The sequence below is a fragment of the Rhododendron vialii genome, chromosome 9a, assembly GCF_030253575.1.
Source record: "Rhododendron vialii isolate Sample 1 chromosome 9a, ASM3025357v1".
Classification (NCBI taxonomy): domain Eukaryota; kingdom Viridiplantae; phylum Streptophyta; class Magnoliopsida; order Ericales; family Ericaceae; genus Rhododendron; species Rhododendron vialii.
Window position 1 is genome coordinate 30,463,469 of NC_080565.1, and position 71,685 is coordinate 30,535,153.

General features: G+C 37.3%; 5 protein-coding genes and 2 non-coding genes across 10 annotated transcripts; 3 read left to right on the plus strand and 4 right to left on the minus strand.

The window, feature by feature from the left end:
* Positions 1-5,433: 5,433 nt before the first annotated feature.
* Positions 5,434-5,540, minus strand: LOC131302165 (small nucleolar RNA snoR100). Its single transcript, XR_009191637.1, has one exon. It is a non-coding gene; the product is annotated as a small nucleolar RNA snoR100 (small nucleolar RNA).
* A 2,069-nt stretch (positions 5,541-7,609) lies between these two features.
* On the minus strand, positions 7,610-8,515 carry LOC131301026 (uncharacterized). The gene has a single exon (XM_058327118.1). The coding sequence runs from the start codon at positions 8,347-8,349 to the stop codon at positions 7,912-7,914; it is 438 nt and encodes a 145-aa protein (XP_058183101.1). The 5' UTR covers positions 8,350-8,515; the 3' UTR covers positions 7,610-7,911.
* Positions 8,516-21,639: 13,124 nt separating this feature from the next.
* Positions 21,640-22,633, minus strand: LOC131301027 (uncharacterized). Its single transcript, XM_058327119.1, has 2 exons — positions 22,229-22,633; positions 21,640-22,189 (listed from the first exon to the last, which is right to left on the minus strand). The coding sequence occupies exons 1-2, from the start codon at positions 22,448-22,450 to the stop codon at positions 21,965-21,967; spliced, it is 447 nt and encodes a 148-aa protein (XP_058183102.1). The 5' UTR covers positions 22,451-22,633; the 3' UTR covers positions 21,640-21,964.
* A 13,010-nt stretch (positions 22,634-35,643) lies between these two features.
* Positions 35,644-37,591, minus strand: LOC131301028 (universal stress protein PHOS32). Of its 2 annotated transcripts, none has more exons than XM_058327120.1 (3): positions 37,131-37,591; positions 36,950-37,047; positions 35,644-36,476 (listed from the first exon to the last, which is right to left on the minus strand). In XM_058327120.1, exons 1-3 carry the CDS (start codon positions 37,417-37,419, stop codon positions 36,189-36,191), a joined length of 675 nt encoding a protein of 224 aa, XP_058183103.1. In that variant the 5' UTR covers positions 37,420-37,591; the 3' UTR covers positions 35,644-36,188. The 2 variants fall into 2 exon arrangements, with proteins under 2 accessions (XP_058183103.1, XP_058183104.1); XM_058327121.1 differs by having other exon boundaries at positions 36,950-37,035; positions 37,131-37,585.
* A 16,069-nt stretch (positions 37,592-53,660) lies between these two features.
* On the plus strand, positions 53,661-57,240 carry LOC131301029 (probable E3 ubiquitin-protein ligase ATL44). The gene is made up of 4 exons (XM_058327122.1): positions 53,661-53,799; positions 55,467-55,692; positions 55,841-55,950; positions 56,784-57,240. The coding sequence occupies exons 1-4, from the start codon at positions 53,689-53,691 to the stop codon at positions 56,808-56,810; spliced, it is 474 nt and encodes a 157-aa protein (XP_058183105.1). The 5' UTR covers positions 53,661-53,688; the 3' UTR covers positions 56,811-57,240.
* A 1,244-nt stretch (positions 57,241-58,484) lies between these two features.
* Positions 58,485-58,558, plus strand: TRNAI-AAU (transfer RNA isoleucine (anticodon AAU)). Its single transcript has one exon. It is a non-coding gene; the product is annotated as a tRNA-Ile (tRNA).
* A 2,574-nt stretch (positions 58,559-61,132) lies between these two features.
* Positions 61,133-66,356, plus strand: LOC131301031 (uncharacterized). Of its 3 annotated transcripts, none has more exons than XM_058327125.1 (5): positions 61,133-61,311; positions 62,153-62,320; positions 63,955-64,234; positions 64,385-64,494; positions 65,933-66,355. In XM_058327125.1, the coding sequence occupies exons 1-5, from the start codon at positions 61,303-61,305 to the stop codon at positions 65,948-65,950; spliced, it is 585 nt and encodes a 194-aa protein (XP_058183108.1). In that variant the 5' UTR covers positions 61,133-61,302; the 3' UTR covers positions 65,951-66,355. The 3 variants fall into 3 exon arrangements, with proteins under 3 accessions (XP_058183108.1, XP_058183106.1, XP_058183107.1); XM_058327124.1 differs by having other exon boundaries at positions 61,147-61,311; positions 62,150-62,320; positions 65,933-66,356; XM_058327123.1 differs by lacking the exon at positions 65,933-66,355 and having other exon boundaries at positions 61,144-61,311; positions 64,385-64,785.
* Positions 66,357-71,685: the final 5,329 nt, after the last annotated feature.

Here is a 71,685-nt window from a genome sequence, read left to right on the forward strand (position 1 = left end):
ATCCTCTGTAGTCTTTTCCCAAAATTAGGTGTAGCATATACCCATGTATGTCGTTTCAGCCGCAAGAATATTGATCCTACACCCAAAACTCACTAGGTACATGGGTACATCAAATTTTGGGTACAGGGTACTTCTAGTGGTATTTAGTGCTCTTGATTTGGACATGCAAAACCTGAGAAAATCTTCAACAACTTTATCATGTGGCTATGCGAACTACATGATAATTTTTTCAAAGATTCGTCATGCACGAGTTCATGGCATTTCTTTTACTGTTGTAGGAATGACGAAAAGATTTCAATATATGCCAATCAAAAAAGAGAAGAAAAGAACCCAATGCTAATAAAAAAGAATCAACAATATAAGTGACACAAAATTGCATGTGAACCCCAACTATACGTGATTGTGTGTGAGTTTATCTGTCTTTACCACTTTTGCTCTATTAATTACTAGCATGATTTGCTACTAGGCGGGAATAACTAGTCACCTTTTAGCACTACTTTTCAATTGCATATATTTATAAATGAATCTCTCAATCTATCCATCTACATAAGCTTGTCAATGAGCCGGATCCGACAGATCTGGATCCGATAAGACCCAAATCCGATAAGACTAGAATCCAATAATGATAATTCGGATCCGAAAACTTTTTTACTTCACAAATTTTAGCAAAAAAAATTATATTTTTCAAAAAAATACAATTTTTTTTTCAAAAAAAATATTTTCAGAAAAAAATTTAAAAAATTTAAAATAAAAAGTAAAAAATAAAAATACAGCTTAAACATTTTTTTTTCAAAATAAAAAATTTACTGTTTTTTTTTTAAAAAATTAAAAAATTTATAAAAAATAAAGTTCGGATTCGGATCCATAACGGATTTAATCCGAATTCGATCCGATCCGTATTTGGATTATCGGATCGACATTATCATATTCGGATCTGGATCCGGATCGAATTTTTCGGATCGAATTTGAATTAGATCTGATCCATTGACAGGCCTACATCCACGGTATCCCCATACAAGAGAAGAGTCAATCGACTTGGAAATTGCTATATCCCTGCTCAACTACGACTAGCAAAGTTTGCAGTGAAATTAATATACTGGAAAAAGCTAGCTTGCATGTGGTGGAAGGATTTCCAAAAGCAAAAGAACTCCTCAAACAAATTAGGATTTCTCGATTAGGAATTGCTGACTTTGGTTTAGCTTAGCCTTTAAGGCTCCTTCATGACATCGATTAGATGTGAGGTCATCTCATCCGTTACGAAGGTTGATTTTAGCACTCCATTTTGTGACTTCGTTTAAGTGCACTCCATTTTTCGTATTTATCCATGTAAAAGCTTACTACGAAGTTATTCTTTATAGATTCATTCTTCACAAATAAAATGGTTATCTTATAACTTGTGTGGATACAAACAAAACAAAAGAAATGCACTTGGATAAAATGAGAGCGAAAAAATCATTTCCCCTAAAGTTTTTTTTTTTCTCATGAGTGCTACTTTTGAATAGCGTCGCCTTGAAGTTCTCATAGTTGGTGCTGCTGCTTTTGCTTTTGCTTTCATGCATCAAGTTTTATCATCAACTAAAGATTTGTTCTTTTTTCACTTATTTTTGCCGTTCATATCTTTTCTGAAATTATAGAACAAAAGAACATTTTTTTGTCTTTATTTAAATATTTTTCGTCTTTGCTAATTTTGCATTAATTCTTTGTAAATTACAGACCCACAATAACCAAAAAAAAACTTTAAAACTATGGACAATGACGATAAATGATTCAAAGAACTGGTATGCATTTTGTCGTCAATAAGTTTTTAAAATTTAGATCATGACTATTTACTCTTTAGATTTCTTTTGCCAAGCCGAATTAATAATCCCTAAAGAACTAACGCAAAAGTAGCAAAGACAAAAGTAATTCTTTTAGGTTAATTATTAAGCCAAAAACACCATTGCGCTGTTAAACTCCCTAAACGGAGTCTAACTCAGTAACTCAATTTCTCAAACTTTTCTGTATAAAAAAACTCCTCCCTTCTCAGTTCTAATATTTCTCAAACAGAGTCTAATATTTTGAAAGATCCCAAAAAGAAAATATACACAATAATTTAGGACGGAAAGAGTAGTACTGTAAAAGCAAGTGGCCCCACAATAATTTGGTGCTACTGCTTTTGCTTTTGCTTTCATGCATCAGGTTTTATCATCAACAAAGATTTGTTCTTGTTTCATTTATTTCTGCCTTTCATATCTTTTCTAAAATTATGGAACAAAGGAGCACTAAGAGATTTTTTTTTCTTCGTTTAAATTTTTTTCGACTTTGTTAGTTTTGCGTTAATTCTTTGTAAATTACTGACCTACTATAACAAAACAAAAAAACATGGCCACTAAATCGTACGTACGAAACAGGGATTTCATTCAAATTTGGGGGCCAGAGAACTTAAAAGATGTGTAAGAAACAGAAGTCAAAATGCACAAATGAAATATGGTTTCCCTGTTGGATCCATTTTCCAGTCATAGACCTAGGCTTATAGATTCATGTACTGTTCATGTAGTTGGGGTAGAAAAAGTTACAGAGTGTGGTGAGCTGAGAGAGAGAACCAGAGAGACTGCGAGTTCATGATCAGTTTTCAGTTTGGACGTGCGAGCTCCTCCCCCAGTGAGAGTTTTTGTAATCGATCACTGCATGCGATTCAAATAATAAATGAAATTGCACCCGATCGTGAGTATGTGTGTGTGTTTGTTTCGATCCTGGAAGCATAACAATGCCCAAGCCCAAGGCATGAAAACGGCCCTTCTCCAATATTCTCCATTTCAAGGAGACATGAGACAAGTTTTGAAGTGAACCTCCCAACAACAAAGAGAAAAAAAACCCCATCAACCACCTGGCATTGTCACTAGACAACCATATACAGATCAATAATTGTGAATTCTTCATCGTCGAATAATAGAGGTACCCAAGATTCAACTTTGATCGAACACCAGAGTATTCAATTTAAGCGACAAATTTGTTAGAACCCCACTGAAGTTGAAAGCACAAGTACTCCATCACTACTAATAGAAAGGATATCTCAAACCAGAAACATACACCAGTGCTTTTGCACATAAACCCACAAGAGGCGCATATGCACAGAATTCCTTCAAACACAAAACAGCTACGGAGCAAAAGTTTAATTTGCTCCAATGTATAGTATTCTGTTTGGTTTGAAAGCAAGACATGCATAGACAAAAACTAGCTTAATAATCAGACAAACATAATAGTAAACAGTAGTAATGAATTTCATACCGAATATAGATCTTGTTTGATAGATCTCGATTAGCTCTTTAGTACAGTATTTTCGAAATCACATAAAATATTATAAATTACAAGATATAATCAATTAAAAAATGACACAAACTCCCAAAAAAAGACTATTAAGTTGGGACGGAGGAAGTATTTTTCATAATTTTAAGAATTTTGTATTATTGCACAAATTGAAACTATCAAACAAGATCCATGTCGCATTTTTTTGAGATTCTTATTAGAAGATATAAGCGATTGAAAACTGAAACGAATATCAAAAATGAAGAAAGAAAATGGGACAAAAGGAGTATTGCGGTAACAAAATGAAGTAATACTATTTATATGCAATATGGATCTTATTTGATAAAAGAATTTGATTTTCGTGCTCTACTTTTTACCGATGGCGCTCTACTTTGTTCATGAAGTTACTAGAGTGAAGCACCATCAGTAAAAAGTTGAGCGCGAAAATCAATTTCCTTTGATAAATCTCAACGAGCTCTTTTAAATTATTTTTTTAAAATTACCTAAAAAATTATAAATTGCAAGATATAATCAATTTAAAAGTGACGGATTCTCAAAAGGGACTAAAGACTGGAGACGGAGGGAGTAAGAGAGATGCCGTGAATAATTTCTTTATGGAGGAAATGAATCGCGATAGTCCAAATGTGTTTTGGATGGTCCGGATTTTAATGAAACTTTAAACTCTTCTCCGAACAAGTTTCATTAAAATTTGGACTGTCGCGATACACCTTCGTAAAACCTTATTCATGGAGTTCCGTGAATATGATTTTCTCATGTAAGTATGAGAAGAGTATTGTTATGAAAAGGTAGTAACTTTAAAAAAAGAAAAAACTTTTTACCAAGGGTTTTCGTAAATATGCTAGCTTTTACAAAGCTGAATAGCGCGCATCCAAAAATATTTTGGATGATTCGGATTTTTTTTAAAATCCGGACCATTAATTGTCAAAATGGAAGGGTGAGATTTGCCACCTCCGTGAATAACTTATTCACGACTCCTCCTTGAATAAGTTATTCTCTTTCAAACAAAATCCATAATGTGGATAAAAAAATATCCATAATTATTTCTCTTTGACCAAAAAAAAAAGATTCATATTGTATACTATTTTTTTATTTCGATAAGGTCATTATTTTTAAATTTGAAAATATGTATTTATTTCTTAAGTACTTGTTTTTGAAAAACTGGAACAGAGCCTAATAATCTACTCCCTCCGTCCCTAAATAAGTGTCCGGCGCGCAAAACTAGGCCTTCAAAAAGATGCATTTGTTTCGTTAAAAAAATTAATTTTTTTTCACAAATTAATAGATAACAATGAGTTCTATTAGATTGTGAAAAAATATGAAATTTTTTAATAGAAAATATGCATATTTTGTAAAACCTAGTTTTGCGCGCCGGACACTTATTTAGGGACGGAGGGAGTAACATATTAATTAGTAACACAAATGACACAATTAAAATTCTAGAACGGAGAGAGTACTTGCATGGTTGGTAGTATTAGATCAGTAAAGATATAGGTATCGAAAGGGGGAGGGAAATTGTACCGACCGGCCGCGTCGGGCCGTCTCCGGCCACCGGACGGCCGATTCGAGCCGTCCAAAAATTCTAAAAAAAAAAAAACCGATGGAGCCCACGCAGAAATCAACGGCATCCGATGTGTGTATGTTACTTGATCTAAACACATTTTTTTCGTGTATATATCTCCCCCTTTCGGTACACATAGCATGGCTCGTATTAGATTACTAGTCACCTGTGAGTACTAGTACTTTTCAATTTCATATCTACAGAAGTAACACATGAATCTCTCTTCGATCCATCCATACGTATGGACGAAATCAGGATTTTATCCTAACAGCGGCGAAATGTATACTAAAAAAGATGCATTAATAGTCATCGGTTCCAGAAAAAATTAAAATGACATAATAAAAACTATATTAAATGATATTTTTCATTTGCACATGGAGTACGAAAAAATACTAATTTTAATTTTGGGTATCGATAATGTCACTCCAACAACAACATTATCAGAACCCATGTAGTCCCCAATCATTGGGAGTATGAGCATGGGAGGATTGGAGACAGACCTAACTTTTGGTAATATGTACAAAGTGGTTGATCTCAGAATACCATTTAAACAATAGCCCTCCTATACGTGATTTGCTACGGAACTATGCCCCCAAATCAAAGCTAATTGGTATTAGAGATGACAGGCCTAGAGACCAATTCAATTTATGTGCACATTACTATACTTCCTTCATTGATATTTCAGAGAATCGGTATGCATAAAGATAATGCCACTCTCCAAATTTATAATGTCACTCCTCAGATTTCTATATGAATTTTCCAAATTGATAACCGCATCCCCTTTTGGAAGTGACATTATAAATTTGGGGGTGGCATTATAATTAAATTTCCTTAATTTTTTAGGTTAAGTTATTTTAGGATTAGAATTAATATGGAGTTTTTTTTTCTTAATTACACATCATCATTTATATTATTTCAATTTGGCCTTTTGAATTTAGTTTTAGAATACTTTTTCGGGTCTCTTTTCTTGAAAAAAAAGAAGAAGATTTATGACTAATATATAATAAAAAATAAGGAAAAAAATCTAACAATGGTGAGACTATATAAATTGGGGATAATTTTTTTTTACATATGATAATTACTCCCTCCGTCCCTAAATAAGTGTCCGACGCGCAAAACTAAGCATTACAAAACATGCATATTTTTTATTAAAAAATTTAATTTTTTTTCACAATCTAATAGAACTCATTGCTATCTATTGATTTGTGAAAAAAAATTAATTTTTTTAATGAAACAAATGCATCTTTTTGAAGGCCTAGTTTTGAGCGCCGGACACTTATTTAGGGACAAAATGAGTACATTTTTTAAAATTCTTTTCGTGGCGACCGCCGCCACTAAACCCTTGTGGTCCCATCCTTGCATCCATAGTTTCAACTTTCACAAGAAAGGAATCGTGTGGAAATTAATAGCCTGGGCCTGGCCGCCGCCACTAAACCCCTGTGGTCACAAACACACACCTACACTCACATGAGGTGTGGACCCCATACACATACTAGAGTGCGTAATGTGTGTGGGACCCACTACTCATGTGAGTGGTGAGTGCATGTTTGAGCGTGAAAATGGACGTGACACTAGCACCATTGACTAAAGAAAGTTAAAGTTTGCAGAGAATACTGCAAAAAGCTTGCACGTGGAGTACGATGCCATGGGAGGCTTTACCCTTCTTTCTCTGAACAAATACAAATCACAAACATGCATTATGGTACATGAAACATTTTCGTGGAAGCGTCCGAAGTTCAAAGTTGTACCAGCAGCAATTTGACCACGAATCGAAATTTTTGGGTGCTTAGCCTAAGCTAAGAACCACATCTGATTCATCTTGTAAAGCATTAGGCAAATCTTCTTCTTCACCAGTTTAAACACCAAACGAGTTCACATAACAGTTGGCGTTATATCTTTACTGTTTCAGTTGCAGTTGCTTCTTGAGAAAAAAAAAAAGCTTTTCAAAATTAAAGTTGATCAAATCTTTTGCTCGACCATGTCACAAGAACAATGGAATTGATTAACCATGTTATCAATTGAAACATAAATAGCAGATAAAATTGGTTATTTGCTACTAAAAATATTGATAAGGGTGATCTTTAAGTGGTTTCCAAACTTTTGTAATGATGCATAGTTTTGAAATTGTTGCAAATTCTTGTCATGGAGTTTGGTGTTGGAATTTTATCTACTACTAGTAATCATTATTTTTGAAGTCGATTTATCCTTTTATCGTTTTACTAGTGAAATGCATTAAAGGTCCCAAGTAAGGCCTTGGAATCTTGTAACCCCTTCTAGGAGCTGTTGCCATTTTGACCACCATCTCTCCGTTATCTGCGTACAAGTTAATCCGAATACATGAATTAATAAAAAAGAAAAACAAATAAAATGTAACCGGCCAACACCTTGTGTTGAACAGAATGTGTTCTTTTTCAGCGTAGAGGATTACTACTAATTTGATAAAAACTCTTTCACTGGCTGTCCCGATCCTTACGGCCCCTCCTACTTGTGCGTGAGGTAACGTTGCATCAAGAATTGCTAACAAGGACAATGGAATCTGAGACTTTATGAGGGAACACACCCTTAAATTCCAAGCCAAGACCGTTAACTCAACCTCTTGGGATTAAATTTCAGTGGGCTTTATTTAATTAGTGTGAACTGATAAACATAGTACTCCATCTGATTTCATATCTTGTGAAGGAGAATTAGGTATATATTCTTGTTCCCCAAATCCAACGAGGACTAATGTTTTGAAACTATCAAGAGTATTAAAGGTTAGGAACGTATACTTAAAAACCCTTCACAAACATGCATCACCTGATCATCTTCTACATATTGCGGCGAATCACCATCACCGATCATGGTCCCTCTCTCTTTATACACAAAATACTCAAGACAAACACACAGAATTCTTTTAGTAAGTTCAAACACCTGAACGACTCAGCAAACAGTAATTGGCATGAAAGCAATTAAAAGAAACACACATAACAATTGACACAGAAATACATATATAGAGATAGGCTACCAAACAGAGAGATCGAGAGACTCAAATGGTGAAGCAGATACGATCACGCTCTTCGGAGACCGCGGAAATACGCTGCGGGGTTTGCTTCAAAGGGAGCCCTAAGAATCCTGACAGTCCCGCGAGTTCCAGGAGCTATCATCGTCTTGGCCACCGATCCTCCTCCTCTGACAACGCGGCAGCAGCAGCAGCGGAAGTAGCGAAGGAGGATCCATAAAGCCGCTGCGGCGACGATGTAGGGAGCGCCAACTCGGGCCCAGTGTATCAGTTGCTCCATAAAGATCTTGCCGAAGTGCTCGAGCACTGCCAGGAATTCCATCAACTTCTCCCGCACAAAGTTGATCCATTCCTGTGGGCTCATCGCTCTCCCTATTTCCTTCAATTTTTCAAGCACATAGTTTGTCCAGTTCCCGAATTCTCCTTCTGCTGCACTTATGTCCAGCCCATAGTTCATCGAGCCCTCTACTCTCATCCCTCTCCCCATCTCTCCCTCTCTCTCTCTCTCTCTCTCAAAGCAACAATGCCAAACCTTGGAACAATTAGTACAATTTAAAGGGAGAGCTGAAGCTTAAAAGCATACTATGGTTTGTCTTTTTCTTTTTAGTAGAGGTCTGCGTTCTTCCTAATTAAACTTAAATACTACTCCACTACTTCTCAGTGGGCATGTTAAAGATGAGAGAATCTTATTGTTCTTTACAGCACTGATCAGTCGCGATCGTTAAAGATATCATCATATCCCTTCGTTATTTGGTTTACTAGTGATACTAATCTACCTATTATTGATGCGACCCAGTTTTCCATCCAATAATCATGTTTTTCCCTCCTCGGCTAAAGAATAATCACTCATCGTTAGGTGGTCTACTTTTTACAGTACTGTTTTTACAGGGACAGGAGCCTTTATTTAACTCCAGGAAGGACTCGCCAGCCCTTAACTGTTCAGTCTTTTTCTAATTTCCCAAAACCATGTTACTTGATGACTTTTCGTACATGATAAATTGAACCCTTCACTTTCAATCCTGAGAAAAGGTCATTAGAGGGTGGAGGCTCCCGTCCAATGTAGCAATTGTCTAGTCCCATCAAGTCTCGGCCAATTGTGGGCCTTTTTTGGGTCCAAAATAATAATTATAATCGTTTACTCTAGATCTCATTGAGGGTTCACTTGGCTGCATGCCCCTTGTGTGCCCTTCATGTGAAAACTCCTCAACACTTGCTATTACATTGTCGATTTTCGTGGATGGTATGGTCTGAAATTCTGAATTGGTGGCATATCCAGTGGGTTTGTCCAGCCTCATTGGAAGAGTTAGCAAGTTGGTGGTTTGGGAATAGATTCCGAAATTTGAAGAAAAATATTTGAGAAGTGTGTTTTTTTGCAACGTTATGGTCAATTTGGTTAACGAGGAATGGGTATATCTTTAACGGGATAACAACTGAGGCTCTGGAGGTGACGGACCTAATTAAAACTAAGGTAGCCATGTGGATGAAGGCCAAATTTGACATCAAGCTCTACACGGTAGAGGACTTCAAAGGATATTTGGATGGGATCCGAAAAGTGAATTGTAGGGTGAGGTAGACAAGGAGGGTAGTCAGTGAGGTGTTCCTATCCAATCTTGGTTGGATATAGCTCTGTAGTTTCATGTAATAGTTACTGTTTTTGATCAATGTACCCCGTCGAATTTAATAAAAAGTTCTGTTTGCCGAGCAAAAAAAAAAAAACATTGGCCACGTTGATCGGATTTCGTTTGATTCCATTTCAAAATGCATTAAGTCTCATAAAAATGTGATAAGGGTGATCTTTAAGTGGTTTCCAAATTTTTGTAAAGACGCATAATTTTGAAATTTGTGGGGCTCCGATAAATCTGGTTCGCTCCTTCCTTGATCATGGTTCAAGAGTACTCGTGACTTCCACCTAGCCTGCACAAGGAAGCACGACTAAAAGACCACATCGGAGGATCTCCAGAATGGCCCTCCGGTGCAAGGATGAATACAGTTGCTCAAAAATGAAAACCAAGAACTAGAGTTTTAGAGTATACGAGCATATACCTCTCTAGGGTTGGCATAATGGGGTATTTATAGGGCACTCCTTAGCTTGGCCTCAAAGACTGCACATGTGCTTGTCACGCGTCAGTTGATGTCACCGAAGCCAAAAACTAGCTAGGGTTTTAGAGTATACAAGCATGTATACTCTAATTTTTCAAAGATTCATCATTCATGAGTTCGTGGCGTTTCTTTTACTGTTGTAAGAATCATGAAAAGAACCCAATATATGTCAGTCAAAAAAGAGAAGAAAAGAACCCAATGCCAATAAAAAAAGAATCAACAATATAAGTGACACAAAATTGCATGTGAATCCCAAATATACCGTGATTGTGTGTGAGTTTATGTGTCTTTACCACTTTTGCTCTATTAATTACTAACATGATTTGCTACTGGGCGGGATTAAGTAGTCACCTTTTAGTACTACTTTTCAATTGCATATATCTATAAATGAATTATTTTTCGCTTAACCAAAAAAAAAAATTCTATAAATGAATCTCTCCATCCATCCATCCATCCACAGTATCCCCACAATAGAGAAGAGTCAATCGACTTAGAAATTGTTATATCCCTGCTCAACTATGACTAGCAAAGTTTGCAGTGAAATTAGCCCGTTTCAGAACGATAAATAAGTACTTATTTTTTTTAAAATGCAATTTTAAGCTCAAAAATCATGTGCTTACGCAAATAATTTTTCTATCAATATGAATCTTATTTGATAGATTTCATTGAGATCTTTAATACGGTACAAAAAAATTAAAAAATTATTTTTCATTTACATTATTTTTGAGTTTGAAAATATGAAATAAGTACTTATTTTTTGAATACTGGAAAAAGCTTGCATGTGGTGGAAGGATTTCCAAAAGCAAAAGAAGTACTGTAACGCCCCGATTTTCTGTAAGCAATATAAAATAAAATCTTAAGAAAATTTGCTAAATAAATATAATTTTTCAAAATAAAGTTTAGCTATTACAGTTACAGGATAAATTTACTGATTCAAAATACATTAATTTCAGAGCTGACTCTAGGCTTGATACAAATTCGAAACATACTCGATCTTCGTTCCTGATATTCTTTTCGTGTTGAACTGCAACATCTTTGAATTCTCTCCATTGAATCCTGCGCCCACTGGCAAATTGATTGCCGAAGCAAACGATTTGCCAGGATACAGACGTATCCGTGAGTGATAAATCACCCAGTAGAATAATCCAACCCAACCACCCCTCTTACTTTACAATTAGCAGGTAACAAGATAATATTGAATCGAAGAAGCCAAACAAATATTCTCCACATAAGCTAGTTCATTACTATCCATAATCTAATGTGAAATCTAAGATCTCTCCACGAGATCTTTCCTCCCCAACCGCTAGCCATGCCCTGTCCCATGAGATCACTTTCTTTTGTTGTCGCGGATTGCACCTCAGTTATGTACCTAGCATGTATCCCTCTCATTACAACAAAAGGAAGCTTATTATTCCCGAATCATAACTAGGGTTCGCCTATTTTATGCACCACTTCACAATCACCACAATCATCACTGGGCTTACTTTGCCAGTATCAATTCATCACTGGACACCCGCCAGTTTCAATTCATCAATCAACACTGGGTTTACTTTGCCGGTTCCAAACCATCACTGGACACCCGCCAGTTTCAATCTCATCACATCTCAAAATCACTCCTGCAGGCAATCTAAAAATAAAACTTTTCAATTCATCCATTATTTAGCATCGTCTAGGTGAATTCTACTCGTATACCACCCCATGTCTCTAGGGTCCCATCTAGCATTCCAATTAAGTAATAGTGCAATATACAATTAAAACGAATAATAATTAAAACAAACTACAAGCAAAACAATCACACAACCTTTTATGAATGGGCCGTTGCCCTTAATCTCGTATGGCCAAGATGATAATAAGTAAGAGCTTTTTAAAAGGATTTAAAAAAAATATTTTTCTAGGCTCTCATTAATTATTTTTAAGTAATTAGATTAATTAAAAACTAATTTAATGCATTAATTAGGTAAAAATATTAAAATAATTAACGTGACCTGATTAAGAGTCCGAGAGGTCCTATGCAACTAGTTGAGTATCAAAAGTTGGGTTCGGAGGGTCGCGGGATTATTTTAAATGAAGACGTTAAATAAAGTGGCCGAAAGTGAAGTAAATAGATAATAAATAATTTACTAATTAAAATATGTTGAGGTTAACAAAGTTTCATCTTCGGAATGTAGGGAGTCTAAATAAAATTACTCGGGCATTAATAATAAGGTTTATATGGTCGTAAGGTAATTTTAATTGGAAACACTATAAAAATATCAATAAATAGTAATTTAAATAAAAAAAATATTATTCTTAACAAGTTATGATCTTTGAGATGCAAAAAGTCTGGAAAAAATTTGTTTGGGTGTTAAAACGTTGTTTGGAAGGTCGCAAAGATTTTTCGTTAGTAAACTTGATAGATAACTAATTAATAATTTAATAAATAGATAATTAAATAAAAAAAATATGATCTTAACAAGTTATGATCTTTGAGGTGTTAAAAGTCTAAGAAAAATAGTCCGGGCATCAAAAATGAGGTTTGGAAGGTCGCAAAGTTGTTTCGAAACATTTAAAACCAACTCAATCTACCAGATAAATTAAACTGATATAATTAATACGTTTTATACTAATTTGATATTACATTATAAGAAAATAATATCAAGTCAGTAGTTTTTCATAATATTAATATCAGAAAGATTGTAAAATAAATATCATAAGGGTCAACTTCTTCGTAAATAATTACAAATAAAGCATCGAGCTCAAAAATACTATTAAATTGGTGAATACGGCAGAAAACGCGCGATGAACTATATTATTTTCGTTCGGGACATAGGGTTAAACATATAAACACTTATTATACTTAGAGAAGAGGTTGGATAGGATTATAGTACCTTTAATCGGATCGAAATGATTTAAAAATGAATATTAAATTTTAAGGAAGAAAACTTCGGGTTCTTTGATCGGGAGACTTTGGGACCAAATTGGACGATACTTGGTGATGCTAAGAGTTGTGGGAAGAGTTTGGAACGATCGAATTGGATTTCGGTCGGGTCTTTGTGCGAAACCCACTTTTTCTCTCTCTCTCTCTTTCTCTCTCTAAAACTCCATGGATTGAAGCTTTGGTTATCTCTGATTTTTCTCTCTCTTTTTGGATTGGTGGGGCGTGGGAAATATTGTTGTGTAAATTTCGTGGGTCAATGGAGAGGGGTTATATAGGTGAATTTGGAAGAGGTTGGATAAGAATGAATTTAATGGAGTTGGGTTCATGGAATTTGGAATGAACGAATTTGGCTTGGTTTTAGGGTTAGGGAGGAAGTAGAGACTTAGTAGGAGAGGGAGAGATGGAAGAGGTGTGCATGTATGCAAATTGAAAAAAAAAATAAAAATAAAAATAGGATAAGATAATTATATTTGCATATATCTTTTTAAAAAAAAGAATTAGTTTTATTATTAATAATACTTTTTAAATAATTAGTCGATTACTATAGACTATTTGATTAAAAATAATTTCTCTAAAAAAAATTAGGGCAAAAATCCGGATCGTTACAAGTACTCCTCAAACTAATTAGGATTTCTCAATTAGGAATTGCTGACTTTGGTTTAGCTTAGCCTTTAAGGCTCCTTCATGACATTAGATATGTGAGGTCATTCATTACGAAGGTTGATTTTAGCATTTTATTTTGTGACTTCGTCTAAGTGCACTACATTTTTTGTCTTTATCCATGTAAAAGATTACTACGAAGTTATCCTTTATAGATTCTTTCTTCACAATAAAATGGTTATCTTATAACTTGTATGGATACAAACAAAACAAAAGAAATGCACTTGGATAAAATGAGAGTGAAAAAATCAAATCCCTTAAAGTATTTTTTTTTTCTCATGGGGTGCTACTTTTGAATAGCATCGCCTTGAAGTTCTCATAGTTGGTGTTGCTGCTGCTTTTGCTTTTATGCATCAGGTTTTATCATCAACTAAAGATTTGTTCTTGTTTCACTTATTTTTGCCTTTCATATCTTTTTTGAAATTATGGAACAAAGGAACACTTTTTTGTCTTTATTTAAATATTTTCATCTTTGCTAGTTTTGCATTAATTCTTTGTAATATTACAGACCTACTATAACCAAAAAAAACAAATTAAACTATGGACAATAACAACAAATAATTCAAAGAACTGGTATGCGTTTTGTCGTCAATAAGTTTTTAAAATTTAGATCATGACTATTTACTCTTTAGATTTCTTTTGCCGAGCTGAATTAATAATTCCTAAAGAACTAAGGAGTTTTTAAATATCCATCCTTTTTTGAAGGGCACCGTAACTATTCATCCTCGTCATTTTGAACGGTTATGTTTTCATCCCCAAATATAAATAAATCCAAAAATGCCCTTTTTGCACTATTTACTTGTTTACTTTATACTATATATATGCATAGAAATTTGGGACTAAATTATAAATTGAAGGTCCTCCATCATTATTTTCGGATACAACATGTAACAAAATCCCTTAGATTAAGCTTACCATTATCATCCCAAATCGTTTGAAATCCCTGAGATTAAGCTTACCATTATCGGATTAAAAAAAATAAAAAGCTTTAACATTATCATCCTCTCGACCATCCCAATTGCCCATCCTATTGGCCAGGGAAACCCACTCTCGGTGGCCTCCGTCCCCATCCTCTTGGCATAAATCACTCCCACTGCCGGCCTCCATTGCCCATCCTCTCGGCATAAACCACTCCCCCCATCGGTCTCCATCGCCCATCCTCGTCGGCCTGCATCACCATTTCCCCGTCGGCCTTCGTTGCCCATCCTCTCAGCATAAACCACTCCCGCCGCCGCCGACAGGCCGAGGACACCATTATTGATGTAGTTTCTTAATTGAACGTAAAGAGAGCCAAGTATTAGGCGAACCGGCCTCCCATTTCCTCAAAAATCAAGGCGAAGAAGTGAGATTTTTCATTCTTTTTGATCTGGAACAATCGTGTGGCTCATGCATAATTATTAACATTCATTTAGATTGTGACCTCTACTGCAACAGAGGTATCCTAAGAAATAGTAGGAAAAGGGGTTGGATTTGGGCTTCTATTTCATTTTTTAATCTTCTCTCTCTGACAGTTTGAATTCATGGTGTATTTTTTTTTATTTGGTACACATTCATGGTGTCCGTATTTTGAATAGTGTAATTTTTGTATTCATGTATTCATGTTGTATTTTATGATCATGGTGCATTTTTCAACTCAAATTATTTTTTTCATGAATCATGATTGTTTTGGTTCAATTCAATATTTCATGAGTACTCATTTAATTTTTGGGAAAATTTGTCATAAAAACAGATGGTGTGATTGAATGGATGCGTAGAATGTTTGTGATAGTGAAATTATGAAAAACTTGCCATGATTACTCATGGTGAATTCACAGATATGTGATCATGTTATAAAATTTGATTTTCATGGAATTTGGTTTCAAATTTTGGAATCCTCTTTTGCAGAATTAACCATGAAAAACATGGTCAGTTTGAATATTGTCTACATTTTGAAATATTTTTATAATAATTTTGCAAAAATAATTCATGAAAAACACGGTCGATTCCACCATGTTTCAAAAGGCTTCATGATATTACATGGTCAATATGAAAAAAATAAATATGATTTTCGAATTTAAATCGGTGAGATTTAGTTATTACGAATTTTTTAAATATTGAAATCTTCTTTTGTAATTATCTTCCGTAATTATTGTGGTCGAATCCCAATAAATTAGGAAATGGTTGAATCCCATTAAATGAATAAATGGTTAAATTCCACTAATTTAGGAAGGACATATACACACACATATGGATATCTTATTAAAAGGGTAAGATAGGTAATTCACTATCTAAAAGGTTGAAAACATAACTGTTCAAAATGACCAGGATGAATACTTACGTGGGATGAGATCTGAGGATGAATATTTAAGCCTCCCAAGAACTAATGCAAAAGTAGCAAAGACAAAAGTAATTCTTTTAGGTTAATCATTAAGCCAAAAACACCACTGCGCAGTTAAACTGCCTAAACGGAGTCTAACTCAGTGACTCAATTTCTCAAACTTTTCTGTATAAAAAAACTCCTCCCTTCCCAGTTCTAATATTTCTCAAACGGAGTCTAATATTTTGAAAGATCCCAATACGAAAACACATACACAATAATTTAGGACGGAGAGAGTAGTACTGTAGAAGCAAGTGACCCCACAATAATTTGGTGCTGCTGCTTTTGCTTTTATGCATCAGGTTTTATCATCAACAAAGATTTGTTCTTGTTGCACTTATTTCTGCCTTTCATATATTTTCTGAAATTATGGAACAAAGGAACACTGAGAGACTTTTTTTTTCTTTGTTTAAATTTTTTTCGACTTTACTATAGTTTTGCGTTAATTCTTTTATAAATTACTGACCTACTATAACCAAAAAAAAACATGGCTACTAAGATTAGTAGGTTCGGTAGAATGGAATCTTCATTTGATTATTGATGTATTTGGTATTTTGAGGTAGTAACGATGTGGTTCTTTATGGCGAGTGACGACTATGGTTTATCTATGTTTTTGTGCACTTGCACTAGACTGTTATTAGATAAAAGGTGGCTATGCTAGTGAAATTTCATTTTTCTTTGTCTTTTAATCGCTATACAAAAAGGAAACGTAAACCGTACGAAACAGGGATGTCAATCAAATTTGGGGGCCGGAGAACTTAAAAGATGTGTAAGAAATAGAAGTCAAAATGCACAAATGAAATATGGTTTTCCTGTTGGATCCATTTTCCAGTCCTAGACCTAGGCTTATGGATTCATGTACTGTTCATGTAGTTGGGGTAGAGAAGTTACAGAGTGTGGTGAGCTGAGAGAGAGAACCAGAGAGACTGCGAGTTGAGTTTTCAGAGTGAGTTTTCAGTTTGGACGTGTGAGCTCCTCCTCCAGTGAGAGTTTTTGTAATCGATCATTGCGTGTGATCCAAATAATAAATGAAATTGCACCCGATCGTGAATATGTGTGTGTGTTTGTTTCGATCCTCGGAGCATAACAAAGCCCAAGCCCAAGGCATGAGAACGGCCCTTCTCCAATATTCTCCATTTCAAGTAGACATGAGACAAGTTTTGAAGTGAACCTCCCAACAACAAGAGAAAAAAAAACCCCATCAACCACCTGGCATTGTCACTAGACAACCATATATACAGATGAATATTGTGAATCCTTCATCGTCGAATAATAGAGGTACCCAGAGAAAATCAATATACCCAAGATTCAACTTCGATCGAACAACAGAGTATTCAATTTAAGCTACAAATTTGTTAGAACCCCACTGAAGTTGAAAGCACAAAGTCCATCTCTACTAATAGAAAGGATATCTCAAACCAGTAACACACACTATTGCTTTTGCACATAAACCCACGAGAGGCGCATATGCAAAGAATCCTTCAAACACAAAACAGCTACGGAGCAAAAGTTTAATTTGCTCCAATGTGTAGTATTCTGTTTGGTTTGAAAGCAAGACATACATAGACAAAAACTAGCTTAATAATCAGACAAACATAATAGTAAGCGATAGTAATGAATTTCATATCGAATATGGATCTTGTTTGATAGATCTCGATTAGCTCTTTAATACAGTATTTTCGAAATCACATAAAACATTATAAATTACAAGATATAATCAATTGAAAAATGACACAAACTCCCAAAAAAGACTATTAAATTGGGACGGATGAAGTATTTTTCATAATTTTAAGAATTTTGTATTATTGCACAAATAGAAACTATCAAACAAGATCCATGTTGCATTTTTTTGAGATTCTTATTAGAATATATAAGCGATTGAAAATTGAAACGAATATCAAAAAAGAAGAAAGAAAATGGGACAAAAAGAGTATTGTGGTAACAAAATGAAGTAATACTATTTATATGCAATATGGATCTTATTTGATAAAGGATTTTGATTTTCGCGCTCCACTTTTTACTGATGGTGCTCCTCTTTGTTCTTGAAGTTACTAGAGTGGAGCGCCATTAGTAAAAAGTTGAGCGCAAAAATCAGTTTCCTTTGATAAATCTCAACGAGCTCTTTTAAATTATATTTTCAAAATTACCTAAAAAATTATAGATTGCAAGATATAATTAATTTAAAAGTGACGCGGATTCTCAAAAGAAACTAAAGAATAGGGACGGAGGGAGTAAGAGAGATGCCGTGAATAAGTTCTTTATGGAGGAAATGAATCGCGACAATCCAATTGTGTTTTGGATGGTCCGGATTTTAATGAAACTTTAAATTCTTCTTCGAACAAGTTTCATTAAAATTTGGAAGGTCGCATTATACCTCTGTAAAACCTTATTCATGGAGCTCCATGAATATGATTTTCTCATATAAGTATAAGAAGAGTATTGCTATGAGAAGGCAGTAACTTTAAAAAAAAGAAAAAACTTTTTTACTAGGGGTTTTCGTAAATATGCTAGCTTTTACAAAGCTGAATAGCTCGCATCCAAAAGTATTTTGGACGATTCGAGTTTTTTTAAAAATGCGGACCATTGATTGTCGAAATGGAAGAGTGAGATTTGCCACCACCGTGAATAAGTTATTCTCCTTCAAACAAAATCCATAACGTGGATTAAAAAAATATCCATAATTATTTCTGTTTGACCAAAAAAAAAAAGTCTCATATTGTATACTATTTTTTATTTCGATGAGCTCATTATTTTTAAATTTGAAAATATGTACTTATTTCTTAAGTACTTGTATTTGAAAAACTGGAACAGGGCCTAATAATCTAACATATTAATTAGTAACACAAATGACACAATTAAAATACTAGAACGGAGAGAGTACTTGCATGGTTGGTAGTATTATTAGATTACTAGTCACCGGCCTCGTTTGATTCGCAGATTAACTACTTGGGATAGAACTAAATGTACATAATCGTGAGTTATCTCACATTTGGTTCCCGAAATGACTGTCGGGATTATTAATTCCAAGATTAATTTTATCCCTATATGGGGGTACTAAATAATTCTAGGGGGGAGGTGGGATTACGTAGGCTTAACAAATAATGAATTGTTTTCAAAAATATTTCGATGATATTGAGATTGATTTCAAAAGTATTTTTAGAATTATTTTCTTTAATATTAAATTCAGAAATTGTTTTGAAAAAACTTTTTTTTAAATATATTTTTTCAAAACTTTCTTATTTTTCAAAAATATTTTACAAAAACTTTTAAAAAAAAAAACTATTTTCTAAACTTTCACATTTTTCAAAAATGTTTTCAGAAATTATTTTTGTTAAAAAAATACGAAAAATGTTTTTTAAAACTTTCTTTTCTCAAAAACTGATTTCAAAAACTATTTTGTTTGAAAAATGTTTTCAAAAAACCTTTTCTTCAAAAAAAAGTTTCAAAAACTAGTTTTTTTTTTCTTTTTAGAAAATCAATTTTCAACTTTTTTAAGAAACTTTTTTTTTTTTTCAAAAATTAGATCAAAAAAAGAACTTTTCCCAAATTGTTTTGTAATGAAAATGTTTCACAAAATTATTTGTTTTAAAATGTTTCTTTTTCAGAAAATATTTTTGAATTTTTAAAAAAAAAATATCCTATTCCTTACCCCATAATTAATCCCACACAAATCAAACATGAAATTGGGTGAAATTAGGTATGAAATTAATTCAAGACAAATAATCCAGAAACTATTAATCCTAAAACTGTTAATCCCATCATTTTTAGTTCCCTTTTCAATTTCATATCTACAGAAGTACACATGAATCTCTCCGATCCATATCCCTAGTTTCAACTTTCACGAGAAAGGAATCGACTGGAAATTAATAGCCTGGCCTGCTCTAGTACTACAACTACTACTAAAGAAAGCTAAAGTTTGCAGAGAATACTGCAAAAAGCTTGCACGTGGAGTACGATGCCATGGGTGGCTTTGTTAAGGAATTGAATCCCACATTGTTTGGGAGTGGAATGGGTGATCACTTAATAACATCTGGGACCTCTCCACTCATTGCCAATTGGTTTTGAGATGGATATAAAGTTTCTACATGGTATCAGAGCGGGGCCCGTTCCACCCCACATTTTAAAAATTAACAATCCACACCCCACGATGACACATTTTAAAAATTAACAATCCACACCCCGCGATGACAGACCAGCGAAAAGGCTGCACGATGATAGGACCCAAAAGTGGCCACACGTGACAGACCTCAAATGCGGCTGCACGTGAGGGGGGATGTTAAGGAATTGAATCCCACATTGCTTGGGAGTGGAATGGGTGATCACTTAATAACATCTGGGACCTCTCCACTCATTGCCAATTGGTTTTAAGATGGATATAAAGTTTCTACAGGCTTTAACCCTTCTTTCTCTGAACAAATACAAATTACAAACATGCATTATGGTACATGAAACATTTTCCTGGAAGCGTCCGAAGTTCAAAGTCGTACCAGCAGCAATTTGACCACGATTCGAAATTTATTTTTGGGTGCTTTACCCTAAGCTGAGAAAGACATGCATCTGATTTCATCTTGTAAAGCATTAATTAGGCAAATCATCTTCTTCTTCTTCACTGGCCAGTTTAAACTTTAAAGAGGTAATTTTCGAACTAGCAAGTGAGTACTAAGAGAGGAGAGTACAAATTAAAAAAACCTTTAAAACAGAAGTACATACATTTTCTAAGTCTATTGCAAATCACCAATATCATTGCTGATCATAGTCCCTCGCAAATATGGACTTGCATGGTTTACATATATGGAGGGAGACACCAAATTCTTCACAGTTCAAACACCACCAAACGAGTCCACATAACAGTTGGCGTTATACCTTTACTGTTCCAGTTGCAGTTGCTTCTTGAGGAAAAAGCTTTTCAAAATTGAATTGTTGATCAAATCTTTTGCTCGACCATGTCACAAGAACGGTGGAATTGATTAACTATGTTATCAATCGAAACATAGATAGCAGATAAAATTGGTTATTTGCTGCTAAAAATATCGATAAGGGTGATCTTTAAGTGGTTTCCAAATTTTTGTAATGATACATAATTTTGAAATTGTTGCAAATTCTTGTCATGGAGTTTGGTGTTGGAATTTTATCTACTACTAGTAATCATTATTTTTGAAGTCGATTTATCCTTTTATCGTTTTACTAGTGAAATGCATTAAAGGTCCCAAGTAAGGCCTTGGAATCTTGTAACCCTTCCGGGAGTTGTCGTCATTTTGACCACCATCTCTCCATTATCAATGTGCGTACAAGTTAATCCGAATACATGAGTTAATAAAAAAGAAAAGGGCAAACAAAATGTAACCAGCCAACACCTTGAGTTAAACAGAATGCATGTGTTCTTTTTTACCAAATCAACGTAGAGGATTACTAGTAATTTGATAAAAACTCTTTCACTGGCTGTCCCGATCCTTATAGCCCCTCTCCCACTTGTGCGTGGGGTGACGTTGTGTCAAGAATTGCTAACAAAGACAATGGAATATGAGACTTTAGGAGGGAACACACCCTTAATTAATTCCAATTAAGCCAAGTCTGCTAACTCAACCCATTGGGGTTAAATTTCAGTGTTGGCTTTATTTAGTGTGAGAACTGATAAACATATGTGGTACTCCATCTGATTTCATATCTTGTGAAGGAGAATTAGGTATATATGTATTGTTGTTCCCCAAATCCAACGAGGAGTAATGTTTTGAAACTATCAAGAGTGCTATTAAAGGTAGGAACGTACGTATACTAAAAACCCTTCACAAACAACATGCATCACCGGCCAGATCTTCTACATATTGCGAATCACCATCACCGATCATGGTCCCTCTCTCTTTATACACAAAAAAAATACTTAAGACGTACAAACACAGAGAATTCTTTTAGTAAGTTCAAAGAAACACCAAACGACTCAGCAAACAGAACGTACTTGGCATGAAAGCAAGAAACACACATAACAATTGACACAGAAATACATATATAGAGATATTGGATACCAAACAGAGAGATCGAGACACTCAAATGGTGAAGCAGATACGATCACGCTCAGCGGAGACCGCGGAAATACGCTGCGGGGTTTGCTTCAAAGGGAGCCCTAAGAATCCTGACAGCCCCGGCAGTTCCAGGAGCTATCATCGTCTTGGCCACCGATCCTACTCCTCTGCCAACGAGGCAGCAGCAGCTGAGGAAGAAGCGAAGGAGGATCCATAAGATGCATAAAGCCACTGCGGCGACGATGTAGGGAGCGGCAACCTGGGCCCAGTGTTTCAGCTGCTCCACTCTGGTCTCTGGTGGGAAAACCTCGTCCACCTTTGCCATAAAGATCTTGCCAAGGTGCTGGAGCACTGCCAGGAATTCCTTCAACTTCTCCCGCACAAAGTTGATCCATTCCTCTGGGCTCATCGCTTTCCCTATTTCCCTCAACTTTTCAAGCACATAGTTTATCCAGTTTTCAGCCCCGAATTCTCCTTCTGCTGCACTTATGTCCAGCACATAGTTCATCGAGCCCTCTACTCTCATCCCTCTCCCCATCTCTCTATCCCTCCCTCTCTCTCTCTCTCTCTCTCTCTCTCTCTCAAAGCAACAATGCCAAACCTTGGAACAATTAGTAGAATTCAAAAGGAGAGCTGAAGCTTAAAAGCATACTATGGTTTGTCTTTTTCTTTTTGGTAGAGGTTTGCTTTCTTTCTAATTAAACTTAAATACTACTCCACTACTTCTCAGGTGGCATGCTAAAGATGAGAGAATCTTATTGTTCTTTACTGTAGCAACTAATCGGGACCGTCCAAAAGTCTTCTGGATGATTCGAATTTTAATAAACTCTTCTCCGGATAAATTTATTAACATTCGAACTGTCCAAAATACTTTTGATTTTAACGTACGGTTGCGAATTAGCTCCGTAAACAATTATTCACGACTCCACCGTTGAAAAGATTTTCTCGTTAAAGATATCATCATATCCCTTCATTATTTGGTTTACTAGTGAGTAGTGATACTAATACCTACTACAGTATTATTGAGGCGACCCAGTTTTCCATCCAATAATCATGTTTTTCCTTCCTCGGCTAAAGATTAATCACTCATCGTTAGGTGGTCTACTTTTTACTGTTTTTACATGGACAGGAGCCTTTATTTAACTTTAGAACGGACTCGCCAGCTGTTTGTCTATTGTTTTTACTTGCATTCGACGAATCGACTAAGAATTGTTGCGTGTGTGTGCTGGAATGTGGGTGTTTGGGGCGGTGGAGTTTGGTTCCTTGCCGTATTTTAGGACTTCTCTGGAAGCAAGCTTAATGAAGTGAATGGAGATGAAAGAAGAATAACAAAATGGACTTTATTATTCTTCGAGGTAGAAGTCGATCGACGATGAGAACACAATCGAATAGATAGTTACGTTACAAGCTACTCCTAGAGCAAGAAATGTAAAGTACAGATAAAAGTAGAAGTCTTTGGGCGATTGATTGAGGGTTCTAAATGTCTTCTATTCTTGTATTTATAGGCTGTCTTCAACTTGAAATTCAAACCAGATGAAATTCCCTCCTTCGATTTGAATTGAACAGTTACTTCCATGCTTCTTTGTCTTGCTCCACTATTTGCACGAGGCGGTTACTTCTCCATGATTTTACACGTTCTCAATGTTGTAATTGCTTCAACTGCCTGCATTAACTGTTCTATCCATGATCTATATGTAACTCATGCTCTGGAACGTGTTCTGGAGTTGATTGCTAACCGTCGATTAGTCAATTTGATTTGCCTTAATAGGCTTCATATTGCATTTATATTAACTAGTCTAAAACGTGCTGACACGTGTAACATTTTTGACCCGATCGATCATATTAAACTAGAATACTAAATTATGGTGTAAACAATGCCCCCCTATTTGCCTGAGTTAAAGATTAACCTAGGTAGAGATTAACTTGGATAAATAATCCCCTAGTAAATCACCGCCTATATAAGGCAGAGTACTTTAAATTTTAGGGCACGCATTTGAGTCTCTAAACATTAAAAACTTGTTGGTCCATTTTGACAGGCCTTGATATAATGTTAAGCCTGGTGAAATCTTTGCTCAACTCCTGGAATCCTTCCTTAATGTATGTGAGAAATTGACTCTCAGTTACCCCAACTTGATTAGATCTGACTTCTGAGTCTTCTATCCTTGTTGGCCACAAATGTTCGTTGTAGAGATCTGCTTCGATATTATTGGTCTCTGTTTTGAATGGATGTCGGTCTGCCCAAAAGACCTCCATTCTTTCTGCTTCTTCCTGCTTCAGAAAGATCAATGCCTGATGCAAAGAAGATGGCACACAACTATTTATATGGATCCAATCTCTACCTAGTAAGGCATTGTAATTAGACGAAGAATCAATTACAAAAAATGTTGCATTCATCCTCCTAGTCCCAACTTGCAGTTGCAAAGATATTACCCTTTTAGTAGGAGAACATCCTCCAGCGAAGTTACCAACTGTAACTTCTGTTGGGATCAAATTGTCATTGGTTTTGTTCAGGACTTTCAGCATTCTAAAGGGTGAAATATTGACTACTGCCCCATTGTCGACCAACACTTTCGAGATAGGTTGGCCATTCATATGAAGTTTGATATATAGTGGTTTCAAATGCCTTATTGAGGCATCATCAGGTGTTCTAAGAACTACGCACTTTTTCCATGTTTATCCATCTCGACGTTAATGGGCTGTGACTGAGAATGTTTCTCTTTATCCATTATTTTCACAATTGATTGGGTGGTATCCTCAACATCACCTGCCAAGTTCATAGGCTGATTTGGTTTTGCCTTGAACTGCTTTGGCAGAACTAAGATCATATTACACTGATAGTTTATAGGTACTGACCCGAATTGGATTGCGGCCAGACTTTCACCAAATGTTGCAGATCTCTGTGGAGACGGGGAAGCATCTTTGATCAGATCTTCTTGTTCTGATCCTTTGTCAAAGAGATCATCATCGTCTGCTTTCATGAGTTTTTGGAATTCCTTCATCTTCTTCTTCAAACTCTGCTTCAACTCTTTCCTACCCTTTGGTTGGGCAGTCGACTGGAGCGAAACTTCAGCATTACTTTCTTGCCCTCCATGCTTGAGAATTGGCTATTTCAGACCACTGGTTTCTCCCTGCTCTCGGGTCCATACCATGTTTGAAACCTTTAATGGTTCCAATCTTTCTCTTGGTTCGAAAACATGATCCCATGGGTCACCATAAGCCCTGGCTGCAAATTTCCTTTGAAGTCTTCTCTTTTGTGAACTGGATACTTTGGTATACCAACCCTCTGCTGGGAATTTTGGGTGATTAAGCGTGCTCCAATCCTCATGATCATGATTAGGCGGCATTACCCTCCTAGGTTGGTGCCACCCACGTCCATAAGGTCCTCCACCTCGTGGTCCAATACCTCTTCTGAAACCAACACCCCTTTGATTAGGGTATCTCCCTCGATTGGGAAATTGGTACTCCACTACTTCAAGGTTTTGGCAAGAAGGTACCCCAGGCCTTGCAGGCACCACTGGGTGTCCTCTGAATAAGAATGGTCCATCATCTGGCCCATAACAATGTTCTGACTCTATCCTGTTGAAAAGCCCTAGGTCTATTCCTTCATAAATTAGTTTGGCCCCATCATATATTTGAAGATCGTTTCCCCCCATTGTGTTGAACCTTATTCCGAACTTGGAGAATGCACTTTTCTGCTCCTTTTCTGCTATAATTGCTTCTCCATACTGGATCTCATGTCTGCACCTGATACAAAGATAATCATTTAGGAATCTGGAGGTATGAGACTTTGTTGACTCTTCTTCAATCTGCATCTGATCTTCCTCCTCTTACTTTTGTTTCATAATAGTGGAACTCAGCCTTTTAGCTAAGCTGGCTGTCACCATGTTCACTTCAATCTTTGGAAAAAGGTTTGATTCAATACCCATCGGGTCCTTATCACCTTTAGCATATTGCAGCAGCCCTTTTTGGATCAAATCCTGTACACAATTCCGAAATGTAACACAATTGTTAGTATTATGCCTAAACGAATTGTGCCATTTGCAGTATTCTTTTCCTTTTCTATCTTTATTCTTTTCTATCTTTATTAGAAGGAATAATATGCCCAGGACTTAAAGTGATAAACTTTTGTTTTAACAGTTCATCAAATATTTGGTCAGCTTATGCCAAATCAAACGAATATTGTCTATAATTTGCTTGCCCCCCACGCCTATTGGGTTGGGATGAAGGCATATTCATTGGTTTTTCTGCTTTAACCAAAGTGTCACAAATTATGGGGGACTTTCCAACAACTTGTGCTACGTCGATATCAATATCCCCTTCTACATCTTGGTAATATGTGATTGTGCCCATTCGGTAGTTGTTGAAGTTTACCAAACGGCCGTCAAATTCAATTATTTATTAACCGGACTACAACTAAAAATTTGCATAGTATATTGAGGAAATCCGAGTCGATCCACAGGGAGTTCGAATATAGCTTGTTTGGATTAGATGTAAGAGTTTGCGGCGTTTAGGCGGCCAACTTTTAGTTTTCCTTTGAAAGGTGAGAAATACCCTTATGAAAAAAACTAGAAAATGAGTTCGGACTAAGAACTAAAGGCGGCAAGGCAATGGAGTTTCTAACGCCCGTAACTTAAGCCATCTAACAATTCTCAACGAAAACACGGTTGAATCGCACGGCATAGGCTATCAACTGGAAGATTTAGCTATGAAAATTGTTAGACTTGATATTTGAACAACAAGCTTAACACAAGGCGTGATATAGCTCCCGGAACCATGTGAGCGAGCACAGGATCACCGGAGATTAACAACGCCAAGACTTACATTCAAACTAAATATCAAGGTCAAGAACTAGAAGCATGGTTTGGAAAGCGAGCAAGTTCTTTGGTTCTTCTGGCAAACACGAGTCGAGACATAGCTCACGGAACCATATGAGCGAGCATATGATCACCGGAGGTTAACATCGACAAGTTTTGTTACATAAAAGGCAAACCACACACATTTACAAACCAAACCTCAAGTTCTAAGATTGAGAAAAGCAAGATTAACGTAAGTCATGAAGCATTAATCACCCCGGTGCCAAGCCTAATCAACTACTCACACATAAGGAAAAGACTAGAAAGCATGCTAGAATTGAAAAACATGTTTAACCGATAGAACCGAAAATAAACTTAATTTAAAGAAGAATCTAGTCCGTAGTTACAACATTAATACACGACAAATTAAACGAAACCAAATACTTACTTGAGTTCTAAGGAAAATAAGCTTGAAAACTTGAGCAACAATAATGGAAAAAGACTACCCTAAGCTAACTACTCTTTTCTAGGAGAGAGGAGAGGGATATTTATACAAAAACCAACTTTCTCTCTCAAAATATCTTAAAATGTTACTACAAGTAGCAAGTTTCCAAATATGGAAGGTTGAAAAACTGTGAAAAGCTGTCAGTAAGCAATCTGTATCCATACAACCAAAATGGTGTATGGATACCGAGATGTTAAGCCTGTGTTGGGAATTCTCCGTAGAGGAGCTGTATGGATACAACCAAAACGGTGTATGGATACGCTGGAAGCTGTCCAAAAGATAAGGCCACCGTATCGATACAACAAAAACGGTTGTATGGATAGAGCCTTATTAACTGCAGAAATGGCCTCTAGCTTCAAAATTTGGCACCCGACGCTTCCAAACTACACCTAATGCTTCGTATTTTGCTCATTAGAGGATGGTGGCACTTCGCCACTTGGTCTTGGAAGCTCGGACTCCCTCGAGGCATGTCCATGGTGTTCAAACGCGCCTTATTTATACGAATTACCTGAAATACACAAAAACCTACTTTACGTGCAATATCGCATAAAAACGACAACATATATGTACAAACACAACATATTAGAAGACTTAAGCACCAAGAATATACATTATTGGGTGCTTATCAATATGTTCCCAGAGACGTATTTTTTATTTGCTCTTCTTCCTGGAGAATAGTTTCAAATTGAGATGCTCTCATAGAGAGATCAAACAGATCTTTGAAATTAGATCCATTGAACTGCTTTTTAAAATTAAACTCGAGACCATCCTGAGCTATTCGAACTATCTCGGTCTCTGGCACATTACAGTGACACTGGTTTCTTAATCTCTTAAACTTAGTTAAGAACTGTTCTGCTGTTTCAGTTGGCTTTTGTTTTAACTTAGCCAAATCAGCGATTGAAACCTCTGGTTCGTGCCTAAAGTATTGATCATGAAATTGTTCTTCCATGTCTTGCCATGTATGGATAGAATTTGCAAGTAAACTTATGAACCTCGTGAATGCTGTTTTTGTTAACGAATGCAGAAACAATTTCAATTTAAAAACATCATCAGAACCCAGTTCGCCTAATTGCAGGCAAAATCGGCCTACATGCTCGATTGTTGATTGGTTCTCTGTACCACTAAAAAGTGATAACTCAGGCAATTTGTACCCCCTTGGCAAAGGAACATTGTCAACCCAATGTGGGTAAGGCTTCCTAAACATAGGTTTCTTTACCCTGCGTAGCCCTGGTCCGTGCACATCTTGGATGACTTCCAATATTTGTGCCCTGTTAATATTTATGGGATCCGGGGCTCTAAGAACATTTGGTACATGAGGTTGTGCAAAAGGGACATTCTGACCGTTACCATTGCCAGTATTTGGCAGATTGTGAACGTACTGACCACTATTTTTATTATTTGACACAACTGGCATAGTATGGTACGTGTAATTGCCATGATTTGGCAAAGTTTGTGCAGTGCTATATATGTGCTGACCATTGTTCATAACATGGACTCTTGTGAAATCATTCTGAGGATTCTGACCAGGATTTAGACTATTATTTTGACCATTCCCACTACTGTTTCCAACTTCATATATAGATGGAACGTTCCGATAAAAACTGGTCGGCTTTATTGCGGATCGTAGAGCAATTGGACCTACATATGGTCGACTATGCACATTCATATTTGAATCAAATGTTGGATTTGAATATACCTGTTGAGGGGCCTGTCTAGGCAAATCACCGGATTGCAACTGTTCATGAACTACTCCATTTGCATCAACATCTATGATAGATGGGGGTGTAACTACCCTTTTCATTAGGGTAATCAATTTCTGTGCCGCTTCGTCTTCTGGGTTAGACAAAACCTGTGCCAACTGCCTGGAAAGGCTCTGTATATCCGTTGGTACACTCAAACCATTCCCTTGGCTATTCTCTGGCATCCTTTGTTCAGGATGTATCACATCGTTTTGGGTTTCCAAGCCTTCATTCTGAGGCTCTGTTGGTCAGTCACCTTGCTTTCTTGCTGCTGGTGCTATTACTTCTAACCTAGTAAGTGCCCTCCTTCTAGCGCCAAAATTGTTTGTCTATTTTTTTTACTTGCAGTCGACGAATCGACTAAGAATTGTTGCGTGTGCGTGTGCTGGAATGTGGGTATTTGTGGTGGTGGAGTTTGGTTCCTTGCCGTATTTCAGGACTTCTCTGGAAGCAAGCTTAATGAAGTGAATGGAGATGAAAGAAGAATAACAAAATGGACTTTATTATTTTTTGAGGTAGAAGTCGATCGACGATGAGAACACAATCGAACAGACAGTTACGTTACAAGCTACTCTTAGAGCAAGAAATGTAAAGTACAGATAAAAGTAGAAGCCTTTGGGCGATTGATTGAGGGTTCTAAATGTCTTCTATTCTTGTATTTATAGGCTGTCTTCGACTTGAAATTCAAACCAGATGAAATTCCCTCCTTCAATTTGAATTGAACGGTTACTTCAATGCTTTCTTATCTTGCTCCACTATCTGCACGAGGCGGTTACTTCTCCATGATTTTACACGTTCCCAATGTTGTAATTGCTTCAACTGCCTGCATTAACTGTTCTGTCCATGATTTATATGTAACTCATGCTCTGAAACGTGTTCTGGAGTTGATTGTTAACCGTCGATTAGTCCATTTGATTTGCTTTAATAGGCTTCATATTGCCTTAATAGGCTTCATATTGCATTTATATTAACTAGTCTAAAACGTGCTGACACATGTAACATTTTTGTCAATCAATCATATTAGACTAGAATACTAAATTATGGTGTAAACACCAGCCAACTAACTGTTAATTCCCCAAAACCATGTTACTTGATGACTTTTCGTACATGATAAATTGAACCCTTCACTCTCAATCCTGAGAAATGGTGATTAGAGGAGGGAGGCTCCCGTCCAATGTAGCAATTGTCTAGTCCGATCAAGTTTCAGTCAATTGTGGGTCTTTTTCGGGTTCAAAATAATGATCATAATTGTTTACGTTCTAGATCTCGTCGAGAACATTGATTACGTCAAAAATTACGTTGATCGGATATCGTTTGATTCCATTTCAAAATGCATTAAGTTTCAAAAAAATGTGTTAAAGGGATTGCAATCTAGTATTGCACATAATTTTTTTTATTACAAGATTAATGCATTTTGAAATAATATCAAACGATATCCGATCATTATTTTGGGCTCAAAAAGGGTTGAACGGGACTAGACCATTGCACACTAGATGGGAGCCTCTCCCTTAGAATGGATCGGTAGTCGGATTTATAGTTTCCCATTCCGGTCTCTTTTAAAGGGATTAAAAGTTGTAGTGAAAAATTTGAGTAGGTGACGGGGCCAAAGAATAATTAGTTCCCCATTCAGGGTTATAAGTATAAATTTTGTTGTTATGAGTTATGACAAGAGAACGAATTATTGAGAATCAAAAATAAAATAAAATTGAATTATTGATGAGTGCGGATAGTTAACCAGATTTTTAAAACGAAATAAAGAAATATGATTTATTATTTAGACAAACGTTACGTACATAGTGTAGAAACTTTATATTCATCTCAAAATCAATTGGCAATGAGTGAAAATGTCCCAAATGTTATTAAGTAATTACCCATTTCACTCCCAAGTAATGTGGGATTCTATTTCTTTAACATCCCCGCTCACGTGCAAAAGCGTTTGAGGTCTGTCACGTGGCCACTTTTGGGTCCTATCATCGTGCAACTTTTTTGCTGGTCTGCCATCGTGGGGTGTGGATTGTAAATTTTTAAAATGTAGGGTGGAACGAGTCCTGCTCTAACACCATGTAGAAATTTTATATCCATCTCAAAACTAATTGACAATGAATGAATAGATTCTAAATATTATTAAGTGATCACTCATTCCTCTTCTAAATAATATATGTCAGACTTTATTTCCTTAACACGGAGACACATACAAAGAAAAATATTAAATGATACTATATATACTATATAAAATATATTAAATACTACAATCGAGGGCGCGCATATCGAGTAAAACGGGGCGGGTGAAGGAATATCATTTCCATCTAATTATCTAATCGAAACGAAGAAAACTCATTTGGATGGGACGGGAGTTCGGAGGCAGGGACAACGACGGCAACGGACGGAGAACTGAGATATGCCCCCGTGAATCATCCAGCAGCGGAGGGAGTGTTGAACCAGTGGGTTCCTGGGCCCCACTGGATTTTCTTCTGTTTAGATATGTTTATTTTGTATATTTTTGTCTTATAAATTGTCTTGCAAAAATACATTTTGCGTATCATTTTATTCTTGGATTTTAATCATGTATTGGAACAATTTCCCACACTGGCCAAAATGAAAAGTCTAATGCATAAAAATAGCCACTATTTACTATTTGAAACTCTCTTTTGCGTAATGTCCAAAATTCAAAAATGATCGAGCTATGGACCATTTGTGTTGTACTTTATCAAATGTTCACAATTATGACAACGGTCATGTTTTCCTCTCTATGTCGACAGAATGTACAACGCAATTTGGATTTGGAGACGGAATGAAGTATGAAAAAAAAATACTATTTTCTTTTAGTATGGAGGCAACATTGCTAAATATTGATATCTTAATTATTGTGAATTAAGTAAAGACAGAGTTACAACAAAAGATTTCTCGCTACACACTTTTTCATAGATGCATACATGAACGAGCGATTCTCTTAGACTTATCCCGCAACGATAATCTAAGCAATTGGTTAATTTTTATAACTTATGGAAGCAACTTTTCTTAAAATGTAAGGGTTTTTTTTTCTTATTCTTGACAAAAGTTTTGTTAATTGCCTAGCATTGCTTGTTACGACATACTATATTGGATAAGGTGTGGTAAAAAGGTGCCCCACAAATACTGATTCCTGGCCAGAAAGTCTAAGGATCCCGACCGGGGGATCCGACCAAATTCCCGGCGTCTCGTCGGGCCCACTCCGGCCACCGGACGGATGATCGGAGCTGACCAAAATTCTTAAAAAAAAAACCGAGTGGGTGTACGCGGGAATCAACGGCATCTGATGTGTGTAGGTAGCCGAATGGAGTGTTTGGATCGGCTACCTACACACATCGGATGCCGTTGATTCTCATGTACACCCACTCGGTTTTTTTTTTTAGAATTTTTGGTCGGCTCCAATCATCCGTCTGGTGGCCGGAGTGGGTTCAGTAAGGCGTTCGGAATTCGGTTGGGATCCCCCGGTCGGAACTGTAGCACTGTTCATTCCTGGCTCACTCCAGTGGAATCATCACTCATGTGTCATCATTTAGTGGGCTACTTTATCTGTTCTAGGAATCATAACATGAAAATTAAGGACCAAAACAATACAAGAAGACTTGAGCATCTTTCTGGACGGGTTATAACTTGCAGGTTGGTTCCATTGGTTGAGTGCCTGGCTAAGTTAATTTAGGTGAAGAGTTTAACTCTTACCCACCACCACTTTACTAGCTCCCTAACAGCCCGTTTGGATGTTGGAAAAGAATTGGGGGTATTAGTTAATAAGGGGATGAGATAATAAGGGTATTAGTTAATAAGAGATGACCCACATTGATGTGATGTTTATAGAGGTGGATTCAATAAGAGGTTGTTTGGATGAAGTATTAAAAAAATGGATTAAATAATCCTTTGTTTGGATGAAAGATTAATAAGGGATATAAGGAAGGGTGGATAATGTAAAAAGCTATCAAATGACCATTTTGCCCTTATGCAGTCCCTAAATTAATTATGTATTATGTTTTATATGTAATTGCAAATTTAATTATTCTTTCATAATTTAAGCCGTAATATTTATTTTTATTAACAAATTAACGATTTAGTATTATTATAGATATATTTTTTACAAAAATTCTGTTTTATGGAGGGGGTGTTATACCCTTATTTAATTTACATTTTTAATTGATTATGAGTGGGGGTGCATGATAACACTTGGGGGCACACATGCACCTAATAATTTTCATGTTTTGTCCTTGTTCTTATCGAACCTGTGTCCCATTTCGTTCTTTTAAGAGAGAGAGAGAGAGAGAGAACAGTAGAAGAAGAAAGAAGAAAAACTGCGACACACGTTTCTCCGATCCCTGGTGAACGCCACAGTTTCGTTGGCCTGGTTCGATCCCTCCCTCTCTCCGATCTGTTTTTGTTCATTTTCTTCTTCTTGTTTCATTGTCTCTGTTCATAGTAAAAAAAAACCAAGGTTTTGAATTTGGGCTGGGGTATTGGGGGTTGGGAGAAGGGGGATTAGGAGGGGTGAAATCGTCCATTTTCGAGGGGGATTAGGGGGATAACTTATGGGGACCTCAAACCCCAGCCGAAGATAAGACCGCCGATGCCCCTTTCTCCGGTCTTAGCCAAGAACGGTGTTCTGGAAAACCCCTCCAGTTTATGGCTCCCAAACGGGGGCAAAGTGTGGGGCCAAGGTCTTACAGAGGGATGAAAAATAATCCCCCTTCTATATGATGCATCCAAACGGGGCCTAACATATATATCGTATACGTTCATACCTTTCCTATTTTTGGAGAAGTTTTCGAGTGCCGAGTGAGTACCACACACGTGGTTCCTCGTCAGCAATCCTAGCCGTCTAAATGTATTTTGGACGGTTCGAATTATAGAGAGAGAAAAAGAGAAGAGAGTACTGGACGGGTGAGGGGGGAGAGAGAGAATAAATCTGAGTTGTCTAAAACATGTTTTGACGGTTGGAATCGCCGATGAGAACCACCGTGTGGTACCCGCTCCGGCCAGGGCCGGCCCAAAATATTTGGGTGCCCAAGGCCTGTTTTAAAAATGGTGCCCTAAACGCTTGACAATTTTTATGGGGGAAAAAAAATAGTCAGAGAAAGCCAAAACTATAGTATTAAACCCACTTTGCCAATTGAGCCTTTCCTCTATCGATGTGGGACAAACAAGTTGCAAAATAAAGTCTCCCACCTATAATCTCACATTGCTAGTTGAAGGAAATAATGAAGGCAAAAAATCTTTTATAAGTAGAAAGTGCTACTTCCTCAGTATCAATACTCAAGAGACTAGGCCTTGCTTCAGAAACTTGGACGGAGCATTTCCTAAAAAAAATCCTACCCAACCCAAATACTAAAAAAAATTGAGGTGCCCCAAAAATTGAGTATGTTGGGGATGTCCAAGGCCCAAGCAAGCCTTGTGCCTGGGTCGGCTGTGCGCTCGGCACCCAAAAATTTCTTGAGAAAGGCCGGCAAAAACACACAGCTCAAGCCAAGTTGGGCTTTAGGCAATATCATTTAAGTCCGGACTCGAACTAGAATATAACAGGCCCGATCCAATTACAAGTTGAAGCAAGCTTGAGCAAAGTTTTCAGAACAAATTCTTTATTGATTTCTTTGGACAACCCAAAGGTCGCCTTTAGTTCATTGAAATGAAACTCGTCTGGACTCGACCTGAAATATCTTGAGCCCGATACGACTTGGATGGGTTTTGGGCAAGCTTTGGCCAGCCTTAAGCTAGGCTTTTTTAGACCACAACTTACCCAAACCCACCCGAATCGCGACCGTGACGAAAAGAAGATGCCACTCTGTTTTTGAGAAAATTTGAGAAAATAAAAGAGATGAGAAGGAAAGATAGGAGGCGGAATGAACTTGAGATTTTGAGAAAATTGTATATTTCTTTAATTTTCTAAAATAAGACATGACCCACTTTTATTTTGATGTCGTACTGCTCTTCTCTCCCGTAACAAGTTGGAAAGGGTAGGCACTTCTCAGAGCCAGAGGTACTCGGTGGCCGCGGGTGGAAGGGTAGGCACTTCCTGGAATACAATTCCTAGCTTCGTCCTTGTCGCCAAGGTGTCACATATGTGTAGATAACGAAACTTAAGTTCTCCCATACAAAAGCTTCCCCATACACCAACGGGGAAATATACTCCAATAAATTGGCACCCATTTTTTTTTTTTTTTTTGTACAAATACAACTTATTTCTTATTTTAATATCTGAAATGAAAATTAGTTTTTTGCACCCAAAAAAAAAAAAAAAAGCTTCCCCATACATCATCCGATAATGTCCACTATCGACATAACATGACCATATCTCTCATATTGAAACCCATTCCAGTACCGCTACTTGTAGCGTTGACCGACCTTATCCAATGCATTCGTTTAGCTGAAACAACATAACAATTTCCATGCTCATTTGTCTGGTTAATTGCAGCCATTTTTACATTTTTACCCATGATAAAAACTCTGTCCATATTCGTCTGAGTAAAATTTATAAGGACCCAAAAAAAGATAGAGGATTGTTCCAGGTGGGTCAAACTGGCCCCCATGCAACAAAATAGAACTCAAAGACCATGTGGACTAATTGAGCAAAGTGTACCATCAGAAGAGTCCTTAAAGCTCCAAAGGACGAGGACCCCATCATATTTCTCCCAGCCATTATTGCTTATACTCCCTCAATCATGACACACACTTTCACATTTTCAATCTTCATTTCATACCCAAATTCTCTTCCATTAAACCTTCTTTTTTTTTTTTTTTGGAAAGAGTCACGATACACGAACAAACTGCTTAGGACAAGTCTTTAAGCAAAATAGACTCTAAAGCGGGCGGAATACAACCCGTATGAAATAAGATTTTCCTGCCTATACACTGTGACGCTATCCAACGAGCAGCTTTGTTAAGACCAAGATTACACCAAACGAAAGACCACCGTCTTGTCCCTGCCCATTTCTTGATATCCGCAACAATTGTAGCCATCTCCCATGGACATTGTGCTTTAGAATCAGTAGCATAGGTTATGAGGTTCTTGCAATCGGATTCAAAGATCACCTCTGGGAAGTTCTGTTCTACTGCCAAACAGCAAGCAATCCGTAAGGCCCATGCTCCGATAGCCAAAGCCGACGAGACCATCACTCCCTCATTATCTACAAACACTAGATGAACAAAGACATTACTGTGAAATGAGATTACACGCTTTTGTGATTTCAGAAGTTCAACTACTGCAACAAATACTCGTCAAGCCAAGAGCCAGAAATCTTTGTGGCGTTTCGTGCTGATCAAATACCCTCCGATCTTCTTGCTCTTCCTCCTCACTCCAATCGCCATGCAACTAGAATTCTGGATGCAGTACTCCACCACCCCGCCGCCGCCTGCCCGATTCCCCGCCCACGTCATTAGGAGGCGCCACGTCACCGATTGCTTCCTCTGCCCTAAAACCAGCATCGCCACGCCTTGCTTCTTCGCCTCTTCCACTATGGTTGGGCCTTTCTCTTTCCCCTCTGCCACTGCTACCTCAATATTTACCTGCCAATTACCCAAACACTCAATCTTACCCTCAATTAACTCATAATAATTATTTCACCGGTTAACACGAGTAATAATCTTATAAATCACCCAAAAAAAAGTGTCAAAAATAAATTCCCCTCGTCATCTTAACATAAGTCTTTGCGCTCAATTGTTTGGTTGATTGTTGCAAATTTTACATAATTATCGACTTCCATACGAATCTGAGGTTAAGGTTTCGCAATAACACACAGATGCAGAGATTCCGAACATTTGCATAATTATAAAATATTGGAAAAAATAAAATCAGAAAAAAAAAAATGTACACAAACCACTATATATCTAAAAAGAAAGACAGTACTTTTCATCTTATGCATATAATAAAGCTGTTCAAACATCCTTATGCCAAAGTTACTGTAGGGTCATAAATTCCATAGCACCCTATGTGGAAGATCCACACAGCCCATTAATTCAGAATCCTATATAATACCCACCTCAGGTCTCTTCTGTTGGCACATATTCTTCATTGATTCAAGGAATTCAGAAACCTTTGGAGCTATCTTCTTGCTGGTCACTTCACCTGCAACAAAAACTAAAACATTTTTGCTATTTTTTTATTCACTCTGAATTGAAATACTGATCAGAGGAAAACAAATGTCAGAAGGTCCAGATAACCTGCAGGGTTAGAAGGCTTGGTGACATGAAGAAGAATCACCATGTCATGGCTCTGAACGGTGTGAGTCAATGCCCATTGCAGAGCTCCCTTGGCTTCCATGCTCGAATCGACCACAATCATAATCTTCCTCCCAATGGGCTTTACCGGCTTGATCACATCACCTGAATTCTCATTTTTCTGGTCGGTTTTAGCGTCGTTTTGGGTTTGGACGGGCGGCGAACGAACCCGGACATGAGGCCTGATTCTGTTTAAGCAGAAACTGGGCATTTTCACTCCAGTTCTGCCCATTATGGGGTCCTAAGTCCTAACTCCCAAGGGAGAGACACCAGCTGTAATCGGAAGAAGAGTGGAGGCTTAACTAGCAGTAGAAGAAAAAGAAAAAGGCAGCAATTATACCCTGTTGTGAGGCCAATTTGTGTATCAATAGTGTGGGACATGTTCTTCTTCTTCTTTTTCACTTTTGCTGATTAATGATTTCTTGTTCTTTGTTTGCTTTTGTTTTTTTGGGTGTGGGGGTCTACCTGTAAACGTGGTAGTCATGAAGGTGTAGGGACGTACCTTATAGGGTAGTTTTGAAGCGAGGGGAACTTTTAGCCTGTTTGTGTAAATTAATGGTGGGTTGTATTTTTTTATTCATTTTTATTTTTTTATGGTTAACGTCTTAACGATCAGGTATCTGGATCAGTTTATGTGCATCTTAACTAATCCCTTCACTGGACCAGTCAAATAGAAACTATCAACGCTGGCCAGGACTAAGAAATTTATAAGAAATTACTTTTTTACGGCCTGATCTCAAGAATCAAACCGGCAACCAAACCCCCAAACCAACCGGATTAATCTTGGGCTGGGCAACGCCCGGAATGACAAGGATGGGTAGTTTTGGGCCGGAGGTAGCTGTTGGTGGTTGCTAGATGGAGGAGTGTGGCTGCTGTGGTGGTCGGGATCTGATCTTTTCTGTGTGGGATTGAAGGTCTGGTGTAGGTTTTTTCTTCTCTCTTTTGGTTTCTTCATTTTTGCTTCTGCATTTCCTGTTTTCCTCCCCCGGTGGGGGGCTTTCCTAACCCTTATGTGGGTTTTGCTGGCGATTAGTCTGGTGTTGCGTTCATCGGAGTCGTTGGTGATTAGTCTGGTGTTGCATTGATCGGAGTTATTCTCTATCTGTTTGCGCATGGAATTGTGCGAGGTTGTAAATATTTTGCTTGGTGTTTAGGCCTTCTTTGTGGTCACTATATTCCATCTGTTGGGATGGCTACCCCGTTCATTGTATTTTTCTTGTTATAAATAAAATATCCTATCGATTGAAAAATAAAATAAAATAAAAATCTTGGGATGGGTTGTATTTCCAAGCTGTATCCTTCACTCCTTTGCAAACGACATTGGAGCAACCATTTTAGGGACTAGCCAGAATTTTGCTTTTGGGTGTCAAAAATTTACAAGCAATGCCAATGACCAAATAGAATTTCCGCGCTCTTATTAATTTCATAAGTCCAATTGTATAAATAAAAAAACATCTTAGAATTGAAAAGTAAGATTAACTTCATTTGATCCCAATAAATATCATCAAAAAAAATAAAAACTTGAATCGTTGCTATCTGGTTTCATCTCCGCATAACTTTTTTTTTTTGCTGCCGAGCAAAAAAACTTTTTTTTTTTTTTTGCTAGTTTGTAATTATGTAGTATAGTAATATTTTATTTGAAGGTTATGGTAATTGGTAGATACAAAAAGGTGCACCAGCTGGAGAGGTAGAAAGAATTGTTAATTATGTTAGGTATGATTACTACCAAAAAGAAAAAGGATATGACCCCTCGATCCTTATGATTATAATTATATAAAGGAGAATTCTTCGAGTTAAAGGCTTAATAATCTTCAAATTGTTAGACTTCTAAATAGTTTTAAACATTTAGGTCACTTGAGGGTTAATTTGTCTGATCGTTAATTTCGGAGTCCCGAAATTAATTAAATTGCGTACAAACTGATCAAACATCCGATTAAAAAAAGGGGTTGTAATGGCTTAGGTTCTAGGTTAAAAAAAAAGGGGGTCGTAATAGCTTAGGTTCTATTGGAGTTGGTAAAACGTTACTTTTTTTTTTTGCCATATTTAATAGTCCGCGGGAGTTAGCAAGTTAGCAGGTAGTTAAATTAGCACTAGAAGAGTCCAGTAGTTTTCCATAGCTTTGGATCCCAACCGCCCTCAAGGGGCCTTCGAACCTCTGCCTCCTGAATGGAGGAGAGGGTAGGTTGCCAACTGCACTAGGTAGTGGAACCTTAAAAAAAATGAAGACGGACGACATGAAGAGAAAATACAATAATGAAAAAGAGAGAAGATAATTATGTAGATCCCAAAAGGCAAAAAGGACTAATATAGATTGACACCTACTGCAATTTAAATCATGGATAAAAAGATACATATGACAGCAGTAATTTTGTAGGATAGTCCGTCTCCCGTAAGGACAACCTCATATTAATAAAATGCGGACCTCCCTTTCCCGATTGAATTTCAATGATCCGAGCAGCTCAATGTGTTCAGAACGTGATTTTAAGGGTACCCGAGAGAAATCAGCAAAAAAATTGACCGGGAAGGGCTTCATCCGAGCAGTTTTTGTTTGTGTTTTATCGAACGGTTCAAACAAAAACTGCTCGGATGAAGCCCTTCCCGGTCATTTTTTTTGGCAAATCTCGCGGGTACCCTTAAAATCACGTTCTGAACACATTGAGCGGCTCGGATCATTGAAATTCGATCGGAAAATGGAAGAAATGAAAAAGTTCGTATTTTAACTAAAATAAGGGCTCCCTCATTTGAGATTGACTGTTTTGTAAGATATCTACCACAAGTATAAAAAACCTGGGCGGCCCCCACATCAACATTTACCTCTAACCTCTGAACCATTTGGTAGATGAGGTACCTTTTTTGATCAGGTATGGGTATCACTAGAACAAAAGAATTAGGCCGGCTCTTAGTATTTTTTAGGGCAAATTACTCAAATGGTTTATGTAGTTTGGTCTTTCTGTCATTTTGGTCCCTCTAGTTTTAATTGGCTCGATTTTTAACCCTGTAGTTTTGATTTTGTGTCAATTAAGTACAATCACTAACTTCCATTTTCTCCTACTAACTAAGGGTGAGCATAGTCCAGATTGGCTCGGTTTTATAATAAACCAAGGATCAAACCAATACCTACGGATTATAAATTTACAGAACCAAACCAACCCATAATAGGCATAGAACCAAACCAATCCAATCAATTAAACTACGGTTCGGTTTCAGTTTTAACCACGGTTTGCATTGAACTAAGCTACCATCTTCAGAAAAATATTTGAAGTACTTAAAATTATGAAGATAAATTAAAAAAACTTATATTAAAATCAATTTTATTCAAATTACCAAAACAAACTAACATCAACCAATTAATTTAAGAGTTGAGTACCAACATTTGCCTCAAACTAGTTAATACCACCTACTAAACATCTTACGATAGTTTAACCAAATAAAAGGCCAAAGATAATTCTTAAAACTATAGAATTGAATTGAGGTAGCAAAATGGCAGTAGCAGCATGGTAGCAACCAACTTATTTTATATATATTATACGGTTCAGATCGGTTTGAAACCATAATCGTGAACATTGAATCCACAAACCAAATCATATAATGCGGTTTCTAATTTTTTTAAATCATGACCAAACCACACTACTAAAAAACCAAACCAAATCTTTTGGTTTGGATTGGTTTGGACTTGATTCACGGTTTGACGGATTTTTTGCTCACCTCTAACTAACGGAACGAATTGTGCAAATTGCACTTGATCCCCTGTGATTTGCACTTGGTATAAGTTTTCCCTTATTCATTTAGAAACTTCAACACAACCCATGGTGATTTTGTATATTAAAGTGCATCATTATATGCGTTAATGACAAGTTATTTATTCTACTTTTGTTAGTTTTGAGTCAAATATTTCTTGAATTATTTATTCGTTATGACAAGAGGAATGTAAAAAATAAAAAGTTGTATTTGACTTCTCTAAGTCACTAAGTACAGATATAAACCAACATATATTCGAGAAGTTTTGTCGTGACTCAATCCCACTGTTGGAAATCACTCTTGCATCTCATTGTCAACTTCCTCCAAAACCACCATATCAAAAGCTCACAAAACCATGAAGTGGTGCTAACAAAGAACTATATACTATAGTTTATATATACATACATATTTATGTCTGTATTGCATTATTTTTTTTGTTAGTGAACTTTTTTTAGGATTTTGGACATAATTTTTTTACTTTTTTTCATTCCTCTTTTTGAGAATATTAATAACCTAAAAAAATTGGATTAAGGAAAATTAATCAAACAAAAACTGAATGTTGATAGTTTGAGATTTAATTAGGTTGATAAGATATTCAATTAATATCATCTTCTATATACATAATCCACTAAAGATATGTTCTTACATGTGTGGACGGGGAAAAAAGACAAAAAGAAGAAGAAGAAGAAGTTAAGAAGGATAATATCGTGTTTTATATATAGTATGGGGTGGTTTAAATGAGCATTAACAAATGAAACGTGCACTTTAAGTACATAAATCGCATTGGGTCATGCGCTAGTTTTTAAAATGACAAGGGGTTAATTCACACAAACTCAAATCACAAGGGTTTAAAGTGTAGTTTCTGCATTAGTTCTGTTAGTAGGAGCAAACAGAAGTTATCAATTGTACTTGATTGGCACAAAATCGTAACTGTAGGGTTAAAATCGAGTCAATTAAAAATAGAGGAATAAAGTGACACAAAGACCAAACTACAGGGACCATTTGAGTAATTTGCCCTATTTTTAAAGTTTTTCTTTTTTACAAGATATGTCATTCTCTCACAATACATCACATTTAATTCAAAAAATAAGTACTTATTTTTCTTAGCGGAGCGAGGGCCTTATTCATCGAGGTTTGGCCTATGCGATTTTCACGACGAAGTGTGTGCAACTCATACTAATGTGTGGAGACGAACCGGTACGCAACCTATAATCACTCTTTTCTCGCACAGATCGATCGATGTTTCTCTAAATTTGTGAAAAGCTAAATAGAGGCGACTATTCCCCTCCTGCCAGGGTGGTTGAAAGTAGGCCTGTCAATGGACCGGATCTAATCCGGATCCGGATCCGATAAAGTCGATTCGATAATCCGATAATCCGAATCCGGTAATTCAATACGGATCCGGATCGGATCGGATAAAATCCGTTATCAATCCGAATCCGAACTTTATTTTTTAAATTTTTTAAATTTTTTTTTAAAAAATAGTAATTTTTTTTTTGAAAAAAAAAATGTTTAAGAAGTTGTATTTTTATTTTTTTTTATTTTTTTCGGAAAATATTTTTTTTTGAAAAAAAAAATTGTATTTTTTTGAAAAATATATATTTTTTTTTGCTAAAATTTTTGAAGTAAAAAAAATTTCCGGATCGGATTCGGATTTTCGGATCGGATCCGCATTTTTCGGATTCGGATCCGGATTACCACTATCGGATTTGAGTCTTATCGGATCCGGATCGGATTAGGTCTTATCGGATCCGGATCTGTCGGATTCGGATCGAATCCGGTCCATTGACAGGCCTAGTTGAAAGTGGACTTAATATTTGCATGTCTCTGAAAGTCTTAATTACAGGAGTAAACAAGCTTAATTAATTAGTGATGGATGGAAGTGCATCGAAATGAGAAAGGGAGGGCAAAATCACTCCCTCTGAAACAATCTACGCGCGTAACGAAACAATTCATAATAAGTAGGAAACCTAAACAAACTAGGATATAATTATGGAAATGCAATTTTGCTAATATTATCTTATGAAAATAATAAATCTCAAGAAATACACAAACCAACGGTATTGGAATCGATCTCAAATCCAGTGCCCATGTTTTCACGGATTTCTATACAGGTTATTTTTCCTTACATACATAAACTAATTAAGTACTATTTAGCAGAAATAACTTGAATATTATTGCTATTAACCTGTAATTCATTTAGTTTAAGCGGAAACGCAACCTCAGCAGTTTTTGGTAGTAGTTTGTAAAAAAAACCTTTTTCTCTAACATTCACGTATGGCGTACTCGCGTTTTGTGAAAAGTAAAAAAATCTTGGATCATATGTGGATAACTAACTCATAACCACCTAATAGAACTACATTCAAGAATTGTTCTCCTTAATTAGATTTTTGGGAGCTTTTCAGTCTTTTTGAGTTTGTCTTTATGCAAAAAAAAAAACGCATTTTTTAGTCTTGTGTCAAACAAATTAAAAATTATTTTCAGGCTTTATCTTTGATATTTTAAAAAATATTTGGGTAAAAGTGAAAATATTTATTTTTCGATTTCTCTCTTCGAGACAAAATAATAATTCATAAAAATTTGACGTAAACCTAACAAATATGAAAAGAACTTTAATAAGAACAAAATAAGAAAAAAAAAGCCCGAAAAGCTAAGAAGAACGGGGCTCATTCATGTTTTTTTTTTGGTCATTTGTTAAATTTAATATACTCTATCCTAGGGAACTTGAGAAGGAGAATGAGTGCTTATGGGAAATGAACCCTAGTCATGTGCATGGGAGTATAAGGAAGACACCAATTGCACTTCACTCCACTTGTTCATTTGTATTGAATAAAAGTGAAAGGTTCTAGAGACTCAAGACAAATGTATTTCAATCAGCAATTTTTATTGATTGTTTCTGGATAAAAGGGTATTTATATCCAATGAATCCTTTGGTAAAAGAGAGAAGAGCATTGTTGGCGCATCTCTCTCTCAATTCTAGTTACGACAATTCCTTGATCGTCTTGCTTTCCCTTCCTCTGTGGGTTCCTAAGGCAGCATGCCCTTGAAAATTTTCGGATTTCCAAACGCGAGGGCCCGATATCGAGAGAGCGCGAGCAGAGGCGGCATGCGCTCAAAAATACAGAGTCGCCACTCGGATTTTGAAGGTCCAACACCCAAGGAACCGTATTTCGAGGCACCTGCCGTGCTAATTTGATTTGAAAAAGTTAAGGAACCAGTCCGTCATAACCATATCAGGGTTCGGGAGCCAGGTTACGAGAGGGGAAGGGTTTTATGGCACCTCTCTTGCCCAATCCGGAGATCGGTCTCTACTTAGGCATTTGCGAAAACATTTGCGATTCTGTTTGATTAATCAATTTTTTAGCCAATCAGGGGCGGGGAACAATTTAAGGGGATTAAAACTGTAATATGTTTGCGGGATGTGATATGAGAGATAGCATGGATGGATGATATGTTAGAAAATAAATGAGATAAAATTCAACACTGTGACTGGATATCAAAACAATGCCTTTGTATGATTTTAACACAAACAGTGGCCAACTTTCATGTATGGATCTACGTGCATGCAAGCCCACCATCGCGCGACAAACCCATACAATCGCGCGATTGTATATCCTAACATCAGGTTGAATTTTGTCTCCTTCTGGGCTCTGGAAGGATCAGTGCACACCCAAGGTCAAACCAAGCAGTTTATATGTACTGAAAGTAAATAATTATTACAAACAGGAAAAATATGCAACCCCTAAATAGTGGGGGTATTAAAACAAAGGTCGTGGACCAAGTTGCCCATGCAAAGGCAATTTCTGGAAATAGGCTAATCGTCGTGTGATGCAGTGAGATCGCCGCGCGAGGGTTTTAGACTTCCAAGAATTGCTTTTGCATGCTTGGGCTCTGAGACATCTTCAGAAGCAACCCAAGGGCATTCCAAAGTAACTGAATGAGCAATCTAAGCTAAGCTACGGATTTTTAGCATGCAAAACAGTGAGTCTGGTTTGGTTTTATTATACATCACAGTGATCTATAATATGACAAAATTGAAAATAACTAGCATCCCCATCCCCACGAGGAGCGTCGCGCGCTGACTGGGACAGTCGCACGCGAAAATGGCTCCATCGCGCGTAGGTGTACCAGTTACACGGTTTTTGAAACCTTGCCAGCTTTAGGGCCAAAGTATGGTATTAATTACCAGCCTTGACCCTGCCAACCCCCCTCAGGGATCAGAACAGGAAAGCAGTAGGTATGCTATACCTTTGCTTGAGTTTGAAAGAGTGCTTGAGTTTTGAGTTGAATTGTGGTTGGATGCTTTTGAGTGGTAGAAATAAGGTGGCTTGTTCCTTAGTATTAGGGTTATGATTTTGTAACCTTTTTCCTTAACATTTCTAACCCAATATGTATGAATTTTTTGAACCCTTTAAAAGATGAACCATAGGGGGTATTTATAGGGTAATACCCTTCTATTAATGGCAACCCTCCATTAATAGAAACTATTCCATTAATGGAAATCTTTTATTAATAGAAAACATTCCATAAATGGAAAGCTTCTAGAAACCTTCCAGAAGTGGCACTACTACAAAAATAGATAAAGACCTCGGTTATTTGGTGTGATCTTTCACTTTTAATCTCGCATTCAAAACCGTAGTCTATCAAGGTGTAACTAAAAGTCTCTATCTTTTAACGACAGGATAAAAACCGTGATTAAAACTCATTAATACCGTGACTAAAAACATAAAAACTGTGATTAAAAAAGACAAAACCGTGACCTTTAATAGCTTAACATCTCAGTTTCATTATAAAACCGTGGTTGTTTAGAGAGTAATAATCTCAATTTTTGAAAAAACTGAGATTGAAAGTGGCGTTTTCCTAAAGGAAAAAATCCCCCTTAATTTATCCTGCTGGGTTTTGAACCTAAGTCTCTTGAATTTTGCATAGAAGCTTCAACCAACTGCACCACACACACTTTTCAATATATAATTGAAATATTAAATATATAACATATGCATTTAACATTAAAATATATTTCGAACATCATTTTGAACCTTCAAATATTAAAATTAGAAATTTTGATAAACATGAAAGTTGTAGCCCTTTGTGTTATTGTTCAAACCCAATTTGAATTATCTCAATTAATGGAGTTTTGAGCATAGAATTGTACTCGAAATACATTTGGCGACGAAACGCAACCTTCATAAATTTCATCACCAAAGGTATCCATTTGGTGACGAAATATATTTTCATCGCCGAAAGTACCCCATTTTTTGACGAAATATTTTTTTGTAGAATGGTTGAGAGTGACATTTATTTAGGGGTATTGCGCGCGTAGTCAATTAAGGGGTAAGCGACTTTCAACTTTTCCTATATAAGAGCTTTCATCTCAAGTCTAAAAAAAAATGTGATGTATTCTCTAACTTACGATCTCAGTTTCTAGATGATTGAGATTAAATGTTCTTTTTATCTCAGTTTTTCAAAAACGAAATCTATTCTTTAAGTTACAATCTCACTTTTAGATTATTGAGATTAAAAAATCTTTTCATCTTAGTTTATTTCGAAACGAGATATATTCTTTCATATATAATCTCAGTTTTTTGAGAATGAGATCTATTCTTGAAGTTACAATCTCATTTTTTAGATTATTGAGATTAAAAAATCTTTCCATCTCAGTTTTTTCGTATAACTGAGATTAAAACTATAGTCCATAATATTTTATTACGCTTTTACAAAAAGTGAGATCTTTTTAGTTTATGGACCGTGATCTTTATACCATTTTGTAATAGTGTGGAAAGTACAAGGTCGGCTGCAACTTTAACTAGTGCGCACGGATCGCAGACTGGCACACGCGAGCAAAACCAACACGTGCCAGTAGGGTTTTTGGCTTTTTGAAGTGGCTTAGGATTGGTTAAGTTCAAGAGTTTTGCAAACACTCAAAGCTCAAACACTCGACATTCCCGGGGTGTTCTTGATCCAATTCATCATCGGGGAATCAAAAACTGAAAGTAAACTAATCTGGAAGCCCAGATTGGCGTGTCTACAGTTCTATACCCGTGTGCGGCGGCGGGATGGGAGATCATGGTACTATCGACTCTTTTTTTTTTTTCTGTCTCTCCAGATCTACGACTTGTCGTCTGATCTGTGAGAGTTTTGTCTCTCGTTCAACGAGAGTTATTAGTTTCGTCTTTGGACGAATTTTGTCTACAAATCGAGTTCTCTCAATCGAAATTGCTTCACAACGATATATGTGCTTCAACGTTCTATTCCTACACGATGTCTTTGGCGAGACAATCCGTGGCGGTTTGGCAAATCTGTAGTTCTTGGGAGTTCATTGGTGCGTTCATACTTGGGTGGAGTGCATTTGATCGTTTGGGTATTTGGTATTTTTTGTCCTTAACTTTGCACTTTTTCTCGTTTGAGACTTCTAATTAGATGTTAGACAGTTGAAAAGTATCGCTATTGCGTCAGGTGATGTCTGAGTTAGGATGAAAGACATCGATTGGTTTGTGATTTATTTGTTTTGTATTTGTTATACGATTAGCTTGGTTTTGTCCAAATTCTTTGTAATGATCTTTATTTTGTAAGTGTAATTGGGCATTTATCAATACAATCTTCTCATTTTTTATAAATAAAAAATAAAAAAAATGAATCCTTTAGTAAAGTTAGCTAAGATAAACACAATGTGGGCAGCATGCTCTGAAAAAGGCGGATCGATGAGCACGGTTTTTGGCAGACGATCGCTAAATTCAGAGTCGCCACTGGGGTTTGAAGGTCCGACACACAAGGAATCGAACTTGAAACACTTGCTGCGCTGTTTGATTTGAAAAAAGGTGAAGACACCAGTCCGTCATAACCATAGCTGGGTTCGGGAGCCAAGTTACGAGAAAGAAAATGTTTTAAGGCACCCCTCTCGCCCAATTCGGAGATCGGTCTCTACTTAGACATTTGCGAAAACATTTGCGATTCTATTAAATTAATAAATTCTTTAGCCATTTAGGGCGGGAGAACAGTTTAATAGGGATTAAAACTGTAACAATTTACAGAATGTGAATGATAGCATAAATGCAAAAGTAGTAAATAGGATAAAATCAGGTTCTGTTCAGAAGAGCAAAGTCAGTGTACTATTCCAAATTTGACATGCGCAAGAAGGAATTTTCCTGCACTTACCAAAGCCACTGCATGTGGTTCCAACCTGCGCGCACCAATATGCAACACGTGCGCGCGGATGTGCCTTTCTTATAGTCTCTATTTTTATCCTCCTTTGGGCTGTAGAAGGACCAGTGCACACCTAGGACAAACCAAACAGTTTTAAGCAGTTATAATATACAGTTTAAATGGCTGAAAAGCCCTACAAATTAACAAAACACCCCATAAAACAGTGTAGAGATAAAATAGTGGCCTAAGGCCAAGTTACCCATGCAAGGCTAGCCACTGGCCGAAGAAAGATTGGCGCGCCATTTAACTAATGTTTGGTTTACATGTTTATGGATTTTAGAATATATCCAGAATGATCCTAGGGGTATTCCATAGCAGCAGATATGAATATTGAACTAAAGCTAACGGTTTTAACTAAGGAAAGCAATAAACTAGTTTATTTTAGCATGCTTGACAGTGATCTATATAAAAAGAAATGCATAAAACAGCAAGACACCAATCCCCATGCGCGCTGGTTCTTGCCTCTACGGTTTTTGAAACATTGCCAGTTTTAAGGTCAGGACATGGTATTGATTACCGGCCTTGACCCTGCCAGCTCCCCTCAAGAATCAAAACAGTAAACAATAGGCATGCTATACCTAGATTGAGTTTAAAATGTGCTTGAGCTCTAATGTTTGAGGCTTGATTGAGTGGTTGGATATTTGAGTGATGGAAGTGGAAGAACAAACTATGTTCTTTTGTGCTTTTGTATCTCTTTAGTTTGCTTTAAAAGAGTACAAAGTGAACCATTTTGAATCTTTTTTTTTTTTTTTGAACCTATCTAATGGATGAACCATGGGGAGTACATATAGGAAGAGATGTAGAAATGGTGTATGAAGGAGATACAACCAACCAAACAAGAGTTGGTTTGGCTTGGTGGCCAAATTTCCTCATTTGGAAAGATTGGTAGGAGATAGGGGGATGTAAAGAGAGGAGCTCAGCCAGTCCACGAGATCTGGTTGAGGGTTACTGAGTGGTTAAGCTTACCAACCCATAAAGGTGAAGGGGACAGGTTTTGACCGACGGCACAGGAGCCAGTCTGGCGCGCACGGGTTGCGCTCTGGCGCACGTGGGTCAACAGTCAAACTTTGACTGTTGACCACTACCTGTTCGGTTGACCTGCGCGCGCGGGTTTGAGACCAACGCGCGCCTGTGAAGGCTTTTGAAGTAGCTCAGGCTAGATTCAAGGGTTTAAAAGGGTGTCAAACACTCAAAGCTCAAGCACTTATCATCCTCGTGGTGGTTTTGATCTGTTTCATTATTGGGGAATCAAATACAATAAGTAAACTAATTTGAAAACTCAAATTGGGGTGTCTACACACAAATCAAACGAACTAGGATATGGAATTGGGCAACAAGGGCTCCATTTGTAATTGCTTACAAGTTTATATTTTTCATTATGTGCTTATAAATTTAGTACTCCCTCCGTCCCAATTTACTTATTTCAGTTCTATTTTAACTGAATAAAAAAATTAGTTGTATCTTTAAATTGGTAATTAATTTTATATCCAATATGAATCTTGTTTGATAGATCTCGATTTGTTTTATAATATAATGTTTTCAAAATCACCTAAAACATTATAAATTACAAGATATAATCAATTGAAAAATGAGACGAACTCCCAAAAGTGACAATAAAATTGGGGGATGTTGTATGTCTTTATTGTGACCGTTCATTTGTTGCAATCAATTATTTGGATGTAGTTTAAACTCTTACCAAAAATCCAAACAATGAAATCTACCAATGGATGGTCCAGATTAAGACTGTCTCCTCAAATCCAAAACATGGACAGAAGAAGATCCAGATTCTTTCACTTTTTGAGTCAAATGAGATGAAAGAGTAAAAAGATTTTTTTATTTTTTTGGCCAAAAGTTGAGAGGTATTCATTATTCACCAAAATATTCCCATGGGAAATGTTGGGAGTCCACAGATCATACACTCCAACAGAGTAGAGGTGTCAAATGGGCCGTGCCGGCACGGCACGGGCACGGGATAGCACGGGCACATTACAGGCACGGTATTGGCCTGACACGGCACGACACAGCACGATTGTAGTGGGCCCGGGGCACGGCACGGGCACGGAAGTGGGCGGTACAGCACGGGCACGACACAAAAGTTGGCACGGCACGGCACGACACGACACGGTTGTAGACGGGAACGACACGGGCACGAAAAGTGGACAGGAACGACACGGCACGACACGGTTCTAGCAAGGCACGGGCATGGGAAAAAAAATTAAATAAGCCAAATGGCTTTTTTTTTTAAATTTTAAAAAAATTAAACAATTTCTATTCGGTAAAAAATATTTGTTTACCTTTTTTTAAAGGTAAACAACTAAGATATTTAATTTTTAAAAAAAAAACAATTTATTAAAAAAATCATGTTTTTAAAAAATTATTTTTTCACTTTTAAAAAACTATCAAATTTTATTCGGTAAAAATATTTGTTTTGTTTTTGTTAGTAAAATTAAATAGGCTTTGGACCTTTGGTTTGCAAATTTAACATTACAATACAAGATAACAAGTAAAATTAAAAAAACTTATCAAAATATTTATGGTGCAAGAGTAATTTAATATGAAAGAAAAAGTGCAAAAGTCATATATTATTTACCCCAAATCTAACAAGAAATAAAAAAAAAGTGTCAAACAAAAAAGAAAAAAAATATATAGTAGAAATAAGGGAAAAAACATATAAATAAGGGTTAGCTGGACAGCCTGGACTAGGACAATAGGACTATTTGTAATATGTTATTTAATTGTTAAATTTTACTTCATTAAGACCAAGAATTTCTTTTTAATTAGGGGTTGTAATATGTTATTTTTTTAATTGTTAAATTTTTTTGGCGTGCCATGGTATATGAAAATGCAGAGTCCATTGTTATTTTTCTCCTTTCATTGTGAATTGTCCTCTCTTTTTTCTCTTCTGCAAGTTACAGAATATTCTGAGACTGAGTGTAGACCTTTTGCCTAACATAATTCTCGTGCACTAGTAGGAGCGTAAAACGGTAAAAGCTTTTTTAAGAAAACACCTCAAACTATTCAAATGTGCGACAATAAGAATTGAAAGCGCAACTGCAGATTGATTGAGCCATTTACCAAACTCGCTTGTATACTAACCAAAAAGTAGTCTAAGATTTATTAAGTAGGAAGCTGGAAAAGCGAGGAAAAAGAGGGGACGTTCAAAGAAAAAAAAGGAAAAAGAAGGGGCAACCGAAGCTGAATAGCAACTTCCCTCTCTCTCTCTCTCTCTCTCTCTCTCTCTCTCTCAAACACACACACCCATCTCTTGTTTTATATGAGGATGCAGTGAATGCAAGGATCTCTCTATCCTTGCCCAATGTCGCTGAGTTTCCAATATGTCAAAAAATCAAATGCATACAATGGTTACATGTCGGATGCAAGATTAGTTATGCCTTAAGTCAACCCACACATGTTAGGGCAGACTAAAACGACACGACTTAAAACGGCACGGCCCGACCCGATCCGACACGACACGATTAAGTAAATGGCCGGCACATCTTGACACGATTGAAAACGGCACGGCACGACATGATTTAAGAACACGGGCTGGCACGACACAATACGATTTAAGAAAACGGACCGGCACGATTGAAAACGGCACGACACGACACGATTTAAGAAAATGGACCGGCATGACACAACACGATTTCAGAAACGGGCCGGCACGGCACGGCACGATTGGCAAATGGCACGGCACAGCACGACACGATTTAAGTAAACAGGTCGGCACGGCACGGCACGACACGACACGATTTAAGTAAATAAAGTAAACGGGCCGGCACAGCACGAAGCACGGTTAGCACGAAGTTAAACGGGCCGTCGCACCTCTACAACAGAGAGAGTGTATAAGCACATAAATAAGTCGCTCTACAGAATGCAAAGAAACCCCTCAAAGGAAGACAAAACCCCCAAAGGAGAACAAATCCCCCAACGAGAGGATATTATTAAAACAAATAACAAAATAAAATAAGCACTGCCGAGACATCCGTCGCCACTCTTTCACAACCACCTTGATAGACTCGTAACCACGACCTCTGCTTCACAAAATCGGAACACATCGTTGGGAAGTCGTTGCCCAGCAAACGCGGTATCTGAGAAGATGGGGGCTGAGAACGGTGGTGGACATCTTACCCGCCGCCACTGAAACCGAAGCCCCAGAGCGTCGCCGGAAAATGATCTGGTTAAAAAGTTCCCAATGGACGCTTGAACTTCAGTCGCAGGATTAAGAGAAAAGACGGTTCGATGGTGGGAAGAAGATAATAGAAGGAGAGAGATCGGGGCGGGGGGGAGGGGAGATCGGAAGGGAAGGGCTGTTAGCGGCTAAGATTTGGAGATTTTTAGGGAGAGAGCCCAATTAAAAAAAAGATTATTGTTCAAATAAGTACATAATCGCTCATAAAATGTGTCAAGGACTCGTCCTCTTTTAAAAAATATATAGTATATAGTTCTGTGATCAAGGTTCTTAATTTACTAATCATGGTATATTTCCCGATTGATTTCTTGTTTTATTTCTTTGGTGGTATCAATTAATTCTTTTGTCAATGAAATATTAATAGGATAATCACATCATCACATGGGATTAGAGTTGGGATAGGGATAGGATTAAATCAAATGAAATCCCAATGGAATTACTGGCATAATTTTCATAAAATAAGAGTCATAAGACCCAACAACAACCTACCAAACAGAACCTTTCTAAATTCTCTCCGAAATCTCCTATACAACCCAACAGCGACAGAGAATCCAAGATTCGCAGGTTTCCACCAGTTTAGAAATTTTCAGTCAAAACGTTCAACGCTCTCACCACTCCTCAATCGCTTTCTCTCTCTATCCCTCCTCAGCCCTCTCTAGGTAGCCTTGGCCTCTCTTTCTCTCTCTTGTTGTTTGTGGGTCTTTGCCAATCTGTCTTATACACATATAAGTATTCGTCCTTTTGTCTCTTGTTAATAACATGCATATTCATATTTGTCCGTTTACACAGACAGATATACATATATGTGATACATACATGGGGACCGGGGAAGGACGGTTGAGATTACGCACATAGCACCCAAGCAATCCAAACCATTGATTACCGAGACGGACGGCACCATCTCCCAGTCCCCCCAATCCATGTGTGTGTGTAATGTGTGCTTATGCTATTACATATAACATAGTTCTTGGGAGAGTTTACTCCATGAATGAGTAAGGTTTTTGTAATTCTTGGAACTTCAGATTTTTTTTTAATCGATTCATGCTTAATATATCGAAAAACGAGGATCAGGGTTACGATCAACGGGCATTGCTCGTTATAGTTACTGATGTTTGGTCTGCCTTTTTGTTGAACATAATTTTTTATTCACCCATGGCCATTCTTGTTGTCAAATTCGGTTGCTGTTCTATCTGGGTTTATCTCGCAGTTATAGGATCCTGAGTTACATAATTGGCTCGATTTTAGCTTGACCATGTATTAATTAGTCTATTTTGCTGGAATTGATTCTGGTTTGATTAGCATTGATTATGATTATTGTGATTCCTTTTCCCTCAGTACAATAGGATTAATGTAGGAATTTGGAGTGGCATTATGGGTTCTCTGTGTAGTTGCTTTCGTGTTCGTGAAGTTGAAGAGAATGTTGAATCCGACAATGGGAATTGCATCTGGTCCAGTTGCTTCTCTCATTACTTTAAAACCAAGGTATGTTCTGAGAGAGTTCATAGCCCCTCAAAATCCTTTCAAATTTTGTCTCAAGACTCTCAACGTTTCCCTATTGTGTGTCTAATAGGTTTTCAATGTTTCCCGATCATTTATGTTCGTCTGTTTACTGTCGAGAAAATTGGTGCTTGAAAATTGTTCTTGAGAAAGTCTTAGTGAAGTGAAGTAAAGGAAAATGAAAAGTATTTTATTACATGTATTCATTTGACGGAAGAAATGTGCGGGGAAGTTAAAAGGCATAGTTTGATTGTGTAGGAAACGAAATTAGTATATAGACAAGATTCCTGCAAAATTTTGTGTTTTTTTGCATACGATGAGTTTTGAGGGAAAACTAATCCTTGTGGAAAAGTTAGAGATATGGGTCCTACAAATTTCTTGCTAACTAATACATTCCTATAATTTCGTTTCATTGTAACTGAACGGGGCCTTAGGTTCTATTACCTACTTAAATGTAGGAATGTTTAGAAGACCGGGTGGAACGGGTAAAAATAGATGCAAAAACTGTCCAAACAGCGCGATTTTTATTTTTTTTGTCATATGTGACATTTGTTTTGTTGTTTTCCTTATTCCCAGAAAGTGTTTTGTCTAATTGCAATCCATGGCAAGATTATTTGCTTAGCTGCCTTGGGAATTTGGAGCTCTGGGGCCCATTTTCTTGTCTAATTCATTACTTGTGAATGTGGCCTTTGACTTCTGCATATTCTTTGCTTCTGGGTAGATCATCCATTCTCCTGCAATATCAGTTTTTTTTTTCCCTTTTTTACTAAAGCAAGTTATTAGGCAGTGTTTGGATATTGGATTTGTTGAGAGCAGCAACCTTAAAGACTTCCTCTGACTAACAACTTTTGATACAACTGATTTTACCAAATCCTGACCTCTTATGTATGTCTCATAACTCTTGAAAAAATGGTTTGGACATCTCAACCAAACACACAATGTAGGTACTTAGCAACAAAAAAAACACACACACACACACAAAATCTATTCACCATACTTAGCCGTGTATACGCCATACGGCATAAATGAATATGGCAGTCCATCACTACATTCGTTACACTATACTCTTAAGTTGCACCTCTTTAACACGTCGACTGAAAACTGAAGTGGTATCCGACCTAATGGTACTTAATGAGAACATTGGAGAACCAAATAATAGGACGAAGGTATCTACTCCCGAAAGGGGTTTCTCGTTATTACGTACTGATCAAGGTTTTAAACAAAGACCGTTACATATCGTATCGGCCGCTGGAACAACTTATACCCCAATCTGTCGTACTAGTAAGCATTTTCTACTTTTTAACTAATAGATATGTTAGTGTCTTGTCACACTCAGAACATTATGAACTTTGCTTTGATGATTGATCCTGCTCAAACATTACGATTTCATTATCCCCTTTTTCTATTAACTTGCTTTTGGCAGCCTATAGAATCTGACTGCCGTTACGAAGCATATATTTGCTTTACTTTTTACAGTTGTAGTTCCAACAGCATCTTTTAGCTGCTTCTTTTTTGTTTCCCACCTTATAGGTCTAACTTCAGTTTCTCTCTTACTCGTTATTTTCGGGCGTACTAAGTCACCGACATTCGAGGAGGTTCGTAGTAATGGTTGTATTTTGTATTACTACTGTATTTTGACTGTTCGTCTGCAGTATGGAGCGTTATTTGGCCGAGTGGAAGAACATGCCGCTCCATCACATTTACCAAATAGTCCGAATATAAACCCAAGAATTAGCAGTATGCCCGGTTCTAGCGATGGAGCGACATCAAAAGAGTCAGAGTCCTCTAAAAAAATTCCCAGGAAAGTTCTAATGGCAGGGAAAGTACGTGTCAATTCTCAACCAGAAGAGGAAGATGACTGCCCTATCTGTCTTGAAGGTAAAATCTACTCGAAGCTAATTTCATTCATCTGGTAAATAGTTCTTTTCTTCTCTAAATAAGGACTTAATACCCAATCTGCAACGCATCAGCAGTTTATCTGTTGTGTTCTATTTTACCTCACTATTTTTTGAATAATTTTCAATAGAGTTTATACCGGATAATCCCAAGATAACTACAGAGTGTCATCACGATTATCACCTCCAATGCATCTTCGAGTGGCAGAAGAGAAGCGAGAAATGCCCAATTTGTGTGCAGGTAATATGTTTCCTCATGTCTTGTTACTCTTTTGTGCACAATTTTATGTGTATTGTGATATGGGCTGATTCTTGCTTAAGATATGTTGCCAGACTATCGTTATGAGACCACAGTTTTAAGTTCTATCCCTGCTTATGTCTAAGAATCGTCCTAGTTCACTACAGTCTACAAAGTAAGTATAATTGTTCGAGAAGCATAATGATAGTTAATTTAGGCAAAAGTATGTAAAGCTTTTCAGTTTACTGACCGTGGAGTTGCAGTTAGGAAAAGGGTGAGGGTTGGGGGTGATAACTGATAACCAGCAAGCCGGTCGTTCAAGGGTGAGTTCTCTACCCAGGTGTTGTATCATATGGCATCAGACGTAGCCTTGAGAGTGGGATGGACGTAACCTAAGCGAGTATGTGACCGGTCAGATGGGTGCGCTTTGCAGGGATTACAATGAACTTTTTCCGGAACAATTACATGAAAAACAGGATCATTGAACAGATGGACATGGGTTGAAAACATGACATTTGAGTCCTTAAACCAAGTCAAAACACGCGACAGTCCACAGTCACAGATGAGTAAGCGAAGTACCACACTTGTTCATAGAATTGCACATGAATTATTTCAATGTTTTTTTTTTTTTTTTGAAACGATGAGTTAATTATTTCAATGTTACCACTTTGTCGAACCTATTTACTTAATTCCTACCTCAGCAAGGAATTTTATAAAAGAGGTGCAATCTGCAAAGATAGTTCAACTACTTTTCTAAGATACACTGACTAGACTGCTACGAATGACTTCATAACAACATTATGAATGTATTAACGATTTTGTTTTCCTCGGGGCAGGTGATGGTATGTGAAGGATTGACGTGATCTTCTTGGCTACAAAAGACCGAAAAAGATGGAAAGATTACGAGGAAAAAAGGAAACAAATCCAGCAAGCTGTGAATGGTCTATATCCTGAAAGCGTTCATCGCGAAAGCTTCTAATTTACCGTAGCTAGCTAATTTTTTGACGGGTGAGGATAAATTTTTGCTCTTCTGTTGATGACATTCTCTATAGCTTACGGCATATATATGGTTGGGCTCAGAAGAACTCATTACAGAGAATCAGGCATGCTTTTGCTTGGTCAATAGATTTCAATTATGCTTTTTCTCTTTTTGTTGGTTGGTTTCTTGAATTTTTCGGATTGGTTTGATTTAGTTGCAATCTTATCACCCGAAGGCCGGTAGGAAAATGAAGGGGAAGTTGGGTTTTGTAAGCATTTGATAATCATATATCGAAACGCAGCAATAATAAATCTTGTGTTGGATTAAAATCAACTTTACTGCCTTAGGCCCCGTTCTAATAAAGTTCTTATTTTTTAAGTAATTATTTTCCGCTTTACGAGACCGGTCATTCTCTCATAGTACATTACCTTTAATTTAAAAAATAAAAATAAGTACTTATTCGTGCCGATCGGAAAAAAAAAAAAAACTACTTTTCTGCCTTAGTAAATCAACTTCCATGTACTATTTCCGAAGTACCCAACAGGAAAAAAATTCAACTTCCATGAACCATTGTTGTGTGGGGCCTTACTTGAGTGGTTTATATAGGTATATGTTAGTTTGGTGATTTTTGTAAAAGATTGATGAATATTGTATTTTACTAAAAAAAAAAATTAATTATTAATATTTAAATTTGGGAGACGGGTGCTATCCAGACTCGAACCAAGTATATGAGTAGAATACCAATTAAGTGCTCAGTTTGCGCCACTGCATTATTGTTTGAACAATTTATTCAAAACTCGTCGGTGGTACAGAGCAATTATTAACATCTAATAAGCAATATGATATGACATAAGGCAAAGTTAAATAATTATTCACATCTAATAAGCAATATGATAGTACGACATAAAGGCAAAGTTAAATAATTATTCGAATCCACGTACATGCCAAATTATTTTTTCGGTACATAACCTGGTACTCCCTCCGTCCCATAATTTTGGTCTCCTGTTGAACTACATCCATTTTTGTACACCGTTCAAAAGATCTCATCGAAATCTATCAAACACGAATCATATTGCACAAAAAATTACTCCATTTATGTAAGTGCATTATTTTTAACCTTAAAAATTGCATGGAGTTTTGTAGGGAACCAAAATTATGGGACAAAGGAGTACTAATTAGTACCAGGGATTATAAAAATACTCCCTCTGTCTCAAAAAGTTAGTCTACTCCAAAAATCAACTTTCATTTTTTTTTCTTAATTTTTGTGAAATAATTCACACTTTATTTTTTTGATAAATGCGCTCCATTCTTGTCTTTTAGTGAGACAATTACAGACAAAAGTTTCACTAAAGAAATAAAAAAGAAAAGAGTGCATTTCTCAACAAAAAAAAAAAAAAAAGTGAAAATCACTGCCCTAATTTTTTTAGAAATTCAAATAAATTATGCATGAACGGATTCCATTTTCTATTCGAACAATATGCATCCTTTCATAGTCGACTGGCTTTTTGGAACGAAGCGGATATAATTAAGATCATTACTTGAATCGGAAAAAGCAGATGGCCTATTAGCTCAGTTGGTTAGAGCGTCATGCTAATAACGCGAAGGTCGCAGGTTCGAGACCTGCATGGGCCACATTTGCTATTTTCTTATCTTTCTTGTTTTCATTGGGCTCACAAAAGCGTGCGGGGGATAAAATTTCTAAACGAGATTGCGAAGTGTATCAGTTGTTTTCTCTAATATATGAACCAGAGATGCTACGGACACCAACCACACACGGGAATCGATGGACCAATTGTGCATAGACCGTCACGCAAGGCCTATTTCAGCACCGCACAAATAGTTCGAATTGTTCGCTAACTTTAAAGAAAAAAACCCGAGTGGACCGATAAAAAATTAGCTCAATCCAACATGTGTAGATGCTCGATCCAAATCATGTAATCTGAAATTGAAAAATTAGATCGAGCACCTACACATGTTTATTGAGTTGATTTTTCACGGGCAGAATTGTTTTTTTTTTTAAATTACATAATGGATCAAATTATTTGTGCAGAATCTGAAGTGAGCCCCGCGTGACGGTCGGTGCACAATCAGTTCCCCATGTGATCGGTGTCCATAGCTTTTACGAATATAAATGACAATTTTTACAGTCCACTTGTTAGTGAAAATTTGTGAGAGAAATTAAAAAAAAAAGGTTTACGTTCAAAGTTACAAATTAATAAAGGAATCTCTATTATAAAACAGAAGGGTGTTAAACAAGTTGTTGGAATTGTTAGAATTCATTTGATCCAAGGGTTGAGAGGCATTCTCCTCATTTCATTAAAAAGTCCATAGTTTTAAGCTAAATTACACAACTGCCATACATGTCTCCTTCATCTCTTTTCCTTCCACGTTTCAAACCCTCTCTCTCTCAAACGTTCTAAACCCCAAATGACCAGTGGACTCCACCGACTCACGGATGCACCTTCTTAGCCAACCCGACTGGTCCCCCTGCCTCACCTAGCAATGGAACGCACCCGGACACAGTGAGCCTGTAGCGCACGACCATCGGAACACCACCATGAAAAACCCCTCTTGGCCCTCTTCCCTCTTTGCTTTTGAGAAGGTATGTTCTTTCGATGTGGCATTAAAGTGCTTTTGAGAAGGTATTAAAGTTCTTAAGTCGGCTCGGATTTCCCTAATTGATGGAATTGGCGGATTCCAACGGAGTTGCAGAGAGGGCGTCCATGGCCGTCGGGTATGCGGCGGGCGGAGAATGAGAATATGGTGGAAAGTAAAGTTTCGCTTACGGACTGCGTAGCTCTCCATCTTACCGCTCAACGTCGATTCGATGTGGCAGCAGAATGCCTACAACGTGTTTGTGAAAATGCATGTGATTGGGTTTTGTGTACTTTTGATTGTGCTACATTTAGTTGAATAATTATAGATTGGGGTCGTTTTTCTTTTGAAGTCGAATAAGTGATGAATGTCGAACTCGGACCGGGCTACATGGATGAAATTGTTGCTTTGTAGAAGAACTCGGACCGAGCTACAAGGAGGCGGCATACAGGGCCAAAGGCTCAGCGGTGACCATATTCAGTAGTAGTATTTTTTCTGTAATAAGGGCCATTGGGATGTGATACATACAAAAACATCTCTATTACAACATTTTCACGTTTCGCGCAGACAGGGCTCATTTTGGATCAATACTTGAAATTGGTTTGTGTTCTTCTATCTCTTGGTTGAGTTTATACACATTCTGTGTAGGGTTGTGATCTGAAAATTGTTTTCCTTTTTTGCTTTGTACTGCTACTTTTTTATCTTATCAAATATGTGCTGAGTTGCAAATGATTGTCGCGGGATAATTCTTTTTTATATCAATAAAAAAAATCTTTGCCATCCAAGAACAATAGGTTAATTTCCAGCAATTTGTAACTATCTAAAAATTTTGTAGCTACCTAAAAATTGAAATAATATTTTGAGCCACTATCAAGATTTAAGAGGTAATTTCAATTTCAATCAAGATGGGTAGTGTCATAGGTACGAGCCGAGGTGAGTAGTGCCGTAGGCATGAGCAAGCACTAGTTTCACTATGAAACAGATGAACTCATTGAGTTGATTCTAAAATTTTATAAGCTATACAATCAACCAATACATAAAGACATACGCTCTACACAAATGTGCATGGTTGTGTATCCCAAGCCTCCAAACAAACACACCTCCCCCCGGGCCTTCTTTTTTTTTGATTTTCATGTTTTTTTTAGGTTTTTTAAAATTGAGAGAGAGAGAGAGAGAGAGAGAGAGAGAGAGAGAGAGATTGATTTTGATTTTAGGGGAATTGTTGGTGATAAAAAAAAAAAACCAATTATGGGCATGCAAAAAAAAATATGGGAGAGAGAACTTATAAAGGCAAATGATTTTCATACTCTTCTTTTATTTATTTGTACTTTATTTTTTAGATTTTATTTATGTGAAATTACTAATAAATTACTCTTACTTCTTGAATCACTTTTTTCATACGAAAGACAATTTGATATTTTCACATGAATAAAGACAAAAAAAAAAACAATAGAGAGAAGAAAAGTACCAACGAATAAAAGGAAAGCGTTAAATTTCTCCTAATTAGTGCTTTGGTCAATTTCTCCTAATTAGTGCTTTGGTCAATTGAATATTAACAATTTGTACCCGAAAAAATGCTATATAAGATAATCATCACATGGGGATGGGGTTAGAGTTTGGATAGGAATAGGATTACTTGCGTTACTTCCCATTAAAAATGAAATCCCAATGGAATTAAGCAACCTGCTACCAAACAGAGCCTTTGTAAATTCTCTCCGAAATCGCCTATACAACCCAACACCGACGCAGAATCCCAGATTCGTAGTAGCTCTCCTCCATGAATGAGAAAGGTGTGTATTCTTGTTCTAATTTCTGGAACTTCCATGTTTGTGATATTTGATTCTTAAACATATCGGAAAAACGAGGATCAGGGTAATGATCAACAGGCAGTGCATGTTATAATTGCTGATGTTTACCCTTCCTATATAGTGTATATATTTGCAAGGACGGACAGAGGGGGCAGATGACTCCGGTCGACTGCCCTAATCACCTTTTGAATTTTTACTGGAATCGTGGTAGTTTTTATCTTAATAACATTAAAATTATACCAATGTTCTGAAAGTCAATAGGCGCTAGTTGGGCGTAGCTAGTCGGGTGGTCGGTCACACTTGAGCTCTGAAGCCTAGTAATCGGCGCATAGCAATTAGTCGGATAGGCCCTGCCAGCGATTAATTCCTTTTTTTTTAAAACACTGAAGTATACTTGTTCGCCCGCCAAACAAAGAGATTTAGAAAAGTGGATATTATTTGAATAGTACTTGGACTATATATATATAAATATGATTTTTGTTTTGGTACTATTTTTACTACTCATATTGGCAAAATTATCATGGACTTTTATAAGATAGGATTTTTTTAATGTTTGCCCACCCAACCTTAGAATCTTGCGTCCGTCCTTGTATACTTTTACGTGATTTTTAGTACAGTCATTTTGTTATTGCGCGATTTATGCTGTCAAATTCGTTGTTAATACCTGTTTTTGTTCTCTTCTGTGTTTATCTCACTGTTATAGGATCCAAAAGTACATAATTGGCTCTACTGTAGTTTATTTTTTGGAAGTAAATAGTTCTGGTTTGTTAGCATTGATTATGATCTTGTGATTCTTTTTCCCCTCGGTACAATGATTAAGCAGCAGCAGAGGTGTAGTGGATGTAAGAATTGGAGTAGCATTATGGATTCTGTGTGTAGTTGCTTTCATGTTCCGGAAGTTGACGAGAATGTTGAATCCAATAGCTCCAACCACAGTGGCGGAGCTAGGATTAAGAAACCCGAGGGGCCGAGTTATAACTTAAAAACTAAGGTATGTTCCATGTATTCATATCCCCTCTCATCCTTTCAAATTTTGTGTAAATGTTTCCCTATAATCTCCATTAGTTTTTGATTATTTACACTAGGTTCTCTTACGTACTCTAAATTTAGGGATTTTTAGAAGACCGGTCCAAACCGGTTAACACCCTAAGCATGTAATTCTTCAATAGGACCATCCGCTCGTGCTCTCAATCATTGTTCCGTGCTCGCACTCTAAATCCTTGCTGTCGCAAATTGTAGTAACTCGAAATATTTTTAGAAGGCACTTTTACACTCGCACTCGCGTACCCGTGCGACCATTAGGTGGCACATTCGATCACATGCGACACATTTGTTTTTTTGTTTTTTTCTTTCTTGATTCTTCTTCCTCTAAGATAATTTGCTTAGCTATGTGGAAAATTACTTGGTGGTTTTGGGGCACCGCCACGTGGTTACCCAACGCCCTTTATCCACCACACAATCCTGTGGGGCCCAGTGCTAAATATATGGACCCCACCGAAATGTGTGGTGGATAAGAGCATTGGGCACCACATGGCGATGCCCCAAGACCACTGAATAATGGCTCTGCAGCGGTGGCCCAATTTCATGTCTAATTCAGTACTTGTGAAGGTTGCCTTTTGACTTTTGCATATACTTTGCTTCTGGCTGGATCATCCATTTTCCTGCAATATCAGTTTTCCCTTAAAGAAAATTACCAGTCCATGTTCAGATATTGGATTTTTGGAGATTTACCACCTTAAGACTTCACTGATTGCTAGCTTGTGATACAAAGAAACCTTTCGGCCACTTTTACAAAATCCTAACCTTTTATGTATTTCATCTTCAGGAACTCTCAAAAAAAAAATTTGTTAGAGCTTGTCCCACATTGTTTAATTATAACCTTGCAAACTAGTATACGAGCTTGGCAGCTTCTCCACTCACTATTCATTGGTTTTGAGTTGGATGCTTTACCAATTGTTATGTTATAACTTATACCTCACAACCACACAATCTACGTGAACAAGTAACTCTGATATAGAATAGCTACTGTTAGTTTGCTACAATACGAAAAATCTATACACCATTCATAGGAGTGTATATGCGATACTCTAATTCATCAGTCTGTCTCTAAGTTGTACATCTTTTACATATTGACTGGAAATTGAAATGGTAAGGATAATTAGAGCATTGGAGAACCAAGTAATTGTGTGATTATGAAGTTATCTCGTTATTATGTACCCCAACAATATCCATTTTTAATTATCGGAACAACTTATACCGCAAACTGTCGTAGTAAGCAGTTTCTACTTTTAACTGCTACATATGTTAAAGAGTGAATTGTCACATTCAGAAAATGATGAACTTTGCTTTGATGATTGATGCTGATAAAACTTTATGATTACGATACGCCTTTTTCATCAACTTGCTTTGTGCTGCCCTAGAGAATCCCACTACTTTACGAAGCATATATTTGCTGAATGTCAAGAGTTCTAGTTACAACAGCATTTGTGACTTTTTCCCTTTTCAACTTATTGGTCTTGCTGGAGTTTCCCTGGTACTTTACTTTTAATGTGGGGAGTCGGAGTATTCATCACTGTCAGTACATTTTGAGGTTTGTAGTGATGGATTTTGTCTGTTTGTCTGCAGTATGGACGATTACCAAATAATCAGAATATAACCCCAAAGATTAGCAGTGGAATGATCATGCAGCTCAGTTCTAATAGTGGAGCGACATCAAAAGCAAGCTATTTGGAGTCCTCTAAGAAATTGCCGGGTAAAGTTCTAATGACAAGTAAAGTTGGACATCTCAATTCTATCTCTGAAGAGGAAGATGATGTCTGCCGACCTGCCGATCAAAAAAAAGACGTCTGCCGACCTGCCAATCAAAAAAAAGATGTCGGCCGACTCTGCGGTACTTGTCTCAAAGGTGAGTCTCTCGAAGCTATTTTTTTAATTAGGCAATTAAATTTTTTTTTTTTTGGCTAAACATGGACTTGCTACCCCAGCTGCAGCACATTAGGAGTTTATCTGGTCTGTTCTATTTTAACTCGCTATATTTTGAATACTATTTTGACAGAGTTTGCACCGATAGATCCTGAGATAACTGCACAGTGTGGTCATATGTATCACCTCAAATGCATGTATGAGTGGCTGGAGAGAAGTGGAAAATGCCCAGTTTGTGCGAAGGTAATATATTTCTTTGTGCTTTGTTACTCTATGCTACGCAGTTTCCTTTACATTCAACATGATATGTGTGTTCCTTGCTTAAGATCCATTGTCAGAGCCAGACTATTTGTATGAAACCACACTTTTAAGTTGTATGTCCGTTAGGTCTCCGAGTTGGCGAAGTACACTACGATGAAAGTATATCTTTTGAGTCATATAATCTACTGATTTGGGGCAAAATTATGTAAAGCTTTCTAGTTTAGATGCTGTTTCTTATTTCTGTGGTTTTATAAGGGTGAGCTTTCTATCCAAGGGATTGCTTCATACGGATACCTACAAAGGCATTGGATACTAGTAGATAAGTGTAGCCGCCAAAACAAGTGACGAATTGCCATCAAGTGAGCATCAATAGAGTGGACCACCATGGACATCGGTTGTAGAAATCATGGTGTGCTAATACCTAATGTCTCGCATGGCGACCAGATGTTCATAACCTATTGGAACTGTGAAGGAACTAGGGGTAACCTTGACCCAAAGTGTTTAACACTCATGTTTTAGAGGAAAATTACGGAAAACAACGAAGCTATAGTGTTCGCATCCTCAAATTATAGAAACTCACATCCGGGGTCAAAGTACCTCTGAGCCGGAACTCTCAAGTTTGGAATCATGGGTGCATCCGCGCTTGGGCACCCTCCTTATGCAAGTCGATTTCAAGGGTGGGTTGAGTTCTCTACCCTAGGATTTATATCAGTGTCTCAATTACCAAGACTCGAACAACTTGTGGCGAAGCTTTGTTGCCACAACAGGTTTCATTCAAATAATTTGGAAGTTGCAATGTACGGGGCTCCTGCACTCCAGGATCTGCGAAGGATTACGTACACACCCTAATTTGGAAGTTGCAAGTTGCAATGTATGGGGCTCCCGCACTCCGGGATCTGCGAAGGATTGCGTACACACCATCGCCCTGCATGTGGAGATGTTTTCGCAAACCACATGCTTCTTGGCATGGATTATAATATACTATTACCTAAACAATTGTATGACAAAACAGGATTGCAGAACCGTTACAGATGGAAATGGGTTTAATCAATCGAGTTCCTATCCAAGTCAAAACACACAATAGTCTACACATGAGTTAGAAAACTATAGCAATGGATACAGAATTGTGCTTGAATAATCCAGATCGATGTTCTATTTTGTCGAGCTTATTTTGTATTTTCGTTACTCAATTTCTACCTCTCCAAGGAATTTTTTGAGAAAGATGCAATTTGCAAAGATAATTTGACTATTCTTTTAAGATACACTCTCTACCTCTAAAATGAGAAGGTATGATGGCTTTATTAATTTTGCCTGGATTTGTATGACGTGCCAGAGACTTCTTAAGATCATCTCTTTATGTCCTTTACCAATGACTTGATAGTTAACATCACGAGTATCTTAATTATTTTGTTTTCCTGAGGCGGTTGATGGTGTTTGATGAAACAACGTGATCTCAACTGCAAAGACCGGAAAAGATAGAAAGGGTGCAAGGAAAAGAAAACGAAAATCCAGCAAACTTTTGAGTTGCCAGCCGGTAGCGCAAAAGTGCATTATGTGAAGCTTCTAATCTACTGTAGGTACCCTTTTTTTTTTTTTTTTTTTACAGGTTTGAGGATAACTTTTCATCATTTGTTAATTAAATTTGCTATAGCAGAGGGTATATGGATGAGCTGAGAAAAACTCGTTACTGGGAATTTAGGCGTGCTTGTGAGCTTGGTCAATAAATTTCAGCAATACTCTTCTCTTATGTTGGTTGTGCGTTTAGTTTTTTTGGCTTGGTTTGCTTTAATGGCAATGTTACAGATGAACTCATTGACTTGTTACTGTTCTTAACTTTCTTTCCCTAACCTAGAGCCCCCAGATATTGCTTAGTTATGAAAAAACCCTGCGTTGAAAATCACGTCAAAAGATAAGCACAAACAAAAATGAAGTCGAACTTAACCAGTTGAACATAATTCGGGTTGAATTCGAGACACCAGTCATAACATCTTTTTTTCGTTATCCTGAATGGGAAACAAGGCATAAAAGAGCACCTCTAAAAGCCCTTATCTTTCTCGATTTCCTGGATAAGCTACGAGTTACTTGAATATTGGCCTCTTTCGGTGGATAAGATCAAATGATTACATATCAAGACACAAATGCTCCTTGATCTGAACTGCAATTCCTTTGGAACTCAATAATAAAATCCATAAAAGGGCATATATACCTACTGTTCAAGGTACTTTCTGCTAATAGAGCACTATCTGTGTTGCATATTTTGCCACGTCCATTTCCAGAACTTGGTCATGTGAAATAAATTTTTGATATCTCGTCTAGGCCAATTTACGCGCATCTTGACTAATCCCGGGGCTCAATCCCACCACTCACTTGCGGAGAGTCCAATTAAAGCTGGCTCTCATACGTATTGGCCCCAAATGAGTTGATAACACATGGGAGGTTCAAACCCAAGACCTTAGGGAGAGCAAACCCCCAAGTCTGACGCCTTGACCACCAAGCCAACCCGTGGAGTTAATGCAAAATCTAAATTGGTGGGCCAAATGTTGATATTGTATATATATAGAAGTGATATTTTGTCCTATCCCTCCCTCTAGATTGCATGTTTTAATTCATTTGATCTTCTTGTGCATAGAAAGACAGACTGTAATGGTCTCAATGGAGGGACAACTCCTTGTTCATTAGTGTCTCAACTTGAGGGACAAGGCTGGGCCCTTGTGCCCCTGTTCGAGACCTTTCTAAGTGCTGTACTTAGCCCAAGTTGTGACCCTGCTAGCTAGTGCTAGCAGACAAAGGTAAAGGTGGGTCAGTTTCACAAAAGCCTTAGAGAACATCTGCTCAGCTCTACTGGCATTTGAGGAGTGGTAGTCACCTCGCGATCAGGAGTCTACAAAGTCTTTGGTCCAGGTTCAACCAACACCACGTGTTATCAATTCATGTATAATTAGGCCAGTTTATAGTTCACATGGGACTTTGTCCCGGCTTTAATTGGGTTCCCTCATCGTAAACGGTGAGATTAGTCACCCGAACTCTTGTGGTTTCTTTTTGTCAAAGGTTCAAGTGACGACAGGAAAGCCGCCGCCTCCTCTGTTCGCCTGATATTGCTCAAACGCAGAACCAATCAGGAGAATCCCAGTAGAGTTTTAAACGATGAAAAGAAAGAAAAAAAAAAAACCACCTGTTAACATGCAATCTTCAATGTGAAGAGCCAACAACCCACTTTGGATTTGTTTGTTTTGTCATGGGAGTGATGGTGATATGATAATTAAGGGCACAAGACCTAGAACTAAGGGCATGAGATGGGACTATTGGGAGAACCATAACCATGGAATGTGACTTTTGAAATGCATGGCGCCTAGCTACAGAAAAACAACCAACCATGTTTATCACTATAGGCATCTTCCCCTTTTTTTGTGTGGAATAAAATCCAGGTTTTTGATTGATTGATGGTTGTTTTTCTTTATCTTTATCACTATAGGCCCATACTTATCTACTCCAGCGGGCTGCTTCTTATGCCTGTGAAATCAAGATCATCGTAGCCGTCCGTCCGATATGCTTATATTTTCACTTTATGACCATTTATTTGGTAATAATTGGATGCCAGATAGTCTTGTGCCCCTTTTTTTTAACAGAAGCAAATGGTTGCATTCATGAAAATTCTTCCGGCACTGGACAACTATTTTAATCGGAAGTGCAGACTAAGAAACTACGACACAAATCTACCAAGCGAAAGATAAACAAATGACAACAAGAAAAGGAGGAGGAAAAACTCATGCCTAAATATACACGAGTCTGAATTGACAGTGAAAATGAATGTTCAATTATTTCCGTTTGACCAAAAAAAGAAAAGAAAATGAATGTTCAATTGAACCATCCAAGTCTATTGAACATATAAATGATGATTGTTACACATCGGATGTGGAAGTAATTGCCATCGTGCCGTGTGCCATCCCATGCAGGGTTTGGGCATGCACGTGCATGTGGTCACAAAACCCGAGTCTCTGACTATGATGCTCCCAAATGCTCCCAAGTCATTTTTTAAAAAAATTCTATGATAAGTATTGACCGCAACATGGTAAGTGTTGTCAACAAGTAATAATGGACTCATAAATTTGACAAAGTAGGGGCAAAAATTTTCTTTGTAACCATAATATATGAGTTACAGTTAAGCACATTCACACCAAAATAATTTTAGCATTCATAATAAAGTAACAATTTTAAAATATGTGTGTGTGTGTGTGTATATATATATATATTAATAACCAGCTACTTAGGCAAACTTGCGCACCTTGATTATATGCGTTAAAACAAAATTATCACATGTTTATCATCTATTTTCCTATTATTAACTTTACGAGAACAAGTTTTGGGAACCAAAAATATACAAATGTAATGTGCGGGTTCATATTTTGTACTACACAAATGATCGGAGACATTGTGTGTGTGTGTGTGTGTGGGGGGGGGGGGGGGGGGGGAATTTTGGAAAAGAAACCTTATGGAAATGGGGGACTTGAACACACATACTCATGTTCCCAAAGTCAACATCTTACCACTACACCAAACAATGCTTACTTGCATGTAATCGAAATATATAATATATATACAAAATCGGAAAAAAAAAATTAAAAAGGTGTGGAGCATGTGACCCCACTTGCCCTAAGGTGCAGGTCCGCCACTGTCAACAAGTATAGTAAGTTTTTCTTAAGAAAGTATAGCCATGTAATATATTAACACCCCTTTTGTTAAACCTGTTAAGCTATGGGATTAGATTGCCAATCCTAAGGGATTATGAATCCCTTGTTTGTTAACTCAAAACAACTTCAGACTCCTAATCCCATGGACAACCAATCCGGCCAAATAGGGGTATTGGTAATACCCCGGTAGACATGGTATTCATGGTCCTGTCCCTTGGGACTAAATTATGTTGACCAAATTGTCCTCATTTGGTTCTTCGACTATCTTAGGGCTCATATATGAAAGCCATTGAGCCAAAAAATAATTATGACCATTTAAGATGAAACGATCAAAAAAATAAGATATTCGCACTAGTTCAAATGGATTGAAAATTGGAGAATTTAGTTTTTTAGACAGTTTATATACTCTCTCCGTCCCTTTTTAAATGTCATACTTCGTAACTCCAACTTATTAAAAAAACATCATCATTATACCTTTCACATCAGCTTTTTCCTCCACTTTTCCTACTTACCCATCATCATTACACTTTTTACTCCCTAACTTTTCAAAATGGAATCTACTTGTAACGCCCCGAAATTTGGGTACGTTAAATAAAACATTTTATTGAAATAAAAACTGAGTCTGGCTCTTTTATTACAACAAAAACATGAAAAGGAGTACTTTTATTACAAACGGAAGGAAACTAAGGCTCCTAATCTACAGCTCCGTTTGTTCTTCCATCACAGCTAGCTCCTCGGCTCCGAAGGCTTCCAAGGTGTAAAGCTCGCCCTGCTCATCTATGAGATCTGACATATTATACCCGTGTCGCCACCGGTATAATATGCCAGGGTCACCAAAAAGGCAACACCGTGAGCCAAAAAGCTCAATAGAACTATCCAAACCCTCTAACCCTTAACTTATGAACGAAGAACATAATAACAACAATTCCACTTAAATCATGCATATAGTCCATACAAATATTCGATTCTACAATCCTTACTTGACTAACGTTGTGTTCATTACTTGGACTTGTCGTAGACTGTGTTTCTTTTTCTTCACTTTCCTTTTTACCCAAAAACTCCTTTTTAACTCACCCAACCTCGGTTCCGCCGCGCCGGTTTCCCGAGTATCCTCACAATGGTTCCGCCGCGCCGGGTTCCCATTGGCACACAACCGCATTGGCTCCGTACCGCGGATAACCAAGCACACACCCAACCTCGGTTCCGCCGCGCCGGGTTCCCGAGTATCCTCACAATGGTTCCGCCGCGCCGGGTTCCCATTGGCATACACACACACAACTCACATAATGCACCCAAAACCGGTCATTATGTAGTTTCAAAATATTTCCTCCCTCGGATACACATTTTTATCTTCGTTAACACACCCTAGGTGCCATGTCTCTATTCTCTTGGTTTTCGTGTCACGTTACATACATAGACTCCGTGGTGTAGGACTTTCCACATAACGAGCATTGATAAAATTAAAATGAATACAACAATATTATCCAACTCTTGACCACATAACATGTTTGAATCACAACAACAACATCATTCATCCCACTCATTTTTAAACAAAGATAACCTTATCTACATAAGCTTTAATGAACAAAGTTACTTTCAAATGAACTTATTTTTGAGTTATGATACAAAACTACTTATACTTAGGGATAGAGATAAGAAGTTACTACCGGGATGGAAGTTAAGGAAATCCTACCTTGCTTCTTGGCGGTAGTAGTTGGCTAAGAAGATTCCGTCGTCGGTTTTGGATTTCGGCGGCGTAACGGCGTCGGTTTGCTTCGAAAGGAAGAGAGTTGATCTTTTCTCTTCCTAGAAACAACTTTCTAACTAACTAAGCTACTTTAAAAGATCTAACGGTGGTTTTGGGAGGTGGTTTGGTGGTTTCTTTCAAGAACACTCAAGAACACAAGAAAAGAAGAACTTTGAAAGCAAGAACTTTTGGAATTTCTAGAGAGAAGTGAGAGCAATGGTTTGAGGTGTGAGTTCAAAGCATGAAATGGCTTCTATTTATAGGCCAAGCTCTCCCTCTCTCACTCCTTGGCCGGCCCCTCTGTTGTTCACTATGCCCGGATGCAACAGTCCTCCAGGGTTGGTTGCTTTGAGCTGAGGTGAATGGCTTGGTCGGGTAAGGTCCACGGTTGTTGTTGGGTGGCTGGGTGCGGATTGGCCCGCCAGTGTTGCCCGTTGCCTTCCTCCATCGAGTCTTGAAGTCAGCCTCCTCGCTTTCCAGGCGGAGGGCACACTGAACCACACCATTATAGGTGGTAAAGGCTTGTGCCACTACGGCCCTTCGAGCAGTAGTCAGCCCCCACTCGAATCTCCTTGCCTTACTGCCTTCTGTTGCCACAGCAGTTGGGGCGTAACGGGACAGCTCTTCAAACTTGGCCGCGTACTGGGTCACGGTCATTGTCCCTTGTTTCAGGTTCATGAATTCCTGCTCCTTGGCTAGGCGAAGGGGTGTAGGGAAGTATTTGTCGAGGAAAAGGGT

Bases quoted from the DNA above. Each gene is read 5' to 3' on its own strand.
- LOC131301026 (XM_058327118.1), bottom strand. From the start codon at position 8,349: ATGGGGAGAGGGATGAGAGTAGAGGGCTCGATGAACTATGGGCTGGAC.
- LOC131301031 (XM_058327123.1), top strand. The intron at 62,321-63,954 runs GTATGTTCCATG...GTTTGTCTGCAG, and splicing joins GTTATAACTTAAAAACTAAG to TATGGACGATTACCAAATAA. The intron at 64,235-64,384 runs GTGAGTCTCTCG...CTATTTTGACAG, and splicing joins CTGCGGTACTTGTCTCAAAG to AGTTTGCACCGATAGATCCT.
- LOC131301028 (XM_058327120.1), bottom strand. From the start codon at position 37,419: ATGGGCAGAACTGGAGTGAAAATGCCCAGTTTCTGCTTAAACAGAATC. The intron at 37,048-37,130 runs GTTATCTGGACC...AAAATGTTTTAG, and splicing joins CAAGCCTTCTAACCCTGCAG to TTTTTGTTGCAGGTGAAGTG. The intron at 36,477-36,949 runs GTGGGTATTATA...GGTAATTGGCAG, and splicing joins GCCAACAGAAGAGACCTGAG to GTAAATATTGAGGTAGCAGT.
- LOC131301027 (XM_058327119.1), bottom strand. From the start codon at position 22,450: ATGGGGAGAGGGATGAGAGTAGAGGGCTCGATGAACTATGTGCTGGAC. The intron at 22,190-22,228 runs GTGGACGAGGTT...AGAGTGGAGCAG, and splicing joins GCAAGATCTTTATGGCAAAG to CTGAAACACTGGGCCCAGGT.
- LOC131301029 (XM_058327122.1), top strand. From the start codon at position 53,689: ATGGGTTCTCTGTGTAGTTGCTTTCGTGTTCGTGAAGTTGAAGAGAAT. The intron at 53,800-55,466 runs GTATGTTCTGAG...GTTCGTCTGCAG, and splicing joins CTCATTACTTTAAAACCAAG to TATGGAGCGTTATTTGGCCG. The intron at 55,693-55,840 runs GTAAAATCTACT...AATTTTCAATAG, and splicing joins CTGCCCTATCTGTCTTGAAG to AGTTTATACCGGATAATCCC.